Source organism: Durio zibethinus, chromosome 19, assembly GCF_047325235.1.
Source record: "Durio zibethinus cultivar Kanyao isolate XHJ-2024 chromosome 19, ASM4732523v1, whole genome shotgun sequence".
Classification (NCBI taxonomy): domain Eukaryota; kingdom Viridiplantae; phylum Streptophyta; class Magnoliopsida; order Malvales; family Malvaceae; genus Durio; species Durio zibethinus.
Genome location: NC_143180.1, coordinates 1,475,683 through 1,547,771, shown reverse-complemented (window position 1 = coordinate 1,547,771; position 72,089 = coordinate 1,475,683). Strand labels below are relative to the sequence as shown.

The following is a 72,089-nucleotide window of genomic DNA, read 5'->3' as shown; positions in this document are numbered from 1 at the left end:
CAAGATCACACCAGACGTTAAAACTCTAAAAATAGCTCTTACCGTGTAGCAATTAGCTCTCGTTCAATTGACAATCGCTTTGATATCATTTGTGAAGATTCGCACCTAACTTGTGAGATATTATCTATTTTGACCTAAAGATTTCACGATTTTATTTTACAAAAAATACTTTACAAGTTTTTGAATTTAAATTTCTCTCTTGCTATATATATATATATATATATATATATATATATATATCACATAAATTTTCAAAGTATCCTAATATGTGTTGGAATGCTACACACATACTCATATTTAACACTCAATCTTAAATTTGGATAATATAAAAAATAAAAATATGTAAGTAAAATTTTAATTGATCCGACACTTAATTCATATTTAACATACATCCGTTCACTCGGAAAAGTAGTAACATTGAACGAAAAGAACTATTAATTTCAACAATTTAAAGCACCCATTAATAGCCACAGATTTTGAATAAAACTGTTGATGATGCAACAACAGAAAGGAAACATTAATACAAATTACACAAACAAATTATTGGTGGAAACACTCCCACATTTATTTTCTTTTCTCTAAGAAAATGTTTTTAGCAGAAATTGGAAGTCCTGCAAATACCATATGGATTGTGAATAAAAGAGAAAAGCTGAAGTTTGCCTGATCTATGGCTCTCAAGTTCATATCAAATATGGCACCTTAAGTACCTACAGCATATGAAAACAAGTAAACCTTTAAACCATCATATTTACATTGACAGAATACAACCGAAAAACAATTTACTTGTTAAATCATTTGAACACAAGATTTATTTAAAAAGTAAAGGAAATTAATCTGCCTTGAGTCATGTAATGGTTAAGCATTTTGTCAAGAATAACACTAATTGTTTGCTTCAGCATAAGAGAAAATATTACCTGCTGATTGACCAGCATATAGAGTTTGGCCCTCATGACGTATTCGGGTTGGATGAATCTTGTCTCTAATAGAACAAAGCTTGGTAACAACGTTACTCATGTTCATCCGCTCACTCGGTGATTCAGCTGAGCAAGTGAGTCCTATTTCAAATATTGAAATCCAGCATTGAAGATGTCTATCAATTTCTCCTCTGACTCCCTCCTGCAGAAAAATGGGATCTATAATCTCAGCCACCCGTTCTGGCAAGGCAGCCATAACAAATTTGTAAAGGCTGAAACCTTCTTTGAACATTTCATCAGTCGGCCTTCTCGTCTTAAACATCTCTAGCAAGAGAATGCCATAGCTATACACATCACCTTTTGTTGACAACTCGTTTCCTATGCCATATTCTACAATTAATAAATCACAAATTATGTCGGGTAACAAAAGTAGAGGAGATCTTTTGAAAATTATTTAAAGTTAGCCACTTAGCCTTTCAGCACGTACAAGCTTTAATTATACGAAATTACATTTTGATGTGAAGTAATGTAGTCTTTTCTTGTAAAGCAAAAACTGCTTTTAAATGAATAAAGTGTACTTACCTGGTGGAGCATAACCAATAGTTCCTCTTAATCCAAGAGAGCTTGACTGATTAGAAAAATGGTTAAGCCTGTCTACAGTGCTTGAGCAACATCTACAGACACATTAACTCTTCGGGAGAACTTCAAGTTTCTAATCGTCTCATGTTCATTCATGCCAGCAGATGGATGCAACCAATCCTCCAAACTTCCATTTTCAATGAACTCATATACCAGTGCTTTAAAATCATTGCCCTGATAATCGACACCTGAAATAGCAGTTAATACCTTGACAAGATTCCGATGTCTAATGTTCTTCAAGGCTTCACATTCAGCTAAGAAACTCCTGGAAGCACTACGATTCAGAAGATTGAGTACCTTAACGGCAATAACTACTCCACTCTCTTGAAGAATTCCTTTGTGTACAGAACCAAAGCTGCCTGAACCAACCAAATTTTGGGAGGAGAATCCGTCAGTAGGCTTTAGGATGCTTCGATATGATAAAAGTGAATTTTCTGCACAAGTTGCTGTTGGCTGCTCTTTCTTATTTCTAAACCACAAAATGAGGAAAAAAGAGAATACCAAAGCCACTTCTAAAATTACAAAAGCAACAGCAATTTTTAATTGAAGAGAAATGTTTGATCTTTTGGTGGACGTGTACGAGCTACATCTGGACAAGTGTAACGGGGGGATACCTCGACAAAGCTTACTATTTCCATCAACGAATGTAGCAGTTGCATTCTTGAAGACTCCTTCACTTGGTATCATGCCCTCGAAATCATTGAAAGATAAATTTAAATACTGTAATGACTCAAAGCGCACAAGAAAATTTGGAATCTCAGCGGAAAGGTTCTTGTCAGACAAGTCTAATGCCATAAGACCTCTCAATGAACTTAAAGATGAAGGAATGTGCCCTTTGAACAAATTGCCATCCGAGAACAGTTTCTCTAGTCTTACACAGCTACCCAGATTGTTTGGAAGCGAACCAGATAACTTGTTTCGAGAAACAGACAATCCACCCAGATTTTTCAGATTTCCTATTTCATCAGGAAGTACACCAGTTAAATGGTTCGATGGTAAGTCTAGTACAATGGAAATGGATGAGAATCCAATTACTTCAGGGGGTATGGATCAACTAAGATTGTTATTAGAAAGATATAGTGCAACAAAATTTTTGCAGTTACCTAGACTTGAAGGAATGTTTCCTTGAATATTGTTACCATCTAAAACAAGTTCTATTAACATTGTCAAATTTCCAATAGAAGGGGGAATAGCCCCTGAGAGAAAATAATTACGACCAGCATAAAATATTTTCAACTTCTGTAGCCTCCCAATAACAAGGGGAATGGAACCTGATAGCAGGTTGTGTGATGACTCTAGCAACTCCAAATTGATGAACATTTTGAATCCCAGCTGGAATTCTTCCCGATATTTTGTTCCAAGATATTACTAAATACCTAATAGTGCTAGACAAATTGCTGATGCACTCGGGCGATACCCCTCCAAAATTAGTTTCACTTATATCTTGACCATCTAGTTTAGTAGCATTGGCTAAAGAATAGAGAGTTTAAGTCACTTGCTTCCCCATTTCCAAAATGGTTGTCGTATACCAAAAATCATGATAGTTTATCCAGCTTCCAAATGAGGGCAAGTTTCCACTAAGTTTGTTTGTTGAAACATCAAAATCCATAAGATTTGAGGAATTTGATATTGAAACCGGCAATTGTCCAGTAATTTGGTTTTGCTCGACGACAAAGATTTCAGTAAATGGCATAGTAATTCCTAAGTCAGAAGGAAGAGTACCTTGAATCTTGTTTTCACGAATATCAAAAACTCTAGTATTGGAGAGATTGAAATTGAGAGAGGAATAATACCAGAAACTGCATTTACTGCTACAGAGAAGAATGAAATATTTGTCAATTGCCCAAGAGTTTCAGGTATAGCCCCACTTAGTCCATTCTTGCCCAAAGAAAGTTCCCCTAGAGGCGAAAAGTTCCCCAAGGAAGGTGGGATGCTCCCCCTTAAACTGTTGTTGAATAAAATCAACAATTTCAGGTTTGACAAGAGACCAAGCAAACCAGGTATTTCTCCAGTTAGCTGGTTGCCTCTCAAATGAACTAATGTAAACTTAGAAAAACTAGATAAACTGGAAGGAATCTCACCACTGATGGAGTTATTGGCCAGTTGTAATATTTCTAATCTTCTTAACCGACCAATTTCTTGAGGAAATTCGTTGCTGAAGCTGTTGCCTTCAAGATTCAACACCCTGAAAAACTCAAATTTCCAACATATGGTGATATAGATCCAGCGAGTTTCAGGAATTGCAGTTCCAACCTGTTGAGACTCTGATGTATACTACCGCACGTAACACCATACCACTAACAGAAGTGAATGGAACTATTCCAGGAATGCATAACCGAGAGCTGATCACCAGTTATCTTGGCTTCGAACTCGAGTAATGCTTGTTGATCTGTGTCATTTCCACTCACTACAGGCGTTGCTAAACCAAGGAAGTTGAGTCCTTGCAAGTTCAAGCATAAGAGAAGAATTATAACTTCAAAGTAGAAAAGATAACCAGAGCTGGATACTTCTAAATGCTTGCTCGATAGCACCATCAACCCAAATAAATTTCTTAATAGATGCGATTTGGTTTGTATTTAAGAGTGCACGGGTTCATCAACAAGAACTAGAGTGCAATATGAGAGAAGTTTCGGAACTAGATATATCCTTCTTTGTCTTCGCCGATTTCGAAAGTCATCCGGTTAGGATTTTCATGGGATGGGCACCTGCTTTTAGTGGAAGAAGCGCTACAAACTCACGCAGGCACACATATTCACAACGTTAAAATAGAGCTGAAATCACACAGATGTTAAGATTTTAAACGTGGACTCTTATGATAACTTTAACTTTCATAATTCTTATAATATAATATTTAATTTTCGTTTAATTAGTAACTATTCTGATAATATTTATAAAAATTTATATTTATTTTGTAAAATATTATTTATTTTGATAAGAAAATTTTATAATTTTTTTTTATAAAAATTATTTTATAAATTTAAATTTAAATTTATATATATATATATATATCATAACAAATCTAAGAAATATTCTAATATAAGATTAAGACGATACATTTCCATCTTGGATTTTGACCATAAATGAGCCACATGCTATGTATTTTTATGATGGAATTTAGGTGGCAAAGCGTATGGAATTGGTTAAGTATAGGATGACCCACATCCACGAAATAACAACCTTCTTAGCTGATTGGCTGCCTAACAAAAATCCATCTCAAACAGAGGAATTCGAATGATTAAAATATGAAAAAATTTCTGAATTATTTTATTTTTTAAATACATTTTTATAAGTTTTTATTTTTTAATATTTATCCAATCAAATTTTTATTTCCAAAAATTGATTTATATTAAAATATTATTTACGTATAAATTAAAAAATTAAAAATTTATTCGAATATATAATTAAAAATTAAAAAATTATTTAAATGTAAATTAAAATTAAAAAAGTATTTATTATTTAGTCGATTCAAATTCATAATTAATCAAAGTACTCTTGAAGACTTGAAATCTCTCATGCTAGCAGATTTAGTGGGAGTAGCATATCTTAGATTAGTTTAATCAGCATATCTAAGATTAGTTTACTTGTTTGCATTATTGTTAATTGGAGTTGGCTGAAGCAACCACCGCCACCACTAAGCATCCTATTGGTTGATGGTTGTGAAGTTGGCAAGTTGGAAGATAGGGCTGAAGAACGGCAACCCAACTCTATTATTTGAATCCGATCAAATATCATGTCCACGATATAAAGTTGCATGGAATTGGATGTGATATTCTCCAAGGCTGAATTACGGGCAATTCTATGGTTGAAATTGTGTTGGCTGAACTGACTGTAGGTTATCAAATATTAGCTTTGAAGACAAATTAAAGTGGGAATTTTTGTTGTTCCCTTCTTTATTTATTGGCGTGTACATCTTATATCAAACATGCAAAAGTGAAAAAGGATCGCAAAGGCAAGGAGAAACTAAAAAGAGATCAGACTGAGTAGCAGAGCAATAGGCATAGGTAGCTAAAGCTAGGCTGTCCCAGTGACACCCAAGTCTTGTTTGTTATCATCATCTTTGGGAGAGCCAAAGATACGGTCATCACTGCCAGTAGGATCTTCGACCTTTTCTTCCAGCCTATCAACCTGAATCGCACCCTGGTCTTCCTTGGACCTCAGGTACGTCTTGACGAAAATTTTCACTTTTACAATTAATTTTTATTAATATTAAATTTGTTAATTTCACTCAAATTTTATTTTTATAATATTAAAGGATGTAAAAATCTCTCAATAAAATAATTACTAATTAAAATTTCACTTATTTATATTTTGTAATTATACTTTAAAAATATAATAATAACACATTTTAAAAAATATATTCACCTGCGAATCACGTGATCATGCTACAAAGAGAGACAATGAGGAAATATTATATCTTGTATACAACAAATAGGAATTTAATACAGATTGCGCACAACTATTGGATATGAAGGTAAATACTCCATATTTATTTTCTTTTCTCAAAACAAAGTGCTTGTAGAAAAATTAATATTCAATACAGTACCTTGCATGACCTTATGCTCACAAGTCCAGTATGGCAAATTAGGCACCTGCAACATATGAAAACAAGTCAATCTTTAAACAATCACTGAATGACATTTACTTTGACAAAATTTACCCAAAAAACATTTTATTTTGTCAAATTATGCAAACCTGATGATTGAGCTGCATATAAAGTTTTGCCCAAAGGACGTACTCGAGTTGGATAAAGCTTGTCTCTAATAGAACAAAGCTTGGCAGCAACATCAATCATGTCCATTCGTTCTCTCGGAGATTCAGCAGAACAAGTGACTCCTATTTCAAGAATTGAATTCAAGTATTGGAAAGGCCTGTCATATCCCAGGCTGGTTCCAGTGCAACTATTATTTGTGACTGCTCCTCCTCCGCCTCTCTCTTGAAGGAGAATGGGATCTATAATCCCATCCACTTGTTCTGGCAAAGCTAACTTAACAAAGTCGTGGAGGCTTAAACCCTCTTTAAACAGTTCATCAGTAGGTCTCCTCCCTGTAAACAATTCTAGCAAGAGGATGCCATAGCTATACACATCCCCTTTTGTTGACACCCCACTTCCCAAGCCATATTCTGCCATTCATCGATCACATTGATTACACAACAAATTTAAGAAATTAAAAATTGATGTGAGTAGTCTTTTCTTGTTAAGAGAAATCAACTTCAAAATTATACCTTAATTTGCTTTTGAATAAGTTTTATAATTAGAAATGAATTTAAAGAATATTCGTAAAACTGACCTGGTGGAGCATAACCAATGGTTCCTTTTAATCCAAGAGAGCTTGACTGGTTAGTCGAATAGTTTGGCGTTTCTGTTGAAAGGAATTTTGCTAAGCCAAAATCTCCTACATGGCCAACCATTTCATCGTTGAGTAGAATGTTGCTTGGCTTAAGGTCGCAATGAATGATTGATGTCTCACAATAATGATGGAGATAGTCAAGTGCACTAGCAACATCTGCAGCTATATTTACTCTTTGGAAAAGATTCAAGTTTTTCTCTGTCTCATTCATGCCAACAGATGGATGCAACCAATCCTCCAAGCTCCCATTAACCATAAACTCATAAACAAGAGCTTTAAAATCAGTACCTTTATAATCAACACTGGAACATGCTGTTAATATCCTGACAAGATTTCGATGTCTAATGTTCTTCAAGGCCTCACATTCAGCCATGAAACTCTTTGAAGCTCCTGGCCGTAAAAGATTAAGCACCTTAATGGCAATGACTAATCCATTCTCTTCAAGAATTCCTTTGTACACGGAACCAAAGCTCCCTACACCGACCAAATTTGCAGATGAGAACCCATTTGTAGCCCTTAGGATGCTTCCATATGATAACTTTAAAAGTGACTTCTCTTCACAGGATGGTGCAGCAGGCTGCTTTTTTTTCTTTCTAAAGCACAAAAAGAGGAGAAAGGAGAATACCAAAGTCACTCCTAAAATTGTTGAAGCAATTGCAACTTTTTGTTTGAGAGAATTGTTTGATCTCCTGGTGGACTTTTTCAAGTAACATCCAGGCAAGTGAAGCTCACGGATACCTCCACAAAGCTTACTGTTTCTCTCAACAAATATAGCACTCGCATTCTTAAAGACTCCTCCAGTTGGTACAGCACCATCTAAATCATTGAAAGAAAGATTTAAATATTGCAACGACTCAAAGCTGACAAGAAATTTTGGAATTTCACCAGAGAAATTGTTGTCAGATAAGTCTAATTCTATAAGTCCTCTCAATGAACTCAAAGAAGAAGGAATTAGCCCTTGGAAGAAATTCCCCCTCAAGTATAGTATCTCCAGTCTTACACAGCTACCAAGATTATTCGGAAGCACACCTGATAACCTGTTGAAAGAAACATCCAATTCACCTAGATTTTTCAAATTTTCCACTTCAACTGGAAGCATACCAGTTAAACTGTTTGAAGATAAGTCTAGAGTAATGGACAATGATGAGAGACCGATCACTCCAGTGGGTATTGAACCAGTCAGGTTATTATGAGAAACACTCAACTCAATCAAATTCTCGCACCTAGATAGATCTGAGGGAATGTTGCCCTGAAGATTGTTTTGACGCAAACTGAGGCTAATCAACATCGTCAAATTTCCAAAAGAAGTGGGAATAGCCCCAGAGAGAGAATTATAGGATGCATAAAATACCTTCAGCTTTTGAAGCCTGCCAATACCAAAGGGAATAGAACCTGATAATCGATTGTTGGATGCCACCAGCATCTCCAAGTTGATGAGATTTTCAATCCCAGCTGGAATTCTTCCAAATATTTTGTTCTCTTCTATAATGAAAAAGGAAACACCGGAGAAATTGCTTATGCACTCGGGCAATAGCCCTCCAAAGTTATTTTCGCCTATATTCAGAGTATTTAATGCGGTAGCATTGATCAAAGAGCAAAGAAAGCTCAGGTCAGTTGCTCCCCCACTGCCAAAATGGTTGCCATTGATGGTAAGTCGTGCTAGTTTATGCAGGTTTTTAAATGAAATCAAGTTGCCACTAAGGTTATTTTTCTGAGTATGGAGTGCAAAGAAATTTGAGGCATTAGATATTGAAACGGGGATTGATCCAATAAGTTGGTTATGACTTACTGAAAAGACTTCAATATATGGCATAGTGATTCCCAAGTCCGATGGAAGACTACCTTGAAACTGGTTGTGCCCAAAATCAAGAAGTTTGATATTCGACAGATTGAAAATTGAGACAGGAATGGTACCAGAAATTCCATTCTCTACCAAAGAGAGAACCATAAGATTTGTCAGTTGGTAAAGAGCTTCAGGAATACGCCCACTCAGTCTATTTTTAGCCAGAGTAATCCAATCCAGAGATGATAAGTTCCCTAAGGAAGGTGGGATACTCCCTGTAAACTTGTTGCCATTTAAAAGTAATCTTTTTAGGTTTGACAAGCTGCCAAGCACCCCTGGAATTTCTCCTACTAGCAGGTTGTTTCCAACAGCAAAGATTTCAAGCTTAGAACAACCGGATATATTTGGAGGAAGTTTACCACCAAAGGAGTTGTTGTGCAGTCTTAACTCCTGCAATCTGTGTAAACGACCAATTTCTTGAGGAATTGCGTAACTGAAACTGTTGTTTTGAAGATTTAAAACCCTTAGAAAGCTGAGATTTCCAATATAAGGTGATACAGATCCCATGAGCTTTAGTGATGATAAGTCCAACTTGGTCACTCTGTGATGTCGGCGACTGCATGTAACACCATACCATCGGCAAAAATGAATGGTGTTGTTCCACAAATGCATAAAATCGAGCTGATCACCAGTTATCTTGGCCTTGAACTCCAGTAAAGCTTGTTGATCTGTGTCATTTCCGCTAACCAATGAGGTTGCTAAACCATGCAAGTAAAGACCTTGCATGTTAACGCACGAGAGTAGAATAAAGGCAAGGTAAAATGGAAAAAGATAGCTATGCATTTCCGAAGGCTTGCCTGGTAGATCCATCAAGCCGAATGAATCACTGGTATTGAAATTAGTTTGAATTTTCAAAGTGTTTTGTTTATGAAGAAGAACTAAGTGCAATATTGCAGATGTATTGGATGGAACTCTGTTTTTTGTTTTTTTTTTGTTTTTTGTTTTTTCTTATCTACAATTAACTAAGGTACCAAGAGTTAATTGCACAGGCTTTACCCATAGAATACCCTATGTAGCATAATAATTTAGGATTCACATAATTCTTTTTATTTTTAATTGATTTTCATTAATTATCTTTCTATTTAATTTAAAATTATTAAAAATTTTCAATCATAAATTAATTTTACATTAATTACTTAATATAAAATAATAGATTTCTTAAAAAAGTCTAAATCTAATGAAAAAATTATAAGCATTAAGAATTTGATTAAGTTATTGCCGTAATTTCTAAAAAAATTGACCACAATTAGCACCATAGAAGATTGATGCTGACGAGAAATTGATGTAAGGACAACCTTCAAGCAAATGCTATTGTAGACACCAAATTTATCCGGATGTTAACTGTGTCTCGGTTGAATATTTATCGAATATCATGTTTTTGAACCAAGATTTGATTGTAATTCAATATGGCCAAGGCTTGATTTCAGTTCAATCGGATTGAAGCCCAATTTCAATTCAACTGGGCCTGGGGCTCAATTTTTATCAGGCCTAAGGCCCAATTTTATTCTTTAGGCCCAGCTTACTTTTTATTTTATTTTATTTTTAGTTTTTTTTATTCTATTTTTGTTAAATTAAACAAAACACAAAAAAAGGACAAACAGAAGAATACAAGAAAAGAAAAAAAACAAAGGAGGCAGGGGTTCTTGGTGCTGTGCACAGCACCACTGGCACCACCTACCCTTGCTAGGCCCTGGCCAAGACTAGACAATACTAAAATAAATGGGGTAGAGAGGTTGTGTTGGGGTGTCGTGCCAAGCCCTATGCCACCTGCCTAGGCACAATGCCATGACAGGAGCTCTATAAATAGAGCTCTTAGCCGACTACCAAAAAGAAAAATGAGGAGACCCTGCAACCAAAAAGAGAGAAAGGATTTTATCAAAGATCAAACAAAAAAAAAAAAACTTAGTCCCCTAGAACAAGGAATCCAGCGCTGAAACACCTATAAACAAAATCAAAATTAGTTGCAAAAAAAAAGGTAAATCAGAATACAAAAAAAAAGAGAGTTTTGGCCAAAAGTTAGAAAGTAGATCTAGGGATTTTGGGACTCTTTTTGGTGAAAAAAAAGTCGGATTTATATTTAGGAGGTCGAAAGGAGTTTGTGAGTAGGTTTTAGAATTTTTTGACGACCGAAATGAAGGTCGAAGTTCGCCTTTGACAAGGAACATGGTTGACTTGTCAGAAAATGAAAGAGAGATTTTTTTTAAGAAAAGAAGGAAAATGTGCTGAATTTTTTTTTTTTTTACTTTTATATAGGAGTCTAGCCCTAAAACGATGTCATTTCATCTAAAAGCCCAAAATGATACCGTTTTAAGCTAGGATATACGCGTCAACCTGAAACCTAACCTAGAGTTTACGCACCCGACTCAAAGACCCACTTATTCTTTTACCTCTAACCAGTCCAACTGAACTGACCCAGGCCAAACTAGACAGATGTTGAATCACCAAACCAACCAGACCGGACTTAGCCATCGAACCGATTGGACCCATGTTGACAGGTTCAGTTCAGGTAAAAAAAATTTTAATTTTTAATATTTTTTTATATATTATTTTAATAATATTTATGCATATTAAAATATTTATATTTGTTAGAATAAATTTTGTTGTAGTAAATAAAATAAATGATGAAATATGTAGTTATAATTTTATTAATCTTGAAATAAGCTTTAAAAGATAAAAATAATAAAAGTATAATATTAATAAAAAATGTAAGAAAAATTTTTTTTTATCCAACGATAAAATTTAAATGTACTCCAAGTAGTGACACTTATGAAATCTCTATGTGATAAGATTTTTTTTAAATGCTACAAATATATTGGAGTATTTATAAAAAAAAATTTCAATACAATAAAAATTTTCTTTGTTTTTGCTATAAAATAAAAATAAAAAATAACTAATAAATTAAGAATAAGTAATAAAAAATGTGAAAAAAAAAAATTTTATCCGATGATGGGATTCAAAAGTATTCTAAGTAGAGATGCTTTAAGAAATCTTTAGGTGAAACGATATTTTTTAAATATTACCAGTGTATTAGAATATTTATAAAAAATCTTCAATATAATAAAAAAAAATTTCAAATTTTTAAATGAAAAATTTAATAAAAATTTAATAAAATTTCTAAATTAAAAAACAAAATGTGTGCATTAATGTATTGTCATTTGCATTGCATGCATGGCATAATTTTTTGTGAAAAATAAATTTGAGCCTCCGAAGATAAGATTCTAAGGTATTCCAAGAAGCAATGCCTAAGAAATCTCTAGGTGAGAAAGAGTTCTTCTAATGTTACCAACGTACTGGAACATTTTAAGAATTATTTCAATAAAAAGGTTCTAATTTATTTTTCTCGAATAAAATATAAGCACTAAATAAAATTAAAAAATAATTTCCAATAAATGAAAATTCAAGAAAATTATTTTTCAAATATCGAAAATAAGACTTTTTTTTATCAAAAGCAAAGGATAACACGTAGTTAAGTGGTACCATTTTTAAACGGGTGCTGTGAGGGTGCTAATCTTTCCCCACACATAACAAACTCTCAAACCTAGACTATTCCGTAGACCATAAAATTATCTTTTTAATAAAATTTGATTAATTTTAAAATTTTATTAAAATGATAAATTTTAATAGGTGACCAATCACACCTAGCCAAAAAAGCTTGGTGGCAACTCTATTTTTTATTTTCATTTTCAAATTCGTTAAGCAGTTTCAAAACCGTTACAATAGCTTGGTGACTCCACTGGGGATGTCATTTGTTTTCGAGAAAAATTTACTATGTGTTATCCAAAAATTTTAATTTAAACAATCCTAATCAATTTCTTAGATTTTTATTTTTCACTTTCAATAAGAAAAAAGTCAAAAAAAAAAAAACAAATTGAAATAAAAAAAAATTTTCACACACGTTTCTTTTACTATGCCTCCTATGCTTTATTTTTTTCTTTTGTATTACTCTTGATAAATTAGGAAATGTATACATACACAATGACACAATGCATCTCATGCATGAGTTTTATACCCGGGCTCTGTCCCTTATAGAGAAGTAAAGTATCTATGCCCTCGTAAGGTAATAACCTCCGTAATGGCGAGCGAAATATTTTCACTCCAATTAAATCTTTTTTGTTTGTAACCTATAATGGGTAAGAATCAGAGTGCCTTACTAGTCTAATGTGGAATATAGTAAGAAATAATTTAAGAACCTTTAGACGCATGTCAACCTAAACCAAACATGTAATAAGCTTAAGAATACCTTAGGTAGAGCCTTGCCCACCCTCTTGTAAAAAATATCTAAGTCTAAAATGTATAAGAATAAAAGTTGTGTGTAATGCAAAACAAAACAAAACAACAAAAAAATATTTTTTAATCTCAAACCACACCTTTACACTAACTCAATTTTGTCTTGTTTTTTACTTTTTTATAAATTATATCATGTAGTTTTACATCGAGGTATTTATTTTAGGACATTTTTCTCTTGAGAAGTTCTTCATAGATCCCATAAAACTACAAATTTGCTCAAATCTCATGTAAAAAAAGTTGTATGAATCAATGAAAGTTTCAGATGCTGAAATTTATCCAAAAGCAAATGTCTCTCATTTGCATTCATGCATCATGTGCACCATTTTTGTTTTTTCTTTCAAAAAAAATCAAAAATAAAATGAAAAATAAAATTTTTGACAAATGGCATTCTGATTTAAAAAAAAAAAATTTGGTAATAAAGGTTCAAGAATAGCTTGCCCAACAAAAATTTTAACTCAACCTGCTCACCATTCACACAACACCGAAGCTCAAACAAGAATCATGAAACAAGAATAGGTTAGTCGATTTGAAAGGATGGAGAAGGCTCAAGAAGAACTAAAAGGGGATATTGATAAGATAATGAACATGCTCAAGAATCTTGATAAAAAAAATAGTGAAAGAAAATCTCAGCTTTCAAGAGCAATCATCAGGAATGATGGATCCTATATATCTTTCAGAGTTTGAGCCAGATCAACCCAACCTTTTCAAGAAGCCAGAATGCAAATTCCTACTCTCGGTAAATATTTCAATCCTTATCTAGGAATGACATTCACACCTACTCCAGGATAATTTCAAAATTTTGTTAATCCTATTATAATGAAAAAACCACCTGAGCCAATCTTTATTCTTAATTTGGATGATCCCAATGAGAGAGAAAAGCTAGGGATAAAGACACTTGAGAAAGTAGAAGATATCAGTGCCCAATAAAAAATGAAATTATTAGAAGAAAGACTTAGGGCCATAGAAGGAATGAATTTTTACGGTTCTATAGATGCAGTTAAACTTTGTTTGGTCCTAGACGTGATCATTCCACCTAGATTCAAGGTTTTTGAATTTGAAAAATATGATGGTACAAAATGCCTAATGACCCATATCACTATGTATTGTCATAAAATGACGGCACATGCTCGTGTTGAGAAGCTGTTCATGCATGTATTTCAAGAAAATCTTACGAGATCTAAGCCAAATGGTATGTTCACCTAGATAAGACTTGTATTCATTCTTGGCAAGAGCTTATTAGGGTATTTTTTGCACAATACCGACATGTCATGGATTTAGTTTTAGATCGTCTATCTCTACAGAGTATGAAAAAAAAGGTAATAGAAAGCTTTAAAGAGTATGAACAGAGATGGAGAGATATGATTACATAAGTACAACATTTTCTCACTGAGAAAGAAATAACTGTCTTGTTTGATAATACCCTAAAAGCACCTTATTATGAAAGATTGATAGGCAATATAACCAAAAATTTTACAGATATGATGATATCGGGTTAGATTATTGAAAATGCTATAAAGATTGATAAGCTCGATGCAAAAAAAATAAGTAGTGCAAAAAGAGGAGTAGTATTGAAGAAAAAAAATGAAACCTAAGTGGTGAATTACATGGGGCAATAGTTTAGAGGTTTTACTCCATACCCCATTCTAATGTACCAAACCCATTACCTCATATAAACAATGTTACCTTTATTCTTCATTCATATCAGCCATACCAGCCACTACAACCACTAGCTTATCCACTTCAGTTTCAACTATCCTTTTAAACACTCACCTATTCTCACAACCGTCTTGCTGCACTTACAAGACTAGAATGGAGACCTAGTCCAAACGATGGTCCGAAAGCTTTAAAAAATACCCAAGAAAAATCTACTTTTGATCCTATTCCCATGACATACATAAATTTATACCCTCAACCTATCGAGAAACATTTACTAGCCTTTGTTATTATTGAGCCTTTGAAACTTTCATTTTTCAAATGGTATGACCCTAATGCACTTTGTAATTATCATTATGGAAACCCAAGTCAATCTACTGAGAATTGTACTATCCTAAAACGTAAAGTGCAAGGGTTAATCAATGAAAGGGTTTTAAATTTTAAAATCAGCCAATGAAGAACTCTAAATTTTAATGAGAACCCTCTATCGAACTATACTAGACCATCAATAAATGCTTTGATTGATGGGCAAGCAAGCTAAGTGAAGAGAGGGATAGAAAAAGCTAAAACTTCGATAGCTAAAATGTTTGAAGCCTTAGTCAAAGTAGATATGTTGAAATCAATAAAGCCTCAGAATTACTCTAAAACGGTTAATTTAATTAAGAGGTGTGATTATCATAAAGGTGTTTTAGGGCACTCTATTGAGAGTTGTAACTAAATCCATCAAGAAGTGTAAAAAATAATGGATATGGGTTAAATAAAGTTTTACAAAGAAAGAAAAGATTTGGTGAAAGCTTAAGTGTCTACCATTGATTCAAAAAATAAGTTTATGCATAGATCGATAACTATTTACTATGATGAAGAGCTAACCGTGAGGCCAGAAAGGCCTATTTCTCAACTAGTAGTGATAATTAAAGTTTTTAGCCTTTTTTCATACCAAAATAATAAAGCAGTACCATGAAAGTACGATTGTGATATTATAGTCAACCCAAATACTGCAAACATAATAGGCGTAGGAGGTATAACTCGAAGTGAGAGATATTATACTTCAGAAGCTATAGAAAAAGCTAAAAAAAAAAAGCAAAAGTGGAAGAAAAAAAAAGTTAGAGTAATCTTATTATAGCCCTAGAAAAAGAATGTTACAAGTCGATCTCTGAGAGTGAAGCTTATAAATTTTTAAAGCTAATAAAAATAGCGAGTATAGCATGGTAGAACAACTAAAAAAGATGCCAACTAGAATTTCTCTATTGTCATTATTGCTTAGCTCAAAGTCACACCATAATGCTTTGTTGAAAGTATTAAATCAAGTATATGTGTCCCACAATATCTCTGTTGAATACATGAAATAACTTGTTGACAATCTGACAATTTCAAACTCCTCCTGAAGGTCGAGAAAGTACCAAGGCTCTCTATATTATTGTAAAATACAAAATTCATATAATGGCTAAGGTTTTGATTGATAATGGTTCATCCATCAATGTTATATTTATGACTACTCTGACAAAACTATTTGTTGATGGATTTTATATGAAATCTAGTCATATGATAGTTCGAGCCTTCGATGGAACCTAAAGAGATGTGCTAAGAGACATAAAAATACCATTGTAGATTGGCCCATGCACTTTCAACATGAAATTTCAAGTTATGAATATCTCTTATTCACACAATTGCTTATTGGATAGGCTATGGATTCATATGGTAGGTGCTATTCCATCTTCATTACATTAAAAAGTCAAATTCAATGTTGAAGGAAAGCTGACATGTGTGGTAAGGGAAGAAGATTTACCAGTAACTCAACTAGTAAATATTCCTTATGTGGAATCGATAAATAAAGCACTAGAATGCTTTTATAAATCTTTTGAGATTGCCAATGCAATTTATGTAGTTGAAATATTTAAATTATATTCGTTGTACTTATCTACGACTACTAAAATGGTTGTCAAATAGCTTACCAAGATAGGATGGTGACTTGAAGTTGAACTTGGAAAGAATCTTTAAGGAATCACGAAGCCACTAGCTATATATGAAAAGAAAGATAGATTTGGCTTGGGTTATAAATCGACAAGAGTGGATAGAATGAAAATGATGAATGAGAAAAGAAAAAAAAAGAATGGCTAATCTCAAGAGATATGAGTCGGAGTCAAAGCCCATGGTCATTCTGTACCTCTATGAGTCTTTTTGTTTAAGAGGATACATCTACCCAGATTCACTTGAAACCCTGAGTGCAAAATTTGTGAAAGAATTTTCAGAGCTAGCCATTCAAATGGTAGATGGTGGAGAAAAAAAGAGTCGAAGCGAAAAGCTATTTGTGCACTCTTATATTCCAAATTTCAAGCTAGATAATTAAAAAGTCATAGAGCTATCTGTTGTCTTTAAAACTTTTAAAAAGTAATGTATTATGAAACTTTAAATCTTTAATTGCTTTTTAGAGCATTAGAAGATTTTTTATGACGTGTTTGTGTTTGTTGTTTTAATAAAAGACTTAAAAGATACATCCGTATTTTTTTTTCGCTTTCACATTTATTCTTCCTTAATCATTTTCTTTTCATTCTATTTTTGTGTGCCAATATTCTTTTCATCCAATCCTTTGCAGGGCCTAAATAATGAACACAAAGATAATCATAATAATAATCTCGGATTTGATTTCGAAAACACAATTCATGCTGACGAACTTAATAATGAAAAAGATTCAGATAATTACACACTGCCTTCTAATTTGTTAAAATTAATAGAACAAGAAGATAAGCCAATTGAACCCCACCAAAAAATTATCGAATTAGTGAATTTGGGGAATGATGAAAATAGAAAAAAGGTAAAAGTCAGTACATCTTTTTTACCAGTTAAAAGGCAAAAGCTAGATGAGCTGCTTCAAGAATATTTAGTTATGTTCACGTAGTCTTACCAAGATATGCCTAGACTTAACACTGATATTATAGAGCAAAAGCTAAGGCACATAAAGCCAAAAATACTGCTAAAAATTAAAGAGAAGGTGAAAAAGTAATTTGATATTAAACTTTTGGAGGTGGTAAAATATCTTGAATGGGTAGCAAACATAGTGCCAGTTTCTAAGAAAGATGAAAAAATGAAAATGTGTGTTGATTATCGAGATCTAAATGAGACGAGTCCCAATGATAACTTTCTTCTATCTTATATCGATACCCTAATAGATACTACTGCTAAGCATTCCATATTTTCCTTTATAAATGGCTTCTAGGTTATAATCAAATCAAGATGACTCGAGATGATATGGAGAAGACCACATTTGTGACCATGTAGAGGACGTTTTGTTATAAAGTCATGCATTTTAGGTTAAAAAATACTAGTGCCACTTATCAAAGGCAATGGTGACTCTTTTTCATGACATAATGCATAAAGAATGATGATTTGATTACAAAATCTCATGAAGGAGAAGATTATGAAGTCAATTTAAAAAGTTATTTAATAGATTGAGAAGATTTCAGTTAAAGTTGAATTCTATCAAATGTACATTTGGTGTCAAATCAGAAAAGCTATTGGGCTTTGTGGTTAGTAAAAGAGGAATTGAGGTAGACCCAAATAAGATACAAGCCATCTAAAATTTATTTTCTCTTCATACCCTAAAAAAAGTACGAGGTTTTCTAAGGAGATTAAATTATATTGCTTGTTTCATTTATCAACTCACCGACAAGGGTGATCTTATTTTCAAGCTTCTTAAAAAATATGATCTAGGAGAATGAAATGATGAATGCCAAAAAATTTTTGATAAAGTCAAAGAATACTTGTCAAACCCACATGTATTGGTGTCGTTAATCTCAAGAAAACCTTTGATTTTGTATTTAATAATGCATGAAAATTCAATGGGATGTGTGCTAGGGCAAAGTGATGAAACTAATATAAAAGAACAAGCAATTTACTACTTGAATAAGAAATTCACTGATTACGAGTCTAAGTATTCACCATTAGAGAAGATATGTTATGCATTAGCTTGGATAGCTCGAAGGCTTGACAATACATGCTTTATCACACTATTTGACTCATAGCAAAGTTGAATCTCATTAAGTATATCTTTGAGAAGCCCTCATTGATAGGAAGAATAGCATGGTAGTAAGTTATACTTTCAAAATATGATATTATTTACGTGACTCAAAAGGCTATAAAAAGAAATGTAGTAGCTGAGTTTTCTTACCCCTTCATGCTATCAAAATTATGAACCAATGAACCTGGATTTCCCTGATAAATATGTGATAGCCATTAAAAAAAATGAACCTATTGAAGAGTTTTTGATAATGTATTTTGATGGAGCTATAAATGTTTTAGGCCATGGTATTGAGGCAATTCTAATATCTCGCAACGAGTATTATTATCCCATCGTAGCTAGGTTAAATTTCAATTGCATAAATAATGTAGCTAAATACGAGGCCGGTGTTATTGGTTTGCAAGCAGCAATTAAAAAGAAGATTAAAGTGTTAGATGTGTTTGAAGATTCAGTTTTGGTCATTTATCAATTATGAGAAGAATGAGAAACGAGAGTTTTAAGTTAATCAACCATCATAAATACATCTCTGAGTTGGCTAAACAATTTGAAAAAGTTCAATTTGAACATCTTCCTAGAGAAGAGAACCAAATTGCTAATGCATTGGCTACTCTAGCTACAATGATTAAAATATAAGTAAATATCAAGATCCAACCCATCAAACTAGATGTGAAGAATGAACCAGCATATTGCTCAAGTGTCGAAGAAAAAGTCGAGAGGAAGCCATGATATCATAACCTTATGCAATACATCAAAAGTCAATAATACCCAAAACATGCAATAAAAAATGATAAAAGAACTATCAGAAGGTTAGCTATGAGTGTTTTTTTGGATAAAGATATCCTTTATAAAAAAAGTCAAGATTAAATGTTCTTAAGGTGTGTGAATGCAACTGAAGTAAAAAAGATTATTAAAGAAGTGCATAACGGGGTTTATAGGGGACATGCGAATGGTCATATGATGACTAGACAAATTATGAGGGTTGGTTACTATTGATTGACAATGGAGAGTGACTATACTGATTATGCTAGAAAATGCCATAAGTGTCAGATCTATGCTGACAAGATTCACGCTCATCCATCAATATTTATATTTTAGCTCCTTCATGACCATTCTCTATGTGGAGAATAGATGTCATTGGGCCTATTACTCCAAACACTTTAAATAGGCATAGATTTATTTTTGTGGTGATTGATTATTTCATTAAGTGAGTAAAAGCTACATCATATGCTAGTGTGACCTCGATTTGTGGTCTAAAGTTCATAGAAAAAAGAGATAACATGTAGATATGAACTTTCAGATATGATTATTTTTGATAATGCTAAAAACTTAATTAACAAAATGATGAATAAAGTGTGCACTCAATTCAATATCCATCATCATAATTAGACACCATATCATTCAAAGATGGAGCAATAGAGGCTGTAAATAAGAATATCAAAAGAATCTTAGAGAAAATGATTGATATTTATAAAGATTGATATGAAAAGTTACCTTTTGCTTTGCATGCTTATAGAACATCAGTCCGAATATCTATTGAGGTCACTTCATTCTCTGTGGTATATGGAATGAAAGCTATGCTGCTAGTTAAAGTAAAAATTTCCTTGTTGAGAGTCCTGATAGAGGTAGAGTAAGATGAAACAGAATGGGTTCGAAATTGATATGAGCAGTTGAACCTCATTGAAGAGAAAAAACTTACAGCACTTTGTCATGATCAATTATATCAAAAGAGGATGATGAAAGCACATGATAAGAAAATCCACCCTTATTGCTTTAGGGAAGAAGACTTAGTGCTAAAAAGGATCTTTCAAATCAATATGACAATCGAATAAAATGGACACCAAATTGGGAGGGCCCGTACATAGTGAAAAAGGCCTTTTTCAGTAGGGCATTGATTTTGATAGAAATAAACGGATTTGATTTACCTACTTCGATAAATTTAGATGCTATGAAAAAATATTGTACTTAAAAAAAATTAAAAAATAAAAAATAATGACTCATCTAAGTTGAAAACCTAAAAAGGCGATTTAGATGTTAAAAGAAAGCATCATCAAGAGATAACTTTACAATATAGGGGGCAAGAGTAGTTTGATAAATTCTAAAGAATCAAGGAAATCATTTGATTTAGTTTCAGAAAAAAAAATCTAGGAATATTTTGTTCATGATTATTTTGTGATCATTACTTGGGCACTTTTGTTTCGACTCAAACACTTTTGTTGTCATGCACTTATTACCAATCTAATGAAATATGCTAGCTTTCATTTGGAAATAATGCCTATCCATTCTTTTAACTCATTTGATATCTTTGTTCACCTTGCAAATGAATGAAAGAAATGTGTGGTTGCATTTTGTTTGTCTTGACCTTAAAATGATAAAAAAACAAACATGAAAGATCTCAACATTACTTTTTTAAAGTTGACAAAGGCAGATGAAAATGAACAAGAAAAGCATGACAAGAAATTAATATTGTAGATTTCTGGAAAAGAAAATATTGTTGAGAAAGAATACAATAGTCATACATTAATAATAGATTGGTCATATGGTGATAAAAAAAAAGGACAAAAAGGTGAGAATTTTTGAGAATTTTTTTTACCATAATTGGAAATAAACAATTTTGATTGCATCACATGCATTGTATCTAAAGCATTTGGCACACGCATCCATGAACGATTATAACAAGGACAAGGATTTTTCATTCCCTAATAAAAAAATAAAACAAAATTTTGGTCTTCAAACAAGGATAATGATCAAAGAAAAGACTCCAAATAAAAAGAAAGAGAGAGAAATTTTCTTTTTCAAAAATGACATCTAGTTTTCAAGATTAGCATTTTAAAGTTGTTGAGCTTTTCCTTAGAGAAGTTTTTTTATGATGAGAATTTTTTTTAAGTTACTGAACCTTTGCTGAGAATAGCTTTTTTCAAGATGAGTATTTCTTTAAAGTTGTTAAGCCCTACTTAGAAGAGCTTTTTCAAGATAAAATTTTAAAGTTATCGAGCCTATGCTTAGAAAAGCTTTTTCAAGATGAGATTTTAAAATTATTGAGCCTCTGTTTAAATGAGCTTTTTCAAGATAGAATTTTAAAATTGTTGAGCCTCTGCTTAGATAAGCTTTTTTCAAGATAAAATTTTAAAGTTGTTGAGCTTTTGCTGAGAGGAGCTTGTTAAGATAAGAATTTTTAAAGTTGTTGAGCTTCTACTAAGAGGAGCTTTTTTCAATATGAGAATTTTTAAAGTTATTGAGTCTCTCTGAGAGAAGCTTTTTTTAATATGAGAATTTTTTAAAGTTATTAAGTCTTTGCTGAGATGAACCTTTTTCAATATGAGAACTTTTAAAGTTGTTGAGCCTTTGCTAAGAGAAGCCTTTTTCAGATTTTAAATTTTCAAAAGTTGTCAAACCTCGAGTAAGATGAGCATTTTCAATTTGATAAGAAAAGCTTTCTGATTAGTTTAAGTTCAAAAAAATATCTCTTGGATTCTGGATAAAATTGTTGTCTTTGTCTTTGCCTTATTTCTAATTCTTAGCAATGTGCAAAGAATAGTAGCTGTAGACATCAAAATTATCTGGATGTTAATCATGTCTCGGTTGAATATTTACCAGATATTGGGTTCTCAACCAAGGTTTGATTATAATTCAATCATGCTAAAGCTTTATTTTGGTTCAATCAAATCGAAGCTCTATTTTAATTCAACTGGATAAGGCCCAATTTTGTTCTTTAGGCCTAGCTTACTTTTTATTTTATTTTTAGTTTATTTTATTATATTTTTTTAAATTAAACAAAATGTAAAAAATAAAAAAATAAAAAAAGACAAACAGAAGAATCCAAGAAAAGGAAAAAACAAAGGCGGTAGAGAGTGTTTGGTGCCATGCACGACACCATTGGCACCACCTACCCTGCTAGGCTTTGTGCCATTTGCTTAGGCACAGAGCCAAGACTAGACAATACTAAAACAAAAAGGGCAAAGAGGCTGTGCTGGGGTGCCCTACATAGCACCTCCTTCTGCTAGGCCTTATGCCACCTGCCCAAGCACAAGGCCATGCGGGAGCTCTATAAATAGAGCTATTGGTCGACCATAAAAAAGAAAAGAGATAAAACCCTGCAACCAAAAAGAGAGAAATGATTCTGTCAAAAATCAAACAAAAAAAAAAAACTTAGTGCCCTAGAATGGGGAGCCCAGTGTCGAAAACACCTGTAAAAAAAAATCAAAATCAGTTGTAAAAAAAAAAGGCAAGTTAGAATACAAAAAAAAAGAGAGTTTTGGTCAAAAGTTAGAAAGCAAATTTAGGGAATTGGAGACTCTTTTTGGTGAAAAGAAGGTTGGATATATGTTCAGGGGATTGAGAGGAGTTTGTGGGTGAGTTTTGAGATTTTTCGACCATCGACACGATGATCGAAGTTCCCCGTCAGTAAGGAACACAATAACTATCGCGACGGACCGCCACCAACCCTTGACCTGTTTGAAAAAAGGGATAATGATTTTTTTTTTGGGAGAAAAAGGAAAATGTGTTGAATTTTTTTTTTTTTTTTACTTTTATATAGGAGTCTAGCCCCAAAATGGCGCTATTTCATTTAAAAGCCCAAAACGATGCTGTTTTAAACTAAGATATGCGGGTCAACTCGAAACTCGACTTGGGGCCTGTGCACTCGACTCGAAGACCCGTTTTTTCTTTCACCTCTAATTGGTCCAACTGAGCCAACTCAAATCGAACCAGATTGGCATTGAACCACTAAACCAACCAGATCGAACCAAGCCATTAAACTGATTAGACCGACATTGACCGGACTGTTGATCCATCCTGTTTAAGTAAAAAAAAAATTTTTGAATTTTTTTGAATTTTTTATATATTATTTTGATAATATTTATGCATATTAAAATATTTATAGTTGTTACAATAAATTTTGTTGTAGTAAATAAAAATAAATGATGAAATATGTAGTTATAATTTTATTAATTTTAAAATAAGCTTTAAAAGATAAAAATAATAAAAGTATAATATTAATAAAAAATGTAAAAAAAAAATTTATCCGACGATGAGATTTAAATGTACTTCAAGTAGTGATATATATGAAATTTCTAGGTGAGAAGATTTTTTTAAAATATTATTAGTGTATTAAAGTATTTGTAAAAAAAAAATTTAATACAATAAAAAAAATTTTTGTTATAAAATAAAAATAAAAATGAATTAATAAATTAAGAATAAATAATAAAAAATGTGAAAAAAATTTTTATCTGATAATAGGATTTTAAATGTATTTTGAATAAATATGCTTTAAAAAATCTCTAGGTGAAAAAATATTTTTTAAATATTATCAGTGTATTTGAATATTTATAGAAAATCTTCAATATAATAAAAATTCATTTTTTCTTCAAAATTTTAAATGAAAATATTAATAAAAAATTAATAAAATTTCTAAATAAAAAAATAAAATGTATGCATTAACATATTATCATTTGCATTGCATGTATGTCATAATTTTTTATGAAAAATATATTTGAACTTCTGAAGATAAGATTTTAAGATATTTCGAGAAGCGTTGCCTAAAAAATTTTTAGACGAGAAAGAGTTTTTCTAATATTACCAATGTACTGAAACATTTAATAATTATTTCAATAAAAAAGTTCTAATTTATTTTTCTCTAATAAAATTTGAATATTAAATAAAATTTTAAAAAATAATTTCCAAAAAATAAAAAATCAAGAAAATTTTTTTTTAAATACTAAATATAAAACTATTTTTTATCAAAAGTAAAAGATAACACATAATTAAATGGTACCATTTTTAAACGAACACTATGAAAGTGTTAATCTTTTGTCACGTATAATCAACTCTCAAATTCAAATTATTTTATAGATCATAAAATTATTTTTTTAATAAATTTTGATTAAGTTTAAAATTTTATTAAAAAAATAAAATTTAATAAATAATCAATTATACTTAATAAAAAAATTGATGATAATTTTATTTTATTTTTTTAAAATTTATCATATTCTAAAACTGTTACGACAGCTGTAAACAAAGTGGATTGTCCCATGAAGCGAGTCGTTGAAATAGTTCATTCCTCTAGTTTAAAAGTCAACAGAAATCTGGCAAATGTGACAATCATAGAAAATGGAGCCGCACATGACAACAAAAACATTGACAGGCACAGGATTGATGAGGTGGTTTGACGTTGGACCACAGGATCAGATCGTTACATATTTGACTGAAATTGTAGGGCTGGCTTAGGCCGCTTTATTGGAATGGATGGGATGCAGCCAAAAGTTTTTAGTTGGAGTGGTTGGGGTTGGTAGAGATTCAAGAAAATATTTTTCAAATACCGTGAAGCAAACGGCGCGTTAATAATATTTTAGGCGAGAAAATGGCAGAAGAGAGACTTGGAAAATATTTTTTATTAAAATTCCCAGCGAGAATCATTGACCTCAAGATGGTCCATTTAATAGTCTTTGAACTCTGGATCTTATTGCGGATGAAAGAGCATATAGCCATCAATCGTAAGGAAGAGTTACCTCCAAAGAGTTTTTAACGTTATCTGTACAATGGCAATTGGACGTGTCCGATCGGGTTTGAGAAAGTAAAAAAATTTTAGATAATTTTAAATTTGAATTATTTTGGATTCTAATTAAACAAATTGTTTGTGTTTAATCTTTTGTTCGAAAGAGTTTTATTCATTAAATAATGATCGAAGCTAGCTTTGTTACACTTTTCCACAACTTCATGTTTCAATTGTATTAATTTATATGATGTATGAATTAGTTTTTTCTAATGGTAGGGTACTTTAAAATCAGTGTTCCATGATAGAGGTTGTTTTAAATTTATTTACCTAAATGAGATACTTTAAGCCACATTACTGTCATGTCATGATTTTTATTTTTTTATTTTTTAAAATATTTATTTGTCTTCCTCTTCCATATCTCATCTGGAAATCAGGAATCAAAATATTTCTAAAATGTTTTCTATCCGACTGAAATTTGTGTCTTATCTGCAACTACAACGATTGCTTGGATAAAATGATGATTTTAGAGTTACACTTGCCTGGGTACAAATTAAGTCAAGTTTTATGGTAAATTCTCCCCCCTTTTTTTCCATTTCTTATTTCGAGCCAATCAGGAAAACCACTCAACCCGTTTGCCCAACGAAGCACGTATTGTCTATATATATGCCATAAGAACCTGGCAAAACATAAAACTCGTTCCTCTGTTTCTCTCAAAAATATTAGGTCGTTTTTTGCTTTCGCTTTTTATTTGTGTAACGATGTGGATGCCTCAGTTTAATAGAGGTGTAGTCTCGTACTTAGAAGTTGAAAAAAAGTTAGAAATGGGAATTGAAATCATTTTGGGGCTCTAGAATAGAGTGTAAGTATAAAAAATTAAACTACCTCAAGAATATACAATACTCTTTCTTTTCAATTTTGTTTGGTTTTTTCTTTTTCCAGATTCAAAAAAGACAGCCCAAAAGGGGTTTTAAAGAGTGCTAAGTATCTTGCGGAAAATGTTATATGGAAACACTGAGATATAGAAGTTATTGCACAATTGTGTAAGGGAAATGGGATGGAAAGCCCTCATGAAAGATTGACCTCGAGACGAGATATGGAACAGAGACACAAATAAATATTTTAAAAAATATAAAATATAAAAATATGACATGGCAGTGACGGGGTTTGGAGTATCTCCTTTAGGGAAATAAATTTAAAACAACCTTCATTAAAGAATATAGACAAATAAATATTTAAAAAATATAAAATATAAAAATATGACATGGCAGTGAGGTGGTTCAGAGTATCTCCTTTACGGAAATAAATTTAAAACAACCTTCATTAAAGAATATAGATTTCAAAGTACACCGTTGTTAGAAAAAAACTCATGTATAAATATTAACAAATATATCAATATTTGAAAGAAAATAATTATTAATATATATTTCTTGTAATAAAACCATTAATGATTAATTCTTAATCAATGTTAATAATGAAATAAAAAATGACAAAAATAAAATCTTGAGTGAATTAATATGAACGATAGAATCAATCATATTTTGTTGTAATCACATGTTATATCAGTTCGAATATGATTTCAAGGCTTGACCATTTTACTTGGGATGAGATTGAGGTATGGTAGAGGAAAAGACCCATGATTAAAAAGTAATAGAGATATTTTCATTTATATTAATATAATTTTTATATTAAAATTAAAAATATTATTTTAATTTAAATTCATTATAAATTTAATTTTGATATAAAAATAAAAACATATAAAACTTAAACAAATGTAAATGGATCATTACTTATAAATTAACGCATGTATCTTTCAAATAAATCTAAGATTTACATTATTATTATTTTATTTTTTAATTAATTTTCATTAATTATCTTCTTAATTATTTAATTTAAAATAATTAAAAATTTCAATTATATTTGACTAGAGTTATATATCAATCAATCAAACAAATAGCCATTTTTAACAAATGCTTGACGTCTAAAATCAACTGACCCTATGTCTTCTCAAAGAGAAGGAAAATAGAGCCACACATCAAAGCCATTGACGGGCAGACGATTAATGAGGTGGATCCGCCCTCGGACCGCAGGATCAGATCTTACATATTTTACTGAAATTATTGGGCTGGGTCTGTCCACTTAATTGGAATGTCTAGGATGCAGCCAAAAGGTTTTAAGTTTTGAATGAGTTGATTATAATCACATAAATTGACGTGAACAAATTATATTAAGATCTTTGGTGTAATAAGATTTCTTATTGCTAGTGATAAGCTAATGTCCTAAGTGCAGAAATAAAAATTGTGACAACTTGAGTTAAAAACTGAAGATCCAACGGTAGTTTTATAGGAAAAAAAAATGAATTTCATACTCACTTTTTAAATAATTGAAAGAATACTTGACTTTAAATCATGATTTAGTGTTATACTGAGTTCATGTTTGCCAAATTTCATCACTTTTTTAGGGAAGGTTTTAGAAATATAAAACGATTTTGCAACCTATTTCAAATGCATAATCTGATTTGATTACGATATTGAATAATAATATATTTTAAAATAATTTATAAATTGATATGTTTGATATTAATTTATCAATTTATAAAATGTTTGATAAAATGATGATTTTTAAAATGTTTTTGACATTATGATTTGATAAATATTTTTGAAATGATTTATATAGTATTTATGAAAATAATATTTGATCCAACAAAATGTGTGAACCTATATTTACTAATATGTAATTTGCTTATTTTCTTTTTACTTTTCATTTACAGATGATATGAATAAGAAGTATGATTGATCTTGTGAAGAACTAGAAGAATCTAAGTATTTGAGACACTGCTTAGGAAACAAGATTTTATAAAATATTTTTTTAGTTGTAATATTCAACATTGATAATTTGAAGACTTGTTATTTAGTTATTTTATAGATATTAAAATTTCTTGAGAATATTATTTTATTTAAAAATTTTTCAATAATTATGAAAAAAACTTCAGATTATTTTGAGTTTTACTTCAAGATAATATGACCTTATTGCATCTTGATATTGAAACGTGACAGATAGCTTAATAATAAATCACTGATAATATAATAGTAAATCAATCATAACTTAATTGTTAATCATTGATAGATTTTGTTATACTAAAAATTGTTAAAAATTGAATCATGATTACTAGTAAAAACAAAGTCAAAAATTTCATTTTGAGAGATTAGAATAAACCTATCATAAACTTATTCAATAAAAATTTTAGTGAAAAAAATCTAAATTTGAATAAAACAATAATTTTATTATATAAAAAAAATTATCTTATACTAAAAATGAGTCTATGCTTTGTTATAAGGATTCATTATTAAATATATAATACATAAATTTATCAATAATTATTCAAAGTATAATATAAGTTATTAGAAGATTAATTAATAAAATTATATTAAACGATTATTAAAATTATACCGAAAGTTATAAAAAATTTATAAAAAATTATCAAATTTTATTTATATTATATCAAAATCAAAATAAAATTATTAATATTTATTATTAAAATATAAAAAATTATTTATTAAAATAAATTTTTAAAAATAAAAATTATCTGTGTTATCTATTGCAATAAACTAATGTATATATATATATATATATATATATTATATTTCTATGTGATATTATATCCTTCGTGTTTGCCAATTGATTGAGTTTTTCTGACTTGGAAAGTCATCTGGTCAGGATTAGCATAGGATGTGCTCGTGCTGAGTTCAAACCTCAGAGTTTTCCTGGTGAGACAGAAGACAAAAATGGTTAGAAGCCAAAATAAAAAGCATTCTCTGTGCTTACATTCTGACTGTAAGTCAAAATAGACGAGATCAAGAGTAATAATAAAAAAAATAAAGATAAAATTAAATTTGTTTCAATATTTACTTGAACTTTCATATTTATAAATATGTGATGAGATATAATTAAAAGATAATAAAAATAATATCAAGTTAATGAAACATTAAATATGTGAAATGTCAAATCAACACAAATATTAAAATTATTTTTGATTATTTGTTGAAAACTTTTAATAAAAAAAAACCATTATAAAAATTCAATTTTATTTGAATTAATTTAAATTTGTTCAAATTTTTTAAGTTTAATTTGCATGTTTTTATTTAAGCAAATTTAAGCATTAAATTAGATCAAATTTGTTCGAACAATTAGTTATTTCTAATTTTATTGATATTCTTAAAATTAATCAAATTAATTAAAAAATTACAAATAAATATACAAATAAATAAATAGATATTATTATTATTATTATTATTATTATTATTATTAAGCAAAAAAAGAGAGGAAGCAAATAAAAAAAAAGAAGGAAACTAAAATAAAAGGAAGTGGCCGACAGCCACTACAAATTCTGTCTGGCCCTTGCGCACCAGAGGTACCTAGAACCATCAATACCTTGCTCCACTACCCTGTATTGCCCTGCCAAACCATGACCCTGCAAAAATAGCTCAAAGATGAGAACAAAATTTACTTCAATAAAGCTTAGCACCTTCAGGCCCCGAGGGGGGGACCTTCATTAAAAATACCCGGTCACAGCATCCACAATAGCCTATATTACCTTACCAACCCCATTTCCAGAAGGTCGAGTACCATTTTCCACCCCCAGCTCCATATCCCTAGAACCCAGAACCCACACAAGGTTTTTAGACCTTTCCTTGGACAAAGCTATGACCTTTCAACCATCTCCAACAACCCAGCAAGCACCACTATAGAACCCAAATTCTCGCTCCATATCCAGTCTTCAAGCACCCACATCATCCCTGTTTTCAAACATCGAGCACCATTCCTCACCAACCTAGCCCCGTGTTGGCCTCGACCTACGCACGTTGGCCTCGACCTACGCACGCACCAACCCAGCTCATCCCTTCCTCACCAAAACCAACCCCAATCCGCTCCAACACCATAGACCTGAAGCTTTCATTGCCAACCCCTGACCAACCCAACACCAAAAGCACCTCCATTCCTAAAACCCAGCCTTCATCATCTCAGCCTCTGCACTCCTTACCCGCACCCTTGCACGCAACTTCATGCCACCAATTCCCTTTCACCAAGCCCCTCACCAAACCATCCCAATCGCAGTATCCCCTTTCACTAAGCATCCATCTCTAGGAAAAACGTTCCCAAACCACTCCGTAGCACCTAAGCACCTTCTTCAGCACCACACCTTTTGCACACCCCAGCATCGTACATTCCCAGGGTACAACCCACACCCAAACAGCACCAACTGCAAGTACCCAGTTCCGCTCTCACCGGCCTATGTCTCCATTGCCAAAGGCTTGTAACTGTCGCCCCAAATTCCATGGACTAAGCACCATAACAACCCTAAGTCTTCCAGTCACCAGAACAGCCAAACCAAGCCTCGTCCTCAGCCGCACCCAGAACAGACCCTCTATCCCGGCATGCGTTTGACACCCTCACCAGTCGATCCCCAATACCAGAAGCTAACATCAACCAAAATACCCAGAACTCATCTTTGTCCCCCATAAGAACCTTAAGCCGCACCACAAACCACCCTGAAAAATACCCCTTCAAACCTAGAAAATACCTGAAAAAAACCACCAGAAAAACCAAAAAAAAAAACCCAAAACTCTAAAAAAATAAAAAATAAAACACAGTCCTCCACAAGGGAAGAACCTAGCAACGCCAAGTAGTCCTGTAAAAAATACAAATAAAAAAAAAGTCAGTTTCGACAGGAAAAAAATTTTTTTCAAACAAAAAAATAAAAAAAGAAAGGTGACAAAGGCAGCGTGAGTGGTGGTGGCATCCCTCGGGTAATTGGCGACGGTGGAAAGGGAGAGGAAGGAGAGGAGAACAATATACAAAAAAATCAGAAAGATCAAACTTTAGACAGAGGCTAAACAGGGTTCAACATTTTAGCTTTTTGGCTCAGGTCTGGGGTTTTTGAGGCTGTTTTGTGGAAAATTAAGCTCGGATTTGTAACAGGGACATTAAGGAGAGGCTATGATCGAAATTTGAGAGCCAAAAGACCACCGGTTGGAGGCGGCGCTAGCGACAGAGCAGCGGCAATCGCGACGGGGCTTCACTGGAAACAGGGGTTGGAAGAACCTCTGGTTTTTTAAAAGAACAGGGTTTTTTTTTTTTTGGTTAAAAATGGGTTTGAAATGAGATAAAAAAAAAAGCTTAGCTTTTGTAGCTAAAAAAAAAAAAAAGTAAGGGAGGATCGGGTCAGCTTGACTCGGACCCGTGACCCGGATAGTGATCCAAACTGACCCAGACTCTAACCCGCTCACCTAACCCAGCCCACCTAGTCCAATCCAAACCTAATGAGATATTTATCAAATTGGGCTTTTTTTTGTAGATCATATTGGATTGAAGTTTAATTTAAGTAAATTCAATTCACTCATTAGTTATTTATTCATTTTTCAACTCACTCATTAGTTATTTATTCATTTTTGCATGCATTTTTAAAAATAAAATTAAGAAATGAAAATTTTTAATGATGGGACTCTAGAAAGTTTGAGTAGTGATTCTCGAAAATTTTTTTGGTGAGAAAAATCTTTTATAAATTGCTAAAATATTGAAATATTTAAAATTTTCTTTTTAATACAAAAATTTTTTAGTTTTTAATTATTTTCTTTGAACAGATTTTTTTAATAAGAATTTATTTTTAGGAAATAAATATATTTGTATATAAATATATTATTACATGACTTTTAATAATTAAAAAAAAACAAACGAAAATTCTTTGAGGATGAGTTCCTAAAGAAATATGAGTAATGATTATTTAAGATTCTTTAGGTAAAAAAATCTATCTAAAATGCCATAAATATATTGAAGCATTTAGATTAATTTTTGATAAAGAATTTTCATTTTTTTATAAATAGTATAGAAATAAGGTTTTAAAAAATACTATTTGTTTTTAAAATTATAGGTTCGTGTTTTATGAAAATAAATATAAACCACCGAGGATATGATTTTTTAGAATTTTGAGTAACGATTTTTAAAAATTCCTTATGTGAGATGATTCTTTTTAATATTTTTGAAGTATTAAAATATTTTTAGGAATTTCTCAATAAAAGATTCTTATTTACTTTTCAAATTTACTAAAAAATAAAAATATGTCTGTAAAGAAAATTAAGAAAATTAATCTTTAAATACCAAAAGTAAGACCATATTAGTCAATATTAAAAGATAACATAAAATTAATTGGTACCGTTTTAAACAAGCATTGTGGGAGTGTTAATTATTCTCCATACGTAATTAACTCTTAAACCCAAACTGTTTTTCTTAGACCCAAAAATTATCTTTTTAATAAATTTTAATTAATTTATTAAAAAGGTAAGTTGTCATAGATGGCCAATCACATTTAGCCAAAAAAGATTAGTAGCAACTCCATCATTTTATTTTCAAATTCGTCTGGTGGTCCCTAAAATCATTATGACAACCACTATACACTTTTGACCATTAAATGCCCCTACCATTCTATCCAACCATCAAATAGTTTGAATATCAGACTACTAGATATATGATCGATGCACCTGGTATAGGCCGGTAAGCAAAAAGGGAATGATGTAAAATTTGATTCTTCGAAGTCGATGTCATAGAAAGGGTTGGTGTTAAAGGACAACTAGCCTTGGGTCGTGTTCCTACCTTATGAGGGTCTAATCTTGTGCATATGTCTTGGGTTGAGTGCATAGCTAGCTTGGAGGTCGTTGATGTGCTAATTGTTTGAGATGATTCAAGATCAATATTAACGTTCATCTGGTTGACATGAGACTTGTGTTTTATTTCAAGAGTTTGGATTTAAGTCTTTACTTTGAACTCTAATGATGAACTGAGCGTTCAATTTATCCTGGGGATATGTCTTATCTGGCCAGTCTAACTTGGGGTTCGTTTGGTTTGACCAGTCTGACGGTATTAAATAAGGAGAGAATAGTTTGAACGAAAAAATTTAAAGAAAGAAGATGAAAAAATGTCTTTCGATCTTCATTCTAACATGTGATTGAATCTGCACCATTCATCTGATCTATGATGCAACTATATAAAGGGTAGTAGGGGCTTTCATTTTCCATTTTTTATTTTCTTTGCTCTCAGCCTAATCTAAAATTTTCAATCTTAAAGCTTTTTGGGCTTAAAGTTATTTTTTTTTCTTTATTTTTTTTATATGTACTCTTAACTATGCTTCTAGTTTAAATTTTGGGAAGACTGAGAGTTTGAGGGTAGAACCTAGTTGTGGTTAGCTTGGGCAAGATGATGATGACCTGATTCCACCAATCATTAGAGGTCGTGATTGCCAGAAGATGGCCTTTTGGTTCAATTCAATGTCTAAGAAGGGACATCAACAAAATGAGGACAATACTCGAGCAAAAAGAGAACGAATAGTGAGCACAAAAGAGCTATGTGTTCAGATAGATTTTGAAATACAATATCCACTTTTTTTTTTTTATCTCTCAGGTCAATCCATCTTCTACGGCAAAACTTCTTTCATCTTTCTTTGTTCTCTTTTCTGAGGCTTAGTCTTATTAATTTTCTTCTACTTCTACTCTCTCATCAATTGTTACTCTCGTTGTCACTTCTATTCCACCTCAATCAATTCTTGTTGAGATTATTTTTTCGCTTGGAGGGTTTTCACCTCATCCTTCTTACCCCAAAGTTGAGTTACTCTCAGCCATGGTTTCGCCTCAGAATCCTACTCCTACTCAAGAGTTAGAGTCATTTAGTGGTGAAAACTCTGATGATAAGGAAGGTTCCAAGAAGAAACAAGCAAAAAAGAGTACCTTGACTGAAGAAAGTAACAACAATAAAGGGGATACTGTAGGGCAGGATAATTTGATTGAAGTTTCTGTATACATTTCTTATAACCTCAATATGATCTCCAAAAACGTGATGAGGGAACTAAATAGTAAGGCTAATTTTAAAGATTATCTTAATATGTTCAGTTTATCACGTTTGTGCTCTAGGGGTAACTTTTCTTTTTTTTAGAGAAAGGTATAGCATATTAATGGTAAATTTCTCAGATCGAATCACTAATATACTATAGCCACACCGACTATATGTATATTAGGATTAATTTATGGTTGATCTAAAGTTCCCATTTCATTTTTTGTTTGTTTCAATTTTTAATTCTTATTATTTAACTATCATTTAGCTAACTCCCAACACTATATGGTACATAGTAGGTTTTATTATTCTTTGTCAACATCTAAACATTCTTCCCACTCTTCATTTATTTCAAGAATTTTTTCCCTTAAAAAGCATCCTAGTGATAATAAGTGATATTACATAATAGTTCAGCCTAATAAAAATTATTTGACAATTGTCAAAGCTCAATAAAAAATTAAAAGTTGTTCTTTTTTTGCCTTGAAAAATAAAAAAAAAATAAAGGTGCTGAGCCAAAGATCGGGTCTACTGTCGAGGTTGAGGCATGAGAGATAATAAATGGGCTTGAAGTATTTGTGGATGCCTCAATGGCCCTTTTCATCCTGGATCTATTAGATCAGGATAAAATACTAGAGTATACCTATTGGGGGAGCTTGTCATTGGTGCCCATAAGCTAACCTCCCTAGAAGTAATAAATGAGAATAAGTACTGAGGTAGATATAAGGTAACCTTATAGGGTTTTATTTTAACCTAATTTTCATCTAATTTTTAGCTTGATCTTATTAAAAATGTTTGCTAATAAAAACTTTGACTTCACCTTATACTAGCATGCACTTAGGCCCAAAAGGGCCAAAAAATTCGGGGTCCCCTTTTATGAAGGGGACAAAGTCATCAACCCCTCAGTTTAGCACTCTTCAATAATCCGAAAGATGAAGTCTAAAGTTGGCCATAATCTCTTTTCAGTACAAGTACCTCATCTTACTAATAAATAAAAAGTGGTAGTCTCATCTTCTATATTAAAAAATCCCAAAGCCAGAGTGTTATGGCCCAACTTGGAAAAGATCTCTACAAGGTTGGATTTTGTTCAAAATAAAGACCTTACTATGAACCTTGATGTGGTGAAAAGATTTTGCTAGGTTGTGATCATTTTTCTTGCTAAGTACTATCTGACTTTAGCTTAGTTTTTTTATTGTTTTTCCTTTTACTTAAAGTTTGAGTTCATCCCATTTAGTCTAACAAAAGTTTCCACCTCAAACTCTAGACAACATCAACTAGGCCTCCACCATGTCAATGTCGCTATGGCCCACCTCTTCAAGGTTGAAAAGGACGTAGTTGTCTTTACTGAAGAGCATAAAAAAAGCTCGAATGCCCTAGGCAATGTTAGGTCCAATCTCAGTGTATTTCATAAGAAAGAGGCTAAGTAAAAGAAGAAAAATGATAAGCTAACAACAAAGCTAAAGGTTATCTTGGTTAAGAAAGCTTTGATCAAGTCTATAATAAAACAGACTGCGCTCAAGCTTAATGATACTCACGTCGAAATAATGAGGTTGAGGTTTGAGTTAGAGTCAAAAGAGAGATAAAAAAATCTAAAAAAAAAGCTGTTGAGGATTTCAAGGATTCTAACGAATTCCTCTAGCTATAAGTGGAGTTTTCTAAAAAAAGATGCTTGGTGCTTTTCAATTGACCAATAATGGGGTAAATTTTAGACTTTTTGACCTCAACCGCGACCTATCCGATATTGATATCAATAATATCAGATCGAAGCCTTTTTCAAATTAGGCTAAAGAGAGGGGGGAAGAGGAAGAGAAATATGATAATGAAGCAATGGGTCCCAAGCTTAAAACAACTCAAGGGGTCGAACATAATGAGGAAGAGGTTGGAAAGGTTGAAGTTGTTACTACTGCTCCTACTGAATAAGGGTGCCACTACTGTTGAGTCATTGATGCATGATTTTTTTTTTCTTTTTAACTTTTGTAACTTTTGTACAATTTTTTATTTTAGAATTGTTAAATGTACAAGGTCAATTTTTATGGGGACTTCATATAAGGATTTTTTGCTAAAAACTTTGTACTAATCAATGAGAAATGAAATGTAGATTTTGTTCAATTCAAATTTAAGTTCAATTTGCATTATTAATATTTATTTATTTGTAGTCAAATTCAAGCTCTGTTAATCATGATAATATGAACTCTATAGATTTACTTGGTTAATCAAGTTTAAACTTTAAGCCCGATTAAGCGGTTTAAGGATTTACTTAACCGTTTAGCTTAGGAGTACTTCATATTAAATTAACTTGACAATCTATCCAAGTTCTAGGTTGGATCTTGTTAGGTCAATTTGGCAATGAGCTCAATGTAATCATAATTTATTTTATACATTTGAGTACAAATACAAGTGTGAGCTGGGCTTAGTCTGAGCTATTAATAATAAATTTTCAAGTTATTCGTATTCCACATCCTTGGGATGACATTGCCATTCATATTCTATAGTTTGTACGTTGTGTCATGGACAATCTTTTTAACTACATATGGTTATTTCTAAGTTGGAGCTAACTTGCCACCTCAATCATCTACTCTTGAAGCTTTAACTTTTTTGAGTACTAGGTGACCTTTCCCAATATGTTTACATCATACTTTTTTGTTATAATAGTTAGACATTTTTTACTGATAAACTGCTATCTATGTCAGGACTATGTCTATCTAATTTTTGATGAGGTTTAAGTCGATCTTTAGTGCTTCTTTATTTTCTTCTTCTGACTTTAATTTTTTTTTTAAGCTCAAAAGGTCGATCTTAACAAACACCACGATCTCTATTCTAAATGTTAGGTGAAATTGGATTTTACCCATTGGTACTTTGATGGTGGTCCTTAGAGCCCATAACACTCACGGTAGTTCGTTAGCCCACTTTTCCTTATTTGAATCTAGTTTCTTCTTCAAGGCTTCCAATATTGTCTTATTTGTCATTTTGACCTATTCATTGGATTAAAGGTGGACAACCGATGTAAATCTCAAGTCGATGTGAAGGTTTAAGCACCACTCCTTAAACTTTGATTTTTCAAATTATTTGCCATTTTTCATTATTATAGATTAAGGTAAGTTGAATCTACAGGCTATATTCTTTCATATAAATTTCTTGACTTAAGCTTTTATTATAGTGGCCAAAGCTTTGACTTCAAGCCATTTTGTAAACTAGTCCACTGTTACTAAGACAAATCTCTTTTGACCTGTCACCAAGATGAACGATCTGAAGACATCTATTTTTCATTACATGAAGGGCCATGGACTAATGATAGAGGTGAGCTCGATTAAGCGTAAATATTGCACATTAGTAAACCTTTGACATTTATCGTATCTCTTAACCAGCTCAATCATATCCCTTTTGATGGTGGGCTAATAATAGCTTTGTCTAAGCATTTTATAGGCTAATCGTCAAGATTCGAGGTGACTTCCACATATTCTTTCATGAATTTCTCATAAGACATAGTCTGCATCTTTTTCATCAACGTATATTAGATAAGGTAGGCTAAAAAACTTTTATAGGGTTTTTCTTTGATCATTATGTATAAAAGAGCCTTTCTCATTAATGTTTTAGCTTAGATCCTATCTTCGGGTAATGTTTTCGTGGTTAAATATACCTTAATTGGTGTCATCCAGGTTATTTTTTCTGTGATATGTCATACAAGCTTATCTTTGGTGCTTTTGTATGTCAGCTTTTCTACCAAGACTTGGTTTGGGCTTTCTACTATTATTCCTGAAGCCAACTTAGACAAAGAGTCTGCCGCTGAATTTTTTGACCTTGATATTTTCTTTACCATAACCTTATTGAAACCAACCGCCAAGGCCAACACTTTATTTAGATATTTTTGAATTTCATCTTTCTAAGCTTTGAACTCCTCACTTATTTAGTTGATCACTAGTTAAGAGTCGCTATACATAGTTATATATTAAACATTCAGCTCAGTTGCCAATCTTAAATTAATTATCAATGCCTCATATTCTGCCTCATTGTTAGATGTCTTAAACTTAAATCTCAGGACATATGGATATTATAGTCCTTTCGAGCTAATTAGAATAAAGCTAACTCTTCTATTGTGGTTCGTGGTCAATCCATCAATCTTCTTTTTTCTCTGATCATCTTTCAATATATATTAAGGTAAGCTCAATGACAAAGTCTACTAGCACCTAAAATTTTAATACTGACGTAGGTAAGATGTGCAAGTTGAATTTGCTGAGCTTTACTGCCCATTTAATTAATCTCCCTTACATTTTTAGTTTCTATAAGATTTGTCTAAGTTGTTGGTCGATCAATGCATAGATCACATGGGCTTGGAAATATGGCTTGAGTTTTCTAGCTGAAGTGACAATCACATAAGCATATTTTTCTATACCGTTGTAGCTAATTTTTGGCACTATTAATACTTTATTCACAAAATACACCGGTCTTTGCTTTCTTTCTTTTTTTTGGATTAAAACTAAACTAATGGCTTGGTCCATGGTGGCCAAGCATAGGTACAAGGTTTTGTCAGACCTTGGTTTAGACAAAATGGATGGAAAGGATAAAAACTCTTTGAGTTCTTCAAAAGCTTTTTGACATTAAGGGGTTCACCTAAAGTCAGAGATATTTCTAAGAATTTTAAAGAATGGTAGACATTGTTCTATTAGCCTGGATATGAATTGGCTCAGAATAGCTATTCTGTCAGTTAACCTTTGTACTTCTTTTACAGAAGTTGGTGCCTTCATGTTTAGGATTGCTTAAATCTTTTTTCGATTTGCCTCTATCCTTCTTTTGTTGATAATGTAATTGAGAAATTTATTTGACTTGATACCAAAAACACATTTACTCAGGTTAAGCCTTATATTATACTTTTTCAAGGTGTTAAAGGTTTTTCTTAGGTTTTTCAAGTGCTTGGTTAAGCTCTTGCTTTTGAATATCATGTCATTTATATATATTTTCATGTTGTGGTCAATCTAGTTCTTAAACACCTTGTTTATCATACTTTTGTAAGTCATCCCTGTATTTTTCAATCTGAAAAGTATCACCTTATAATAGTAAAGGTTTTTCCCAATAATAAATGCTATCATTTTCTTGTCATCCTTTAGCATTTTGATTTTATTGTAACTATAATAGGCATCCATAAAGTTGATGAGGCCATACTCGACATTATCATCCACTAACTATCTATGCTAGGGACAAAGAAGTTATCTTTTGAGCTTTTTTTTTAGGTCGGTAAAGTTAATGTATATCCTTCATTTCTCACTATGCTTTTTGACCATGATTACATTGGCTATCCATTCAAGATAGTAAACTTTTCTGATAAAGCTTACTTGTAGTACTCTATTGACCTCTTCCTTAATAACACTTTATCTTTTTGAGGCACATGTTCTTTTTTTTTTTGTCAAACTAGTTTTACCTTGAGATTAGTATACAACATGTGGACTATTATTTCAGTATCAATTCCAAGCATATCGGATGGTGTCCATGCCAATAGATCTATTAAAAGTTGAATTAACTGATCCTTATGTTAAAGTTTGGTTTCGATCTGCATATATATCTCAAGGGTGCTATCTTAGAATGAAATTGCTTCGAGATCCTCTATCGGTACAGATCAATTTTCATCCGAGTTCAATTTTTAATCAATTATTTCTATTTATTAAGTTAGGTTAAGATAATTTTTTATGAAAATAGATCTCGACGTGATAATTAGTGTATTGTTAATGACTTGCTAAATATATATATATGTAGTGAAATTGGTATGTATTTTTCATTTCATGCTATATTTTGGTCAATATATTAACTTGATCTAAATGACATATAGTTGTTCACACCGGCTTAAGAGCTCGGTCATTTTTGGAGTTACCTCAAAAAATTTTAAAAATAGAACAAAAATTTTTTTTTTATTAGAGCTCAAGAGCTTAGAGCAGTTTAAGAGTGCACTTTTGTCAAGTTGGTTTAACATTTTATGTTCTTATTTATGATTTCTTGCTTCTTGTCGACTTTTGTTGTTTGCCCTTTTTTAGTGCTTTTATTTTCAACCAAATTGCCAATTTGCTTTCTAGTCTTTTCTTTTGTTGTTGTGACGTAACACTATCGTGCCATGGACTAGTCTCCCCTGACCTCTCCAACCCTTTGGGTGTTGGGAGTTTCACCTTCAGATAGAGAGTTAAGCCTATGAGCTACATAACAAATTAGCTAGGTTGACCAAATATCATATTATAAGTTGATGGGACGTCAATAATCATAAATTTTATGATTGAGGTGATAGTTTTTGGTTTTATTCCCAAGAAAATCAATAGCTTGATGGTTCTTTTCACCAATACCTACTTATTCTTAAATCGAGTACAATTAATCTTCACTAATTTTCATCTTTTTCATAGTGTTGTAGTACATAATGTCGATCAAGCTTCCATTATCAAACAAGATTTTCTTGACAACATAATTGTACACTACGACTGTGATCACTATAACGTCATCATGTGGGTGCTAGATTCCCTCTAGGTCTTTCAACTAAATGAAATCGATGCATATTTCCAATCTTTATCTATTTTTGCCAAGGTGCCTACGGTCATGACCATGTCTAGATTGAATTTTTTTTTGTTGAGATAGAGTTACCTTCAATGATAACATTAATCACCTTGGCGATCGACCTATTATTATTAGTTCAGACCTCTTCTTGAATCAACTCATCTCTTTGGGCTTTTTTTCTTCCATTTTTTATCCTTTTCTCTTTACCCCAGGTGGGTTCTCTTCAATCTTGTCTATAGTCCATTCTAGGTTGGCCCTATCTTCACTTCTATATAAACCTCCTTAGTTACTCTCTCCTTATCAAAGCTTCAATCTTATTTTTCAGGTCGACATAATTTTTGGTATTGTGACCTATGTCTCTATGAAAGATACATTTTTTGGTCAGATCACTCATTATGTTCTGTCTTGATAGTTTTGGTCATTTGAGGTCAGGATTTCTTTTAATTTACATCAAAATCCTCTCTCAAGAGGTATTTAGTGCAGTGTAGTTCCTTTCTCTACTAAGGCTTCTAGCCTTATGTCATCTCTCTTTTAGGGAAAGATCATAAAAATTTTATCTTTCTTTCAACTGAGAGCCTGATTGACCTTGGTTGTTTTTCAATGTAGCTTCGACATTTATATATTTTTCAGCTATCAGTAAGATGTTCGTCAGAGTTTTAGATGTTCTAGTGACAAGGTTAATTTTAGGTGGTACTCTTTGTTGTTGAGTCCACTTGTTAGGGTGGCTGCAGTGGCTGTTTGCTCTAGGTCTTTAACCTATAAAGCTTTCATGTTAAAACATGTGACATAGCTTTTCAAAAATTTATTACGACCTTGGTGGATTGACATCAAACTCAAAGTTGTCTTTTTTGCTCTTCAATTACTCATAAATCTAGACAGGAAAAAGTGGCTAAGCTTTTTGAATGTTATAATTGACCTTGGTTCCAGGCTGCTGTACCAGGACCAAGCTGTGCCTTTCAGAGTGGTAGCCAAGCCTTTGCACATTAGAGTTTTGTTTATACCTTGCATCTATCATGTTAGTCACATAAAGTTTTAAATGATCAAATGGGCTAGAAGTACTATCGTAGGCTTTTAAGGTCGACATTTTAAATCCTTTCGAAGGTATGGCTTTTGTCAATTTCTTCGACAAATTAGCGAGGCCTCCAGGAACTTGAGCTCGTCCTTGAATGCCACTACTCTTATTTTCAATTCTTTTTCTATAGCTTGTATTCGAGCTTCCCAATCCTTATTTGATTAAGGTTCAAGGTTCATCTGTTTAGATTTTTGGGTTGTGGCATGTGTTAAGTTGTGGCTGGGGTAAAGGTGAATTGGAGTGTTATGCTTTTCTTTGGAGGCCAAGAAGGCTTCTAGCTTTTCATAGCTTGGTTGTTTTACTATGGCTCCTCGACTTGGGATGATTAAGTTAGGCACTTTCGAAACTTATGGTGGAGTATGGTTTGTAACATCTGTTTAAGGGCCTAGATTTACTTGATCAAGGTCTGAAATTGTTCCATGGTTGGGTCTATCTATGGTGGTGGAGGTTGTTCTGAGTGCTAATTGTTATGTATTTTTATTCTAGCTAGGATAGCTGTCTCTTCTTCCTATAAGGTTTTATTCCTTGGTGGCATCATTTAGTGCTTAGCTAGTGGATGGAAAGGTCCCCTACCTGGTGTGCCAAATGTTTATGCCGAGCTCAGACCTCAAGGTATTTTTGATAAGACAAAAGATAAGAATGTTTAGAGATAAAGGTAAGAAGTATTCCCTACGTTTGCATTCCAATGCAAAGGCAAGGAGTGTAATCTGCGTTTACACTTTAATATGCAAATTAAAATAAATGAGGTCAAAATGAGAGTAATATGGAGAAAATAGGGGTAGATTGAACTTGCCTCAATATTTGCTTGGACTTTCATATTTATAAATAAGTGATGGGGGATCATTAGAGTATAATAAGGATAGTGTCAAGTTGATGTGACATTGAATTTGTCAAATTAAGTTGATGTGACCCTGAATTTGTCAAATTAACTTGATATATCATGTCGGCACAACTGTCAGAATTACCTTTAGTTATTTGTTGAAGACTTCTAATTGAAAAAACAATCATTATACCTTTTTATCACTAAATGCTCCCAACAAAATAAACCTTGCTTTTAGTGGAAAAAGCATCTACTTGGGGTTGGCTTTTATCCTGGATTTCAACAATAATTGAGCCATTCTAAGTACTTTTATCATGGAATTAAAGTGGCAAAATGTATTGGCTTTGGTAAAGGGGAGATAGAATTAGGCTCAAATTTCCAAGCAATCAAAAACCTCTTAATTAGGGGTGTAAATAATATATTAGTACTCGTAAGCTATTCGGGTTCGATTCGAATAAAATTCGAATTCGGTTCAATTATTATCGAGTCGAGCTTGAGCTCGAGTAGCTCGACTTATCGATCGAGCCGAGTTCGAGTATTCTTATATCTAGCTCGAGTAGTTCGCGAGCCTAATCGAGCTTTTATATTTAAATTTTTTTTATTATTTTAATTACTAAAATATCTCGAATTCGAGTTCGAGCTCGAACACAAATAATTGAACTCTTGTCGAATATAAGAATGGAACTTATTTTAACATATTAATCGAGCTTAATCGAGTGAGTTCGAGTAGTTCGATTTCGATCACGAATCGAGCTTTAGTTAGGAAAATGAAACTCGATCGAATTCGAGCCGAGTATCGAGCCTCGAGTTAAGAGCTGAACTCAAGCTCGAGCTTCTCACTGTATCGACTCGATTCGATTACACCCCTATTCTTAACACTAGTTGATCATGGAGGCTGACCCATCTCCCACAAAAAAAAAAAAAAAACTTAATAGCTGATTGGTTGGCTAACGAAAATCTATCTCAAGCAGCAGGAATTCAAATTCATCATCAAGCTCTTGGAGACTTGAAATCTCTCATGCTAGAAGATATAGTGGGCTGTTGGCCCTCTTTATTAAAAGATATATATATTTTGTGACTTTTATTAATGTTAATTGGAGTCGGCTGAAGGCATCCAATTGGTAGATGGTTGTGGAATTTTGCAATTTGGAAGATGGGGTTGAAGAACGGCAACCCAACTCTTTTCAATATAAATGCATTGGTGTTTAGATTTGTAGTGTTTTTTTTTTTTTTTTTTTTTTACAAATTTTTTCTTATTTCGAGTTTTTATTGATTAGTGCTTTGAATTGATCAATGTCATTTTTAAGTTGTTGTTTTGATCAGCTTTTGCTGCTACTACGTGATTTAATTGGCTACGTAAAATTTTAATTATAACAATTACAAATTCATCGTTTGGGGTTTTATCAAAGTTATATTTTTTTTCTATAATTTTTATCAAGACTATCACAATACACACGATATTACGAATTTTTTCTATTTTTATTTATTATTTTTTATGAAATTTATCTAATTAAAAAAATCTAAAAAAGAAAGATCAACAAAATCAAATGGGATAATACGTAAATATTTCAATTGGTTTTATTTTTTATAAAATTTATTTAATAAAAAAATAAAAAAATGAAAAATACAAAACCAAAAAATAAAAATAAAAAAATAAAAAAATTATAGAGGATGCTGTATAGATACTCCCAATGCATTAAAATTAAAATATTAAATAATAATTTTATTAATATAATGTATTATAAATTAAAAATAAAATATATATTCTTTTATATTTTCAAAGAAAATAAATTTGAACAAAAGACACTAAACACGTTTCTGCTCCGAATTCATTTTTCTTAAAACAAAGAAAAAAACTTCATCTTATCTCATTTCGATTTTGATTAAAAAAAAATTGGTCTCTGTTATATCGAGATAAATCGAAATCATTGAATATAAATTATTTTATTATCTTTATCAATTAGCACCTTTTTTTTTTAAATTTATCTAATTAAAAATAATAAAAGATAAAAGATATAAAGCCAATTGAAGATTTAACGTGGATATTTTCATTGTCCACCTTTATCTCAAAATTAATCATTTATTCAAGAGTAGAAATTACCCCATAATGTCAAGAAATCGAGCTTTGAGAGTAATGATGTTTTACAGATCATAAAGCTAAAACAAATATTTGAAAAAAAAAAAAAAAGAAGCGCTCGTTAGTTATTGTTAATGAACCAAGCCCTGCCAATTACAACCTGCACTCAATGATGGGCGTTGTATTCTGCTTGATGGAATTCCCAACCATATGTGTCTTGGTTTCTTTCACCCTTTTGCATTGTTGTTTATTAATCAACCTGCAAATTGCTATCTTATTAGGTATAGCAAGCTTTGGAGTTGGTGGAAATGAAACGGATCAACAAGCTTTGCTGGAGTTCAAAGCCAAGATCAGTAGTGATCAGCTTGGGGTCATGCATTTGTGGAACAATTCAGTCCATTTCTGCCATTGGCCTGGAATTACATGCAGTCGCTGACGTCAGAGAGTAATCGAGTTAGACTTGCAATCATGGAAACTCGTGGGGCCCATCTCATCATCTTTTGGAAACTTGAGCTTTCTAAAAGTGTTGAATCTTCAAAACAATAGCTTCAGCCATGAAATCCCACAAGATGTTGGCCGTTTGCGTAGATTGCAAGAGTTGAAACTTTCCAACAACTCCATAGTTGGTGAAATTCCTTCCAATATTTCTGGTTGCTCTGAACTCAGAGTTATTAAACTTTCAAACAACCAACTAGTTGGAGAAATTCCTGTTGTTATTGGCAGCTTGTCAAACCTAAAGGTAGTTATCTTTATACCACAACAGTTTAAGCGGTAGTATCCCGCTTTCCTTTGGTAACCTAACATCTTTGAGATACTTTCTCTCGCTCAAAACAGATTGAGTAGTGCTATTCCTGAAACTCTTGACCATCTCGCAAATCTTACATTTTTTTCTGTGGCAGAAAATGAACTTTCTGGTCTTGTTCCTTCCTCACTTTTCACTCTGTCCAATCTAAAAGTTCTTGATATTGGCTCAAACCGAATTGAAGGTACTCTTCCTTGGGACCTACGATTCACCATACCATCTCTTGAAGTACTTGCTGTCAGTAATAACCAACTCTCTGGGTCGTTGTCTGCTTCAATATCCAATTCCTCAAATCTCATACAACTTGAAGTTGTGCTAAACAAGTTTACTGGAAATTTGCCTTCCTTCGACAAGCTGGAAAAGCTGCAGTGGTTTGCCATTGCTGGCAACCTTCTTGGAAGTAGGGGAGCCGATGACTTTAACTTTCTTTGCACCTTGACCAATGCCACAGGCCTACAGGTGTTGAATATGAACAATAACACTTTTGGTGGGATAATACCTGAGTGCATAAGCAATTTGTCAATAAATCTGGAAATTTTTACCATAGAAAATAATGAAATATGGGGAAGAAATCCAGCTGGGATCGGGAATCTCATCAACTTGGAAATGCTAACAACATATAACAATCAATTATCAGGTCACATTCCCCCTATAATCGGAATGCTCCAGAAGCTACGAGTATTCGATGTAAGAAAAAATTCTCTGTCCGGAAGTATTCCCCCTTCTTTAGGGAATTTAAAGAAGTTGATCAAACTGCATTTAGGTCACAACAATTTTCAGTCTTAGTAAATGCAGATGTCTGATTTCATTGGATCTTTCTAATAACAACCTTAGCGGTTCTATACCCCCAGAATTATTAGCTGGTCTCTCATCCTTGTCCATTGCTCTAGACTTATCTTCAAATCATTTGACTGGTGTACTTCCCACTGAAGTAGGAAATTTGAAAGTTCTTGGTGCATTAGATGTTTCTCGGAACATGTTATCAGGTGTGCTTCCAAGCACTCTTGGAAGTTGTATTAGACTGGAGGAACTAGTTCTAGGGGGCAATTTTTTCCGAGGGTCTATTCCTAACTCTTTGAGTTTATTGAGAGGACTTGTAGTTTTAGAACTTTCTCACAACAACCTCTCAGGTGAAATTCCAAAATTTTTGGGGAGTTTTGGGTCATTGCAAATTTTTGAATCTTTCTTATAATGATTTTGAAGGTGCTGCACCAACTGAAGGAATTTTTAGGAACTCAAGTGCGACTTTCATTCAGGGAAACAGTAAGCTCTGTGGAGGCTCACCTGATTTCCACTTGCCTAAATATAAAATTTCGTCGAGGAGTAGAACCAGCTTGCCAGAAATAATAATTGTTATTGTTTCTGGAATTATAGGAGTAACTTTGGTCTTCTCCTTGCTTGTTCTGGTTTGGTTTAGGAAGAAAAGAAAGCAGCCTACAGCGAACTATTTGGGAAATTCACCTTTACAGTTATCTTACCAAAGCACCTAAAAGCTGCCGACAGGTTTTCATCAGCAAATTTGGTAGGTGCCGGTAGCTTTGGCTCTGTATATAAAGGAATTCTCGAAGAAAATGAAACACTTCTTGCTGTCAAGAAAAGAAAATAATCGTTTGAGCCACAGAGCATCGAAGAGTTCATACGTGAATGTGAGACCCTGAGGAATGTTAGACATCGAAATCTTGTCAAGACATTAACTGCCTGCTCGAGTGTTGATTATCAAGGCAATGATTTTAAGTCTCTTGGTTATGAGTTCATGGTCCATGGAAGCCTAGAAGATTGGCTGCATGCATCTGTTGGCACGAACATAGCAGAGGAGGCACCAAAGAAGTTAGAGTTTTCTCAGAGATTGAATGTTGCTGTTGATGTTGCTTGCGCATTGGACTATTTTCGTCATCATTGTGAAACATTAATTGTTCATTGTGACCTCAAACCAAACAATATTCTATTTGATGATGAAATGGTTGGCAATGTAGGTGACTTTGGATTAGCAAAATTCATGTCAGCCGATATGCAAAATTACTCTACAAGCCTATCAAGCTTATTAAGAGGAACTATTGGTTATATCGCACCAGGTAATTACGCACTTCTATTCATTCCTATCAATGTCAGATATAATCCTTACAGTAACTTTCCACACTAATCCTAGCTAACTCATCATATCGATTAAGAGTTCGGGTATGAAACAGTCATCTTAATACATTATATGCGATATCCTTTACCATGATTGAAAATTTGTGATGAATAAAATTTGCAGAATATGGCTTGGGAAAGAAAGTATCTTCCTGTAGTGATGTGTACAGCAATGGCATCCTTTTGTTGGAGATGTTTACTGGGAAGAGGCCGACCGATGACATGTTTAAAGAGGATTTGAACCTCCGCAACTACGTTAAGCAAGCTTTGCCAGAAAGAGTGGCTGAGATTACAGATCCCATTCTTCTTCAGGAAATAGTCAATCAGAGCAAGCAGAGAGTTGAGAGATTCCTTCAGTGCTTGATTTCAATATTTGGTATTGGAGTCACTTGTTCTGCTAAATCGCCAAGCGAGCGAATGAACATGACTAATGTTACAGCGGAGCTTTGTTCTGTGGGAGATAAGCTTCTTCCAACTCGATTACCCCATTGAAGGCAACATTATCATTTCCAATTACAGTGCTAGTTGTTCTTCTTCTCTGGTTAGAGTCAAAGTAGAATATTTCTAGTGTTTCAGCCTTGTGATTGTACTAGTAATTCTGCTACACTACAGTTGCTACCTGTTTAATCAGTGTTGTGATGATTCTTGTTCCTTATTTTCTGTTTCTCTTTCATGTATGGGTAAGGAAATTGCTGAAACTAGTCTTTTTTGGGTAACTAAAACAAAAGTAGACTGCAACAACATCTGCAATTTCTTGGCAGACATTCCAGTTTCTATCATGTCCATGGTTTGGCGAAGAAACTTAATTTTGAAGCTGTATAAACTCAATTAGAAATGATAAAACAACACCATTAAAACTTCATTACACAAAGCATAAATTTCTTTACCTTATTTCTTTCAAAAAAATCACCTCCGAATGAATTTTATACACTTCCGAAATGCTATTCATAATAATAATCCCATTTACTCAAACCATCAAGCTTAAGCATTCTTAATTCACGGACTTTTTTTTTAAATATATATATATATATATATATATATATATATAGAGGCACATACACACATATTTCTCTTATTTTTCTTGTAATGAGATTTTTTTACTATAAAATAAAACTAAAATATTAATTTTGTTCATTCATTTAAAGATAGACCAAGCAAATAAGATATCTATATACTTAAGTAATTGTGTAGAGAATGGGGAAGGAGAGGGTGTCCACGCATCTATCTTTCCTCCATTCTTTGTTTTTTAATTTTTTTAATTTAGCTTTTTAATTTTATTTTTTATTAGATGAATTTTATAAAAAAATCAACTAAAATAATAATGATTAAATAATTCATATTTGATTAATTTTGATTCACAAAGATCCAATACAGTGCTTAAAAAATAAATATCAAATCAAGATTTTTTTTTTTTAAAAAATAAAATCAGATTAAAGACGGATTTAAGGTGTTTTACCCTGTCTCAAGCGTTCACGTGGCACTTCCCTTCTTCTTTTTTTTAAGCTTTTGTATTTTTTGATTTTTTTAAAAAATTTTTTACTTTTTTATTAGATAAATTTTATAATAAAAAATTCAATTGAGATAGAGATAATACAATAGCTCGTATCTGATAGAGTTCGATTTATCTCAATTCAATTTGTGTAATTTTTTTTTTAATTTAAGATAATTTGAGTCAAGTTTTTATTTTTAATCATAAAAATAAGGTTTTGGGTGTTACATCTTGGCCTTGATATATATATATATATATATAATATTTATTATTTGTTTAATTCTATATTTAAATATATATCTTGGTAAAAAATATTATTTAATACTTTAATTTAATAAATTCATACGTTATCTCATTTATCTTTTTTTTTGTCATTTTCTTTATTTTTTAAAATTTTATTTATTAGATAAATTTTATAAAAAAATATATCAATAAATGTAAGGATGACAAACATATATTTTCAATGAGCTTCAATTCGTCATAATACAATGGATGCGGTTTTTTTTTTTTTTTTAACAAAAAGAATTAGGTTAAGTTTTATCTTTTTAAATAATTTAGATCAAGCTGGTATTGAGTTTGAGAAGCTTTATCTAACTAACCTCATATATATATATAAAATATATATTTAATTATTTATTTAATTTATATATATGTATTATATTAATAAATATATTATTTAATCCTTTATTTAATAAAAAAAACTATATTTATATATAATTAAATTATTATTTACATTAAAAAATAAATACATTTATATTTATCTATATATTATCATCTATTAAAGCTTAATATAAAATTTTATTTCTCTCATTTATAAAACATAATTTTAAAAAATAATACCTCAACGAACAGATCTAATTCTAGTTAACTATAATATTTATAGAGTTTTTATAGACACGCAATGAAACCCCGGTTAAAATGGCCCAAAAGAAGCAGTCCATTTAACAAAACCCCTGAAGATTCTAAGAGTGATCGCCTTCCATTTTAGCCTTCGTTGAGTCAGAGAATTCAGACTGCCAACCTCCAAAGAATTTTGCTTTTTTGGTTAAAATTTAACGTGTTTGTACAAGACCTTGCCATAAACAAAACAATGGCAACGTTACCCGACTTGTTAACTCAACTAGAAGCCCACTCGGTGGACTCTGTTGAGTCAGTTCCACACCAGGTCCGTCTTGGTCTTGATGCAATGGCGACCAAGAAATAAACGCTGGAGACAAACTGATTATTTTAATGAAGCAAGTCGTTGAACTAGTTCGTTCCTCTAGAATAAAAGTCAATAGACATTTGGAAAATCTGATTTAAACTCCTTTGGTCAATCAATCAAAGAAATAGCAATTTCGAACAAACGCTTGACATCAAAAATCAACCGACCCTACGTTTTATCAAGTATCACAACAAAACCATTGACAGGCACAGGATTAATGAGGTGGATTCGTCCTTGGAACACAGCATCAGATCGTTACATATTTGACTGAAATTATACTGCTGGCTTTGTCCAATTAATTGGAATGCAGCCAAAAGGTTTTAAATTTTGAATGTGCTGACTATAATCTTATATAAATTAACGTGAACAAATTATATATATTAAGATCTTCGGTGTAATAAGATTCTTTGTTGCTAGTGATAGACTGATGTCTTAAGTTCAGAAATAAAAATTGTGATAATTTGAGTTAAAAACCGAGGATCCGATGCTACTTCTATCAGGAAAAAATGAATTTCATCCTTACTTTTTAAATAATGGAATTGATATTTGACTTTAAATCATGAGTTAGTCTTATCATAAGTTCATGTTTGTCAAATTTCATCACTTTATCAAAGGTTTTAGAAATATAAAATCATTTTGCGACCTATTTTCAAATGCATGACTAAGAAAAAAAATAAATAACAGGTATAAAAACATAACGCTACAATTATTTTCAAATCCCCTAGAAAGATTTTGTTTCTGCGTGGTCAATGGACCAATCTACTTTAACGGAAGCCATTCTAGAGCAATGAATAAGGCATTTGGCTTCTTAAAATTCATTTCTCTAAGAATTAAATATAGCTGAAATACCAGATAAATTTAGACATAATCTCATCCTAAATCAAAGAATGTTAAGCAATAAGCACTAGAAAAGTATATTATTCTTGAAATATAAAATAATAGAATGCTAGACTCTTAGTTATAGTAATCAGATTCAATTTTTTACAGTCTCAAATATTAAAAAAAAATTACAATTAAAAGTGAAAAATTTATTCATGAAATGTAGATACAGGATTAAGAACTTAAACTAAATCCAATATTCTCACAGATTTGATCATTCAGTTCACTAAACAAGAGAATAGGAAGAAAAGCCATCAAGCAGTACCTGCAGCTGAAGGAAATAATTAAACCTTCAAAATAGGTCATAAAGGATGGAAGATTTTGACAAAAATGTTTAAATTACTTCAGATAAAATAATATTAGTACCTCTTGTTCTTAATGATCGAGTTGGAAGCAGATTGTCTCTTATAAAACAAAGCTTAGCAACAACATTAGCCATGTTCATTCGTTCAGTTGGCAATTCAAAAGAACAGGCAACTCCAATTTCAAATATAGAATTCAAGCCCCAAAGAAGTCTGTTAACGTTTCGGCTGCTTTCATTGAAACTTTCTTGAAGAAGAATGGGATCTGTAATCTCAGCTACTCGATCTGGCAAAGCTGTTTTAACAAAGTAATGAAGGTTCAGATTCTCTGTAAACATTTCATCAGTAGGTCTTTTCCCTGTAAACATCTCCAGCAAAAGAATGCCATAGCTGTACACATCACCATATGTTGTCGCATTACTTCCCAAGCCATATTCTGCAATTCATTTGTCACAAATAAGAGCAACAATTTTTTCATAGGTGCAAAAAGCTTTCTCAAATCAAAGCTCTTAACATGTTTAACTCAATAACATATTGATGAAAACTATACGTATACAAAATATATGGTAGTCTACTTACCTGGAGGAGCATAACCAACTGTTCCTCTTAACCCAAGGGAGCTTGACAGGCTTGAAGTGTTATTTTGCAGGTCTGATGCAATGAATTTTGCTAGTCCAAAATCACCAACATGGCCAACCATTTCATCATCAAGTAGAACATTGCTTGGTTTAAGGTCACAGTGAACGACTGGTGTTTCGCAGTGATGATGAAGATACTCCAGTGCACAACCAACATCAATCGCCACATTCAATCTCTGAAAAAAATTTAAGCTTTTTGGTGCCTCCTGTACCACATTCATGCCAACAGAAGGATGGAGCCAATCTTCCAAGCTCCCATTTTGCATGAACTCATAAACTAATGCTTTAAAATCATTCCCTTGATAATCGACCCCTGAAATTGCTGTTAATACTTTGACAAGATTCCGATGCCTGATGTTCTTCAAAGCCTCACATTCAGCCATGAAACTCCTGGAAGCTCCATGACTTAGAAGATTAAGCACCTTAATGGCAATAACAACTCCACTCTCTTCAAAAATTCCTTTGTATACCGAACCAAAGCTACCAAAACCAACCAAATTTTCCGGTGATAATCCACCAGTTGCCTTTAAAATGCTTTGGTATGACATTGATAACATTGAAAGTGGATTTTCTGCACAAGTTGCCTTTGTCTGTTCTCTTTTCCTTCTAAACCACAAAATAAAAAGAAAAGAAACCACCAAAATCACTCCAAAAATTGAAAAAAGAATCGCAAATTTCAATTTTAGAGTATCGGCCGATCTCTTGATGGATGTTTTGGAGTTACATCTGGGCAACCGTAACTCAGGGGTGCCTCCACAAAGCTTATTGTTTCCCTCAACGAATATAGCACTTGCATTCTTAAAGACTCCTTCAATTGGTATCATACCCTCAAAATTATTGAAAGAAATATTTAAATATAGTAATGACCCAAAGCTCACAAGAAAGTTTGGAATTTCACCCGACAGATTATTGCTAGATATATCTAGTTCTATAAGACCTTTCAATGAACTCAAAGATGAAGAAATGGGCCCTTGGAACATATTGCCATCCAAGAACAGTCTCTCCAGTTTTACACAGCTACCAAGATTTGTTGGAAGCACACCTGATAAGCTATTTTGAGAAACACGCAATTCACCTAGATTTTTCAGATTTACTACTTCAACAGGAAGCACACCAGTTAAATAGTTTGAAGACAAATCTAGGGTAAGGGACAAGGATGAGAGACCAGTTACTTCAGGGGGTATAGAACCACTAAGGTTGTTATTAGACAGATCCAATCCAATCAAATTCTCACACTTACCTAGACTTGAAGGAATGTTGCCCTGAAGATTGTTATCACGTAGAGCAAGTTTTATTAACATTGTCATGTTTCCAAAAGAAGGGGGAATAACCCCAGAGAGTGAATTTTGAGATACAAAAAATATCCCTAGCTTTTGAAGCCTCCCGATGGCAGGGGGAATAGCACCTGATAATTGATTGTCTGTTGCCGCTAGTACCTCCAAGTTGATGAGATTTCCAATCCCAGCTGGAATTCTTCCCAATATTCTATTCTGTTGCATATTTAAACCTAGCAGATTGCTAGATAAATTGCTTATGCACTCTGGTAATTCCCCTCCAAAGTTATTTGCGTTTATCCATAGCTGCTCTAGTCTGGAAGCATTGGTTAAAGTGCAAAGAAAGTTCAGGTCAGTTGCTATCGTATTTCCAAGAAGGTTAATACCGATAAAAAATCGTGATAGTTTATCCAGATTTTGAAATGAAGGCAAGTTTCCACAAAGTTTGTTTTCCCAAACAGACAACTCTACGAGGTTTGAGGCATTGGATATTGAAACAGGGAATGGTCCAGTCAATTGATTATTTGAGACAGAAAGGATTTCAATATGTGGCATGCTGATTCCCAAGTCCGATGGAAGACTACCATGTATCTGGGTTATGCTCATATGAAGAACTCTAACATTAGAGAGATTGAAAATTGAGGCAGGGATAACACCAGAAATTCCATTATCCGTCACAACGAAAACTTCAAGATTTGTCAGTTTGCCAAGAGCTTCAGGTAAAACACCACTCAATATATTTTCACCCAGATTCATGGACACCAGAGAGGATAAGTTCCCCATGGAAGTCGGGATACTCCCTCTTAAATTATTTTTGCGAAAACTAAACTGTATTAGTTTTGACAACATACCAAGCGCACCTGGTATTTCTCCAGTTAGCAGGTTGCCTCGAAAATTAACTGATGCAAGCCGAGAACATCTAGACAAATTGGCAGGAATTTCACCACTTAGGGTGTTGTTTTGCAGTATTAATACACGCAATCTTTTCAAACGGCCAATTTCTTGAGGAATTGCTTGGTTGAAGCTGTTATTTTCCAGGTTTAACAGCCTAAGAAAGCTCAAATTTCCAATAAATGGTGATATAGAACCCACGAGCTTTAGGGATCCCAAGTCCAACATGGTGGCTCTTTGATGTCTGCGACCGCATGCAACACCATACCACTGGCAGAAGTGGTTACTATTGTTCCACGAGCGCATAACCCCGAAATGATCATCAATTATCTTGGCCTTGAACTCGAGTAAAGCTCGTCGATCTGTCTCATTTCCGCTAACCACAGGGATCGCTAAACCGAGCAACTTAGGACCTTGCAGGTTAAAGAACGTAAGGAGAATAAGGGAAAGGTAAACAAAGAAAAGAGAGCTGGAAAGTTCCAAATGCTTGCTTGATTGCTTCATCATCAAGCCAGAAAAGTTCTGAACTGAGATTAGTTTGTACACGATTTGACAGTGCTTAGTTCTTCAACAAGAACTAAGTGCAATGTAGGACTTTTGTGACTCTGGTTTTATCTCCAGTCAACAATGAAGTGTTGGAACCGCTAATCATTTGACTTGGTAAGTTATATGGCCATCGGAAATTACTTTTCTGGCAATTTCCTGTCAGAGCTGAAGATGTCGGACTACTGGACTAATAGGTCCCTGGCCTACTTAATGGGATTCACCTATTAGTGTCTGCTGATTAAGATTATCATCCTAGATTTCTATCACCATATGGTCACTAAATTAAGAAAATGAATACTAAAAATATGTATTAAGTATATTAATATCATGATTGTTTAGTAGCATATGTACAGATCAATGCTAATTTTGGAATCAAAAGTACTAACAATTGAAATCATGCGTACTGACTCAAGGGAGCTTGACAGGCCTAAACTGTTATTTTGCATGTCTGATGTAGTGAATTTTGCTAGCCTAAAGTCACCTACATGGCCAACCATTTCATCATCAAGTATAATATTGCTTGTTTAGAGGTCACAGTAATGATGAAGATACTCCAATGCACAAACTGTTGGGATTTGCCTTGAATCTCAGAATCCCACATCGAAAGTTAAGTAAGTTTGAATTTGTCTTGTATCCCACATCGGGAGTTTAGTAAAGGTATAAAGGGTTTCACCCCTATAAATAAGATGTTTTGGTTTTAGTTTAGTAACCTCAGAGAGTTAGACACCAAGAGAATAGCTAAGTGAGTAGGCTATTAAAGGGTGTAATTGGGTTTTGGGTTAAGTTTTGAGTAAGGAGTTTTAGGAGACTTTTCTCATTCTAAAAGTCTCACAATTGTAAAGATTTATTTGATAGTGGATTAGATTTGGAGTAGGCCATTTTGAGTTGGGCTGAACCAAATATATTTGTGTTTTCTTATTCTTGATTTGAGCTTGTTATTTTGTGTGTGGTTGCTGCGCGTGGGTATTATTGTTTTTTCCAACAAGTGGTATCAGAGCGAGGTTCGAGGTTCGAGGTTCGTGGGTCCAAGAGATCGTGAAGTAGTGTTTGAAGATGTCTGAAGAAGGTATGTCTGGTATCCCACAAAAAGTATTTCATAAATTTGAGTTTAAGCTTCTACATATATATTATAGCAGATCCTCAAAGCATTCCAATGTGGGATTGCGATGTTACAAACTCTCTCTATTAAAGCTTAATGTCTCCATCAAGCCCAATAAAAAGCACATAGATCCATCAAATCACACCAAATGTTTGACAAGCCCAACAAAAAGCATACATAGATCATAAGGTCACATCAAACGTTGGGATTCTAAAGATAGCTCCCACTGTGTAGCACTTAACTCTCACAAAATTTTAGAAGTGGCTCCCATGGCGTAGCATTTAGCTCCTATCCGACTAGTGACCACTCTGATACCATTTGTGGAGACTCGCACCCAACCTGTGAGATATTATCCACTTTAACCCAAATATGTCATGGTTTTATCCCACAAAAGGCATCTTACAAATTTGGGATTAAGTCTTACTTATATATCATGACAGATCCTCAAAATATCTCGATTTAGGATTGAGGTATCATAAACTCCTCCATTAAAGCTTGATGTTCCTATCAAGCCCAACACAAAACACACAGATTCATTGAATCACACCAAACATTGGGCAAGCCCAACATAAAATACACACAAATCATAGGATCACACTAGACGTGGGGATTCTAGAGGTGGCTTCCATCATGTAACACTTAGCTCTAGCAGAATTTTAGAGGTGGCTCCCACATGTAGCACTTAACTCCCATTAAGACTGAATATCGCTTTAATATCATTTGTAGAGATTCGTACCTAACCTGTAAGATATTGTCCTCTTTGATCTAAAGGTCTCATGATTTTATTCCACAAAAGGTACCTCATAGATGTGAGTTTAAGCTTTTACATATATATCATAGTAGAACTTCAAATTATTCTAATATGAGATTGGGGTGTTACAAAGCGAAAGTCACCAACATGTGCAATCATGCCATTATTAATAAGGACATTACTGTTGGGATTTGCCTTGAATCTCATAATACCATATCGAAAGTTAAGTGAGTTTGAGTTTGTTTTATATCTCACATTGAGAGTTTAGTAAAGGTATAAGGGGTTTCAATCTTATAAATAAGATGCGTTAGTTTTGGTTTGATAATCCTAGATAGTTAGACACCAAGAGAATAGCTAAGTGAGTAGGCTATTAAAAGGGTGTAATTAGGTTTTAGGTTAAGTTTTGAGTAAAGAGTTTTTAGTGACTTTTTTTATTCCAAAAGTCTTACAGTTGTAAAGATTTATTTGTTAGTAGATTAGGTTTAGAGTAAGAAATTTTGAGTTAGGCTAAAACAAATATATTTGTGTGTATTTTTATTCTTGATTTGAGCTTACTATTTTGTGTGTGGGTTCTATGTGTGCGTGTTGATTTCTCTATAAGTGATATCAGAATGAGGTTTAAGGTTCATGGGAAGAAGAGGCAGGCCTAAGAAATCGTAAAGCTAGTATTTCAAGATGTCTAAAGAAGGTATATCCAATATATCTATATCCAAGTTTAAAATTATGTTATTTGATGAAAAAAGTAATTTTATGTTATGATAAAGTACGATTCAAGACCTGTTAGTACAACAAAGGTTGAATTAGGCATTAAAGAGTAGTAAGCCTAGGGGAATGTCTAATAGTAATTGAACTAAAATTAAAAAAAAAAAGATGTTTATACTATTAGATTGATGCTAGCCTCAAAGGTAAGGTATAGTGTGTTGACTAAAAGTACTTCAAAAAATTTGTGAGATAAGCTTAAGGGTATTTATGTATCAAAATCATTGACTAATAGATTACGTTTGAAGATGTATCTATATTCTTTAAAGATAAAAGAAGGTACGAGTCTTTATAATCATCTAAAAGAGTTTAATAGATTGGTTTCTCAATTGTTTATAGTTTCTATTGATGAGTTAGAAGATAAAGAGAATGTTTTAATTTTGTTGTCATATTCGCTCAAGTCTTATAGGCCTTTAGTTCAGACTTTATTGTTGGGTAAATCTACTTTGAAATTGGATGATATGACTATCTTGTTGTGTGAGAACAAAAGGTCTATAAGAACACAAAACTCATCATTTGGAGGGAATACACTAACTGTAGAGGATTTTAATCAAATGAGGATTTAAAAAAGGATTGATAGATTAAGAAAAAGATTCAAGTCAAGAGACAAAGATTATAGTGACATAGAATGCTATTATTGTAGTGAAAAAAGACATCTAAATGCGCTGCAAGAGGTTGAGAAAGGATATGCTACTTTTAAAAGGGCAAATGAAGAGAAGAAATAAGATAAAGAAAAAAATGATACTATTACTATTGTGTTTGATGATGATGTCATTTTGACAACTTGTATGGATGAGATTAGACTGTAAAAGATGATAAAAGTTGGATTTTAGATTCAATTGCTAAAGTCTATGTATGTAATGATAGGAGTTGCTTTGTGAATTTAAAAGAGAATAAAAAGTATAAGGATATTATAGTTCCCAACAACGAAAAAGTGCAAATTCAAAGTATTAGGAGTGTTTACCTTAGATCTCATAATCGTGTTATTGGTATGCTTCGTCATGTAAGATGTGTACCAAGTTGTAGCTATAATTTGATTGCTTTTAGTGAGTTAACTTTTAGAAGGTACATATACTATTATGTAATGATTTGTTGAAAGTGCATAAGAATGATAGTGTGATTCTATAAAGGAATAAGGTCAAAAATCACTTATACATGCTTGATGGAGGTTCAATTACTGGGATTCCTATGATGAGGAAAAAAAAAGGCAAGGATGTGAGCTTTGCAAATATTGTTGAAGTGTTTGGAGATTCAAGTCAAGAGAGGATTTATTGGGATTTATCTTGAATCTCATAATACCACATTAAAAGTTGAGTGAGTTTGAGTTTGTCTTGTATCTCACATCAGGAGTTTAGTAAAGATATAAAGGTTTTCATCCTTATAAATAAAATGCTTTAGTTTTGGTTTAGTAATCTCAGATAGTTAAACACCAAGAGAATAGCTAAGTGAATAGGCTATTAAAAGGGTGTAATTGGGTTTTGGGTTAAGTTTTGAGCAAAGAATTTTTGAAGATTTTTCTCATTTCAAAAATCTTACAGTTGTAAATATTTATTTATTAGTAAATTAAGTTTGGAATAAGCCATTTTGAGTTAGGCTGAAACAAATATATTTGTATGTGTTTTTATTCTTGATTTAAGTTTGCTATTTTATATGTAGGTTCTGCATGTACATATTGATTTTTCAACAATTATTTGGTTTCAAGTCATAATGAACTATCAATGGTTGTGAATGATGATGAAGATAATCCAATGCAGATGCAACATCAATGGCAATGTTTAGCCTCTGAAAAAGATTTAAAGTCCTTGGTTGAACATGTAACTTAGCAAAAGTTGGTATAAATGCATGTCAATACATATATGGATTTAAGAATTTGCATTTAGAATTCAAAGAATGTGTAAGTTTTGCCATGTTTTACTTTGTATGTCCTTTTACATTCATAGGTTTATTTTCAAGCTATTTTTTCTTCAAACGGGAGAAAAAGTGTATTTGATTTCAATATAACATGAAAAAAAAAAGGCATGCATATAATAGATTAATTTAAAGATTTTGATTATTTATCTCATTTTTTTTATATTTTTTATGTTTTGAAATTTTTGATTTGTTAGCATTTCAGCTTATAATTTTATACATGTATAATTTTTTTTTTATCAAATAAAGCTTGATGCTAAAAGGGAAAATGAATATGTGACACATGGATAACCTTTGTTATTTTATTATACATATAAATAATTTGATTTTTTATCTAATCTTTTTATATTTTTTTATAGTTTAAAATTTTTAATTTGAAATTTTTATCATTTGTTTTTTTTAATGGTTGTTGATTCATGTTCTTATGATCAAGATGATGTTGCAAATCATGGGAAGTGGTCAAAATGGTTTAGTTATGATCAAATTTTACGCTCTAAAGATGTAGGTGTAATCTTTACATCTAATGTATTCTATCATTTATTCTATTAGGTTGAAATGTTTTCATACTTGCTTTAGTGCCTTTAATATTCTTAATTTCTCCATTTACAACTTTTAATTTATTAATCATTGATAATTAGTTTAAATTTTTAATACTATAATGTTCTTTGCAATAGAAATACGATGGTGAGTACTAAATGAGTTTACTAATAGCAAAATAGAATTATTTTTCATGTGTTTACTCTAATCTTGATCACCATCTACTAGTAAACAAGGACCATAAATAAATGTTATTGCATTTTTATGTGAAGTACCAATCAATATGTTGATACGTTGGAAGAATTATTATGCTTATTGAATAGTTAATAGTTTTATAACTTAATTATACAATTTTTAAAAAAAGAATCATAAACTTAATGTGGTTATTATCATTTTTATGTTGTTATTGTCACACCCCAATCCTGAAAATTTAGGACGTAAAAACGCAACATACTTATAAAATGAATCTCACAAGCAAGCAAGGTAACAAATACCAAACTAAATCAAAATCTCCAATAGTCTCAAAAATAATACTCTACAGAATCTTAAGTCTACAAAATTATACCCTTTACAAGTTGGTCGAATATATTAAAATTCTTACTAGCAAATCTTTTAGAATCAATAATAAAATACTCACTTCGAAAGCAATACGAAACTAAAGACAGATACTAATCTTGCTAATCCACTTAGTTGTCAAGAAAAAGTGTTCTAAGACACAAACACCAAAATCTAAAAAAGTAAAGAAAAATAAATAAATGAGTACAATAACTAAGCAAGTAACCGATATCCCCTCAATTGGATTAAGGATGTCACAAAACATTTAGGTCAAAACCATTAACTAAATGATTCAAAATATTTTGGGTAATCTTGTATTCATAAATATATTCTCAAAAATAGATTCTTAGATCACAAAATGGAATCAAATATTACAAAATTATAAATTCATTTAGTCTCCCGCAATATAGTACAACCACATTTAACCCCTGTGGTATAGGGTAGAATCAAAAATTTTTCTCTTTTGCGATGAGACAAAAATATATCAAAAGCAACTAGATTATTGCACTAACAATCATAATTAACCTATTAGTATAATGGGACAAAACAAAAATTACAGTAACCCTTTTAGTGCAATGAAACAAAAGTGTATTATCGATGGCATGGTGAATAAAAATTACAATTGTCAACCAATGGTATAATTCAAAACTGGCATCGATATCACAAAATACATGTCGACATGACCAATAATTAACCCCCATCGGTAGGGTTAGAACTTAGTCATACTAAGAGACAAAAGACAAAATATATTTTTGGATTACCCAACATATACAAATTCAATATTCATTTATAAATTTATAAATGAATAGGTTACACATGGATGACCTTTGTTATTTTATTATACATAATAATATTTTGATTCTTTATCTAATCTTTCTATTTTTTTTATAGTTTGAAATTTTTAATTTTTAATTTGAAATTTTGTATCTTTTGTTTTTTTTTTTAATGGTTGTTGATTCATGTTTTTATGATTAGGATTATGTTGCAAATCAAGGGAAGTGGTTAGAATGGTTTAGTTGTGATTGAATTTTACACTTTAAAGATGTAAGTGTAATCTTTACATCTAATGTTTTCTATCACTTATTCTGTTAGATTTGAAATATTTTCATGCTTGCTTTGCTGCCTTTAATATTCTTAACTTCTCCATTTACAACTTCTGATATATTAATCATTGATAATTAGTTTAAATATTTAATGCTATAATATTCTTTGCAATAGAAATATGATGGAGAGTACTAAATGAGTTTACTAATAGCAAAATAGAATTGTTTTCATGTGTTTATTCTAATCTTGATCACTATCTATTAGTAAGAAAGGACTATAAATGAATGTTATTGCGTTTTTATGTGAAGTACCAATTGATATGTTGATATGTTAGAAAAATTATTATGTTTATTAAATGACTAAGAGTTTTATAACTTAATTATACAATTTTTAAAAAAGAATCATAAACTTAATGTAGTTATTATCATTTTTATATTTTTATTATTCTTAATTATATATTCAACTTTTTAAACACATTTTAAAAATTATGACTTATTTGCTAGTGACAAGAGAAAAAATTTTAAACTTACAGTAATGCCATATTACTAGTATATTATATTAGTGTATGATATTATATCCTCTTTGTGTCATCTGGTCAAGATTAGTGTGAAAAGTGCTTGTAGAAAAATCAATATTTAATATAGTACCTTGCATGACCTTATGCTCACAAGTCTAGTATGGCAAATTAGGTACCTGCAACATATATGAAAACAAGTAAATTTCTAAACAATCACTGAATCACATAAAATTTACCCAAAAAAAAATTTATTTTGACAAATTATGCAAACCAGATCATTGAGCTACATATAAAGTTTTGTCCAAATGATGCACTCGAATTGGATGAAGCTTGTCCCTAATAGAACAAAGCTTGGCAGCAACATCACTCATGTCCAATTGTTCTCTTGGAGATTTAGTAGAACAAGTGACTCTTATTTCAAGAATTGGATTCAAGTATTAGAAATGCCTATTATATCCCAAGTTGGTTCCAATCAACTACTATTTGTGATTACTTTGTTAGGCAAAAAGCCCTAAATCAATTAAACATCCAAGCCAACAGAAGTAAAATTAAACAATTAATCAATCAATCACACAAGAGACAATAATTTAACGTGATTGGGCCCAACCGACTTATGTCCACAGATGAAAAAAAAGATTTACTAGTTGTAGAGAATTACAAATATATAAATCAAATTAAACTCACTCAACAATCAATACTCATAAGACTCTCTCAATCTTCTCTAATCCTATGGAGTGTTCTCAACCCAAATAAACACATACCCATATACATTGATGCATCGATACCTATGTGGACCATCTCAATCTCCTCTAATCAACTCACAAACATTCACACCATCATGCCTATGTAGACCCTTTCAGTCTCTTCTAGTCCATTCAAACAAACATACCATAAAGATGCTAATATTCTGTAGTCCTATAAAGTGTTTATCTCATAAAATTCTATAAATTTTTTACATTTTTTTCTCATATTTAACCCTATAGAGACTTTACCTATTTATAAGTATACACACTTTTTTTATCAAGAATCATTTTGCTCTTAAAATTCTTCTTTTGTAAGTCAAATTTACCTATTAAGAATCTCTTTTTTCTTAGAATTCTTCTTCTGCAAGTCTTCTTGTCCATCAAGTAAAATATAACCAATTTCAAACAAATCTATTATGGGATTTAAGTCACTATTCCCAACAATCTTCACTTTAACTCAAATTTCATCAAATCATATGTCTTCATGCTAGACATGCTTAGCTCCACCTGTAATGGAAGTTCACAATCATCTTCTTTCATGTGTCTTTACGTTTCATATAAATCGATCTTCAAAATATAAACTCAAACTCTTCCCTTGAATCGAGTTCTTTTAGGCTTACCTCTTTTCATATGTTGAACATTCAGCTCTAATACCACTTGTTTAGTAAAAAGCCCTAAATCAATTAAACATCTAAGCCAACGGAAGCAAAATTAAATAATCAATCAATCACACGAGATAATAATTTAATGTGGTTAGGTCTAATCGACCTACATCTACGAATGAGAAATAAGATCCAATAGTTGTAGAGAATTACAAATATACAAATCATATCAACCTCACTCAACAATTAATACTCATAAGACCCTCTCAATCTCTTCTAATCCTATAGAATATTCTCAACCCAAACAAACACATACCCATATACACTCATGTATTTATACCTATGTGGACCATCTCAATCTCCTGTAGTCCACTTACAAACATTCACACCATCATACTTATGTGGATCTTTTCAGTCTCATCTAGTTCACTCAAACATACACACCCATAAGAACGTTAATATCTTATTGTCTTATGGGGTATTTATTCTATAAAACCCTACAACCCTCTTAAATATGTTTTTTATACCTAACCTTATAGAGACTTTACTTATTTATAAGTATACATATTTGCCTATCAATAATCTATTTTCTCTTAGAATTTTTCTTTTGTAACTTTTCTTGTCCATTAAGTAATATCTAATCAATTTTAAATAAATTTGTTATAAGATTTCTACCTCTCTCTTAGAGTAGAATTGGATCTATAATCTCTTTCACTTGTTCATGCAAAGCTGCCTTAACAAAGTTGTGAAGGCTTAAACCCTCTTTAAACAGTTCATCAGCAGGTCTCCTCTCTGTAAACATTTCTAGCAAGAGAATGTCATAGAAGGTTTTGTTGACATCTCACTTCCCAAGCCATATTCTGACATTCATCCATCACATTGATTACACAATAAATTTAAAAATTAAAAATTGATGCAAGTAGTCTTTTGTTGTTAAAAGAAATCCACTTCACAATTATACTTTTAATTTGCTTTTTGATTAGTTTGAATTTTGGAATTGTTTGGTTTACGAAGAAGAACTAAGTGCAATATTATAGAAGTTTTGGTTGGAAACCTTTTTTTTTTTTTCTTTTTTAATCCAACTGTATTTCTTTTGTTACGTTTTGGAACTAATGAAAATACTTATTTTATCTACAATTAACTAAGCTACCAGAGTTAATTGCACAGGCTTTACCGGTAAAATACCTCATGTAGCATAATTATTTTACTTTTAATTGATTTTCAGTAATTATCTTTTTATTTAATTTAAAATTATTGAAATTTTCAATCACAAATTAATTTTACATTAATTACTTAAAATAAAATAATAGTTTTTTTTAAGTCGAAATCTAATTGAAAGTGGAATTATAAGTGTCAAAGAATCTAATTTGAATTTGCAAAACTTTATTATTTAAGTAAGACGAGTAAATCATTGTAATTTCTACAAAAAAAATTACCACAGTTAGCACTGTAGGAGGCTGATACTGACGAGAAATCGATGGAAGCACGACCTTGAAGTAAACGCTAGAGACAAAGCTGATTGTCCCATGAAGCAAGTCGTTGAACTAGTTCGTTCCTCCAGAAAAAAAAAAATCAACAGAAATTTGGCAAATCTGATTTAAAATTCCTTTTGTGAATCGAAGAAAAATAGAGCCACACATGACAACAAAACCATTGACAAGCAGAGGATTGATGAGGTGGGTTCGCCCTTGTACTGCAGGATCAGATCGTTACGTATTTGACTGAAATTGTAGGGCTTGCTTAGGCCACTTAATTGGATTATGGCTGACAGAGATTACCGAAAATATTTTTCAAATACCGTGAAGCAAACGGCTGATCCTGAGCAAACGATAGCAGAGAGACTTGGAAAATATTTTTAGAAAAATCCCGGTGAGAATCATTGACCCAAAGATAGTCCCTGCAACTCTTAGAATAGTCTTTGAACTCTGGATGTTATTGAGGATGAAAGACCATATAGCCATGTTTGTGGGCCCTAAGTGGGGCATTGGATGCAGAGACTTGAAGTAAACCCTAGATAAAATATGGTTCACTGGTCCGGTGAACGTTAAATAACAGATTTGAAAACAGTGGTAAATTGCCCCTTAATTTCTTGGTGAAAAAAAAATCGAAAGTTTTAATTTTAGTAAGAAACTATTGTCGCATGAAATTAAACGGACAGTCAGAGATTAATTAATAAGGAGTATTTAGTAACCGCAATCCCCTTGCCTGCCCCCTGCAATGGTTAACATATACTTGGCTGAACTTGTAGGATAAGGCAAAATAAATATAATGAAATCGAAAGTAAATTGACTACAGAGAAAGGTATGTAGATAGTTGTACATTTTTTTTAATAATGACTAATAATGCATTCAATTTTTTTTAGACTATCAAGAATTAAATTTTGATAGCTAAAATTAAAATTAAATATTTTATTAATAGATTGCAATTGGTGTCAATGTACAATGTTACTAATAAAATAAAAGTCAGACTTGATAATTTTAAATACAATATAATGATACGATATAAAAATAATAAAAATATAAAAGTGACATGCTTTAGAATAATTTAAAATTTTAACAAAAATCATACATAAATTTGGTAAAAATCATTTCGTTTGATGTATCGACATAATTATGATACAATAATTTTTATGTTTTATATTTATTTGACATGAAATAAATACAATTTGATAAGAATTAAAATTTTAAATATTGAAGAGAAAATTCAAATCTAATAATATGATATTAATTAGAGTGACACAACTTAAAATAATTTAATCAAATCCATTTGGTTGTCACCGTTTTATGCCACATAATAACCACTAAAATTTTAATTATTAATAGTAAAAAATTAGTAATGTAACTAGATTTAATTACACTAATTAAGAAAAAATAGAAAGTAGTACTGTTTTCAAAGATGATAAAAGTTTGAAAAATTACATATATGTATATAAACTTAACAATTTGTGTTACTGTATCATAAAAAATACTGTATTTGTATTGTGTTTTACTTAAAAATCATGTGTCAAAGTTCATGTCAACAAAAAAATATAAATATTTTTTTTTTGTTTTATTAAACCCATTTATAATTTTTTTAAAAATTTTAAATCGTGTTGTCTTCATATTCTTTATTCATATCATTTTTATATCATATTATCGTATCATATTTTAAATTATTAGATCTATATGTATAGCTAACTTAGTATTTGATCATTTTAATGTTCTTAATTAATATATGTATGTTTAAGATAAAAAAGATTTATTATGGGATAGCTTATTTGTCTCAAATTCTATATTACTTTTGGTTTTGCATGAACATTAAGAAAAACGTTCTGACTAATATTTTATAGAGAGAAAAAATTTATAATATAAAGAGAGTAGAAAAAAGAAAGAATTTTGTGGTTTTAAAAAAGAGAAAGACAACATAAATACTTTTGAGATAGAACAAAATGAAACATGAATTTTCAATTGGGATGTAGCACATGTTTTCAATAAAGTAACACAAATTGTTACATTAATAGTTATAATAAAACTTTTAAAGTAACAAAAAAAAAATATTATCAGAATTAAACTAAATAGTAGAACTCAATGAATTGTAATATATAGTAACAAACATAATATTGAATTAATATATATATATATATATAATGAATATGAAGTTTAACTCAAATAATTTACAATTCTAGTAAGATTAATTGAAATTTCATCCCATGACTTACAAATTTATTTTCTCAATTTTTCCTTAAATCCTGATTTCCTTTATATAATATATTTATATCGTGCTAAATACAATAAATTATGAATAGTAAAACTTGTAAAACTTAATTAATAATATTTCAAAAGCTTAACAAAAATATTAGTAGTAATTAGTAGTTATAGGCTTGTAGCAAGAGAGAAAAATACACATTTCATTTAATAACAAACTAAAACATAATAAAAAGTGACTTTAGATAAACCGTAAGGCTTTGCAGGTAAACAAAATTTTGGAACTCTAACTTAGCTAGCCAACCATAACTGTCCATTTGTCAATGAAAACTAGAGATCGACAACACATGCTTGACTTTGTAACACAAATGGCATGTGGTGTTGACTGTTGACTTGTGTTCTCATTTTAAGTATATCAATTAATAAGAAGGAAAACAACTGGTTGAAAACCATTGATATATAGTAACAGAAATAAATGAGATATCGATAGTTTGAACCACAGGAGAAGTTATCTGTTTGACTTTAATATCTAATTTATGAATTAATTTAAATGAATTTATCTAATAATGTTAAGAAGTATAAATGATTAGGACAAAAGTGGGGAATGTATATTTTTTTTAAATAAGAATTTTGCTAAGGAATACCCTAGAGAGTTTTTTAAAATCACTATATAAAGTAAATATTTTTAAAAAAAATTGAAACTCTTAAATTAATTATTAATAGGATTTTTATTTAACCTTAAAAAAAGTGTAGTTAGAGCACTCGGTAGCAAAATTAAAAATCCTAGCTATTTGTATAATAAGAGAATGCTTGTTGGTGTATATATCTTTGACAATTATGAAAAACCAGAGTTTTAAAAGTTATTCTATATATTATTTTGAATCTTAGTTCAAGTTTTATGAGCCAACTGGTGCCAAATATATACAAGAAAACCTTACATATTCGTGAGAATTATGTGCTTGATGGGGTTAACGGTCGTGCATTTGGAAGCGTCTTGGGCACTTGCGTTAGCTCTGACTCTCCTGTTGAGCTTTACTTCACAAGCTCCTAAATCACTTGGTACAACCTTACTTGATCAGTTCAAGACCAAGAATATTACCGGTGATGGTGATCGGAATGGTGTTCATTTTTGCCAATGGCATGGTGTTACATGCAATCGCCGACACCAAAGAGTGATGACCAAGTTAGAATTGCAATCACCAAACAAAGGTAAAGGATTCCATATGAATTTATCATCCAAACTTTAATTAATCTGATAGATTTTCACTAGATAGTTAGAAGCTTTGCTTGTTATAATTCTAGCCAAACAAATCCTTTTTTTTCTTTTATTTTTGGATCAAAATAATTTTCTTTGCAAACGATCAATTATTCAAGAGTAGAAATTACCCCATAATGTCAAGAGATTGAGATTTGAAATTAATGATCTTTTACAGATCATAATGCTAAAAAAAAAGGCTTTTGAGTTATTGTTAATGAACCAAGCCCTGCCAATTAAAACCTACACTCAATGATGGGCATTGTATTCTGCTTGATGGGATTCCCAACCATATGTGTCTCGGTTTCTTTCCCCCTTTTCATTGTTGTTTATTAATCCTTCCGTTTTGTTTCAACCTGCAAATTGCTAACTTATTAGGTATAGCAAGCTTTGGAGTTGGTGGAAATGAAACGGATAAACAAGCTTTGCTGGAGTTCAAAGCCAAGATCAGTAGTGATCAGCTTGGCGTCATGCATTTGTGGAATAACTCAGTCCATTTCTGCCATTGGCCTGGAATTGCATGCAGTCGCCGACGTCAGAGAGTAATCGAGTTAGACTTGCAATCATGGAAACTCGTGGGGCCGATCTCACCATTTATTGGAAACTTGAGCTTTCTAAAAGTGTTAAATCTTCAAAACAATAGCTTCAGCCATGAAATCCCACAAGAAGTTGGCCGTTTGCGCAGATTGCAAGAGTTGAAACTTTCCAACAACTCCATAGTTGGTGAAATTCCTTCCAATATTTCAGGTTGCTTTAAACTTCGAGTTATTCAGCTTTCAAACAACCAACTAGTTGGAGAAATTCCTGTCGTTATTGGCAGCTTGTCAAACCTAAAGGTAGTATCTTTATACCACAACAGTTTAAGCGGTAGTATCCCGCTTTCTTTTGGTAACCTAACATCTTTGGAGATACTTTCTCTCGCTCAAAACAGATTGAGTAGTGCTATTCCTGAAACTCTTGACCAACTCTCAAATCTTACATTTTTTTCTGTGGCAGAAAATGAACTTTCTGGTCTTGTTCCTTCCTCTCTTTTCAATCTCTCCAATCTAGAAACTCTTGATATTGGCTCAAACCGAATTCAAGGTACTCTTCCTTGGGACCTAGGATTCACCATACCCTCTCTTGAAATACTTGCTGTCAGTAATAACCAACTCACTGGGACGTTGCCTGCTTCAATATCCAATGCCTCAAATCTCCTACAACTTGAAGTTGTGCTAAACAAGTTTACCGGAAATTTGCCTTCCTTCGACAAGCTGGAAAAGCTACAGTGGTTTGCCATTGCTGGCAACCTTCTTGGAAGTAGGGGAGCCGATGACTTGAACTTTCTTTGCACCTTGACCAATGCCACAGACCTACAGGTGTTGAATATGAACAAAAACGCTTTTGGGGGGATAATACCTGAGTGTATAAGAAATTTGTCAATAAATCTGGAAATTTTTACCATAAACAATAATGAAATATGGGGAAGAATTCCAGCTGGGATCGGGAATCTCATCAACTTGGAAATGCTAACAACAAATAACAATCAATTATCAGGTCACATTCCCCCTATAATCGGAGTGCTCCAGAAGCTAAAGGTGTTCGATGTAAGAGAAAATTCTCTGTCCGGGTGTATTCCCCTTTCTTTTGGAAATTTAACGATGTTGATCAATCTGAATTTAGGTCACAACAATTTTCAGGGCATCATTCCTCCGAGTCTTAGTAAATGCAAAAGTCTGATTTCATTGGATCTTTCTAATAACAACCTTATTCGTTCTATACTCCCAGAATTATTAGCTGGTCTCTCATCTTTGTCCATTGCTCTAGACTTTTCTTCAAATCATTTGACTGGTGTACTGCCCACTGAAGTAGGAAATTTGAAAGATCTTGGTGCATTAGATGTTTCTTGGAACATGTTATCAGGTGTGCTTCCAAGCACTCTTGGAAGTTGTATTAGACTGGAGGAACTAGTTCTAGGGGGCAATTTTTTCCAGGGGTCTATTCCTAACTCTTTGAGTTTATTGAGAGGACTTGCAGTTTTAGAACTTTCTCACAACAACCTCTCAGGTGGAATTCCAAAATTTTTGGGGAGTTTTGGGTCATTGCAAAATTTGAATCTTTCTTATAATGATTTTGAAGGTGCTGTACCAACTGAAGGAGTTTTTAGCAACTCAAGTGCGACTTTCATTCAGGGAAACAGTAAGCTTTGTGGAGGCTTACCTGAGTTCCACTTGCCTAGATGTAAAATGTCGTCGAGGAGTAGAACCAGCTTGCCAAAAATAAAAATTATTATTGTTTCTGGAATTATAGGAGTAACTTTGGTCTTCTCCTTGCTTGTTCTGGTTTGGTTTAGGAAGAAAAGAAAGCAGTCTACACCGAACTATTTGGAAAATTCACCTTTATGGTTATCTTACCAAAGCATCCTCAAAGCTACCGACGGGTTTTCATCAGCAAATTTGGTAGGTGCCGGTAGCTTTGGTTCTGTATATAAAGGAATTCTCGAAGAAAATGGAACACTTCTTGCTGTCAAGGTGCTTAATCGTTTGAACCACAGAGCATCCAAGAGTTTCATACGTGAATGTGAGGCCCTGAGGAGTGTTAGACATCGAAATCTTGTCAAGATATTAACTGCCTGCTCGAGTGTTGATTATCAAGGCAATGATTTTAAGGCTCTTGTTTATGAGTTCATGGTGCATGGAAGCCTAGAAGATTGGCTGCATCCATCTGTTGGCACGAACATAGCAGAGGAAGCACCAAAGAAGTTGGAGTTTTCTCAGAGATTGAATGTTGCTGTTGATGTTGCTTGCGCATTGGAGTATCTTCATCATCATTGCGAAACATCAATTGTTCATTGTGACCTCAAACCAAGCAATATTCTACTTGATGATGAAATGGTTGGCCATGTAGGTGACTTTGGATTAGCAAAATTCATGTCAGCCGATATGCAAAATTACTCTACAAGCCTATCAAGCTCATTAAGAGGAACTATTGGTTACGTCGCACCAGGTAATTACACACTTCTATTCATTCCTATCAATGTCAGATATAATCCTTAAAGTAACTTTCTACATTAATCCTAGCTAACTCATCATCTCGATTAAGAGTTCGGGTATGAAACAGTCATCTTAATACATTATATGCGATATCCTTTACCGTGATTGAAAATTTGTGATGAATAAAAATTGCAGAATATGGCTTGGGAAATAAGATATCTACCTGTAGTGATGTGTACAGCTATGGCATCCTTTTGTTGGAGATGTTTACTGGGAAGAGGCCGACCGATGACATGTTTAAAGAGGATTTGAACCTCCACAACTACGTTAAGCTAGCTTTACCAGAAAGAGTGGCTGAGATTACAGATCCCATTCTTCTTCAAGAAATAGTCAATCACAGCAAGCAGAGAGTTGAGAGATTCCTTCACTGCTTGATTTCAATATTTGGTATTGGAGTCACTTGTTCTGCTAAATCGCCAAGCGAGCGAATGAACATGACTAATGTTACAGCTGAGCTTTGTTCTGTCAGAGATAAGCTTCTTCCAACTCGATTACCACATTGAAGGCAACATTATCATTTCCAATTACAGTGCAACTTGTTCTTCTTCTCTGGTTAGAGTCAAAGCAGAATATTTCTGGTGTTTCAGCCTTGTGATTGTACTAGTAATTCTGCTACACTACAGTTTCTAGCTGCTTAATCAGTGTTGTGATGATTCTTGTTCCTTCTTTTCTGTTTCTCTTTCATGTTTGGGTAAGGAAATTGCTGAAACTACTTCTCTTTTTTGGGTAACTAAAACAAGAGTAGATTGCAACAGCATCTGCAATTTTCTTGGCAGACATTCCAGTTTCTATCATGTCCACGGTTTGGCCAAGAAAGTTAATTTTGAAGCTGTATAAACTCAATTAGAAATGATAAAACAACACCATTAAAACTTCATTACACAAAGAACAAATT

At 32.1% G+C, this 72,089-nt stretch overlaps 4 protein-coding genes, 1 long non-coding RNA gene and 1 pseudogene across 6 annotated transcripts; 2 read left to right on the top strand and 4 right to left on the bottom strand.

Annotated features, from left to right (window-relative positions):
• Positions 1–368: 368 nt before the first annotated feature.
• LOC111309474 (LRR receptor-like serine/threonine-protein kinase EFR) lies at positions 369–4,267 on the bottom strand (annotated as a pseudogene). Its single transcript, XR_016330251.1, has 3 exons — positions 1,497–4,267; positions 915–1,304; positions 369–707 (listed from the first exon to the last, which is right to left on the bottom strand). The product of XR_016330251.1 is annotated as an LRR receptor-like serine/threonine-protein kinase EFR (transcript).
• Positions 4,268–5,921: 1,654 nt separating this feature from the next.
• On the bottom strand, positions 5,922–9,703 carry LOC111309473 (uncharacterized). The gene is made up of 3 exons (XM_089748250.1): positions 6,842–9,703; positions 6,246–6,674; positions 5,922–6,142 (listed from the first exon to the last, which is right to left on the bottom strand). Exons 1-3 carry the CDS (start codon positions 9,552–9,554, stop codon positions 6,135–6,137), a joined length of 3,150 nt encoding a protein of 1,049 aa, XP_089604376.1. The 5' UTR covers positions 9,555–9,703; the 3' UTR covers positions 5,922–6,134.
• Positions 9,704–28,748: 19,045 nt separating this feature from the next.
• LOC149513290 (uncharacterized) lies at positions 28,749–31,534 on the bottom strand. Its single transcript, XR_016330250.1, has 2 exons — positions 29,781–31,534; positions 28,749–29,657 (listed from the first exon to the last, which is right to left on the bottom strand). It is a non-coding gene; the product is annotated as an uncharacterized LOC149513290 (long non-coding RNA).
• A 13,328-nt stretch (positions 31,535–44,862) lies between these two features.
• LOC111309472 (uncharacterized) lies at positions 44,863–47,978 on the top strand. Its single transcript, XM_089748174.1, has 8 exons — positions 44,863–44,999; positions 45,101–45,325; positions 45,389–46,034; positions 46,120–46,486; positions 46,560–46,732; positions 46,774–46,878; positions 46,978–47,428; positions 47,611–47,978. Exons 1-8 carry the CDS (start codon positions 44,863–44,865, stop codon positions 47,976–47,978), a joined length of 2,472 nt encoding a protein of 823 aa, XP_089604300.1.
• Positions 47,979–51,076: 3,098 nt separating this feature from the next.
• On the bottom strand, positions 51,077–54,796 carry LOC111309744 (LRR receptor-like serine/threonine-protein kinase EFR). The gene is made up of 3 exons (XM_022908748.2): positions 51,940–54,796; positions 51,425–51,796; positions 51,077–51,329 (listed from the first exon to the last, which is right to left on the bottom strand). The coding sequence occupies exons 1-3, from the start codon at positions 54,668–54,670 to the stop codon at positions 51,313–51,315; spliced, it is 3,120 nt and encodes a 1,039-aa protein (XP_022764483.2). The 5' UTR covers positions 54,671–54,796; the 3' UTR covers positions 51,077–51,312.
• A 12,961-nt stretch (positions 54,797–67,757) lies between these two features.
• Positions 67,758–71,972, top strand: LOC111309470 (putative receptor-like protein kinase At3g47110). Its single transcript, XM_022908517.2, has 3 exons — positions 67,758–68,116; positions 68,541–71,147; positions 71,330–71,972. Exons 1-3 carry the CDS (start codon positions 67,861–67,863, stop codon positions 71,695–71,697), a joined length of 3,231 nt encoding a protein of 1,076 aa, XP_022764252.2. The 5' UTR covers positions 67,758–67,860; the 3' UTR covers positions 71,698–71,972.
• The last annotated feature ends 117 nt before the right edge of the window (positions 71,973–72,089 follow it).

What these genes read in the sequence shown, in the direction of transcription:
- LOC111309473 (XM_089748250.1), bottom strand. Translation starts at nt 9,554, where the DNA reads ATGGATCTACCAGGCAAGCCTTCGGAAATGCATAGCTATCTTTTTCCA. An exon ending in CATTGGTTATGCTCCACCAG is followed by an intron (nt 6,675 to 6,841) that starts GTCAGTTTTACG and finishes GATGAATGGCAG; the next exon opens with AATATGGCTTGGGAAGTGGG.
- LOC111309472 (XM_089748174.1), top strand. Translation starts at nt 44,863, where the DNA reads ATGAAACGGATCAACAAGCTTTGCTGGAGTTCAAAGCCAAGATCAGTA. An exon ending in GAATGCTCCAGAAGCTACGA is followed by an intron (nt 46,035 to 46,119) that starts GTATTCGATGTA and finishes AACTGCATTTAG; the next exon opens with GTCACAACAATTTTCAGTCT. An exon ending in TTCTCACAACAACCTCTCAG is followed by an intron (nt 46,487 to 46,559) that starts GTGAAATTCCAA and finishes ATGATTTTGAAG; the next exon opens with GTGCTGCACCAACTGAAGGA.
- LOC111309744 (XM_022908748.2), bottom strand. Translation starts at nt 54,670, where the DNA reads ATGATGAAGCAATCAAGCAAGCATTTGGAACTTTCCAGCTCTCTTTTC. An exon ending in AGTTGGTTATGCTCCTCCAG is followed by an intron (nt 51,797 to 51,939) that starts GTAAGTAGACTA and finishes AATGAATTGCAG; the next exon opens with AATATGGCTTGGGAAGTAAT.
- LOC111309470 (XM_022908517.2), top strand. Translation starts at nt 67,861, where the DNA reads ATGTGCTTGATGGGGTTAACGGTCGTGCATTTGGAAGCGTCTTGGGCA. An exon ending in ATTGCAATCACCAAACAAAG is followed by an intron (nt 68,117 to 68,540) that starts GTAAAGGATTCC and finishes CTAACTTATTAG; the next exon opens with GTATAGCAAGCTTTGGAGTT. An exon ending in TATTGGTTACGTCGCACCAG is followed by an intron (nt 71,148 to 71,329) that starts GTAATTACACAC and finishes TAAAAATTGCAG; the next exon opens with AATATGGCTTGGGAAATAAG.